The sequence below is a fragment of the Mesocricetus auratus genome, unplaced genomic scaffold (genome assembly GCF_017639785.1).
Source record: "Mesocricetus auratus isolate SY011 unplaced genomic scaffold, BCM_Maur_2.0 Super-Scaffold_100007, whole genome shotgun sequence".
Taxonomy (NCBI): domain Eukaryota; kingdom Metazoa; phylum Chordata; class Mammalia; order Rodentia; family Cricetidae; genus Mesocricetus; species Mesocricetus auratus.
In genome coordinates this window covers 94,636,220-94,702,019 of record NW_024429191.1, presented here as the reverse complement: position 1 = coordinate 94,702,019, position 65,800 = coordinate 94,636,220, and the positions used below count along the sequence as shown (strand labels likewise).

Sequence of the window (65,800 nt, the reverse complement as noted above, 5' to 3'; positions counted from 1 at the left end):
ACAAGGAGGAAGACGGTGGGATGAAAGTTAAGCCCAAGCCCTGCTAGGGCACAGCTTACTGTGTAGCCCCGGCTGGCCTTGAACTCCTGACCTAGAGCACGCTGGCTTTGCACTCATAGAGATCTGCCTTGAGTGCCCAACCAAGACAGCCCTGCTAGCATTCTTGAGAGCTGACCCACAGGGCTTTCTGGGCAAGCGCTGACTACTCTGAACTCTGGCCATTGGCTGGTGATGTCCCGTGTCGTGTCCCCCCCCCCCCCCGGCTTTTTTATCCCTGGAGACAAGACAGGCGAATGGGCTCACTCCAATCCCACATATTTACTGAGACGGCCATAGTGAGGACCCTTCGGAGCCCAACCCAGGAAACAGCTCTAGCTGGCACTAAAGGGACAAAGAGCAAGGCAGATGAACCCCCAAAGCCTGATCCCCCCCCCCTCTATCTCTGTTGAAGGAACTCCCTACTGCAGGGCTTCGGTTAGTCAGCTGAGGCCAGGCGGCAGGCCAGCATTCTGTTTATCCTGTTTGCCCTCTGCGAGTGGACAGCTGGCAGCCTCCACACTGTACTCCCTCCTTAAAGCAACTTTCCACTCAGCATGGATGCCTCACCAAGGGTCGGAGCCACTGCACGGCACTCTGGGGTTGGCGGAACACCTCACACACACAGCCCCAAACTCTGATTGCTTTAAAGGAAACCAAGACTTAATTCCCGACACCCCCCCACTCCCTCCTCCCTCCCTCCCTTCCTTCTGATCTTCCTAGTTATGGTTTCAAGTATCCCAGTCTGGCTTGGAATTCACGACGTTAACTGAGGATAGCCTTGAACCTCTGTTTCTCCTGCGCCAGGATCCCAGACGTGCACCGCTGTGTAGGCTTAGGCCTCACTGAGCATTGAACCCAGGGCTCCTGCGTGCCCAGCACACTCCTCCTCCAGCACCCCCTTCTACACATACAATGATATGACCTAGGCACAGTGGTTGGCACCCGAAGCCCAGCACCCAGGAGCGGAGGCAAGAGGTCCATGAGTTCAAGACCAGCCTGGGGTTACGTAGTAAATCGGAGGCCAGCCTAGGCTACACAGGAAGACCTTGTCTCAAAATAAAATAAAACAATCAAATTAAAAACTGCTGGTTGACAGTCGGGCAGCCTTTAACCGCAGCACTTGGAAGGCTGAGGCAGGAGGATCACTGAGTTTGAAGCCAGCCTGCTCTACAGAGAGCTCCAGGACAGCCAGGGCTGCTACATAGAGAAACCCTGTCTCAAAGAACAAAAAAAACCAAAAAACTTTAAAAAATATAGCAAAAATATCTTGCTTTCTTTCCTTTTTTCCAGCTCACATTTCTGTGCCAACCATAACATGCTCTTTTAGAGCAGGGGTTCTCAACTTTCCCAACACTGTGACCCCCCCCCCGTTTTTTTTTCGAGGCAGGGTTTCTCTGTATTGTTTTGGAGGCTGTCCTGGAGCTCGTTCTGTAGACCAGGTTGGCCTCGAACTCACAGAAATCCGCCTGCCTCTGCCTCCCGAGTGCTCGGATTAAAGGCATGCGCCACCAACACCGGGCTACGCTATGACTCCTTTAATACAGTTCCTCATGTTGTGGTGACCCCCAGCCATACAATTATCTTCAATGTAACTTCATAACTATAATTTTGCTACTGTCTATTATGAACTGTAATGTAAATATGTGATTCTTTCGATGGTCTTAGGCAGCCCCTGTGAAAGGGTCGTTTGACCCCCCCAAAGGGTCCATACCCCACGAGTCGAGAACCACTCACTACTTTAGAGCCTGGAAGCCCTTGCCAACCAGGAGGGAGGAGAGGCTGTGTCTCACTAGAGCTTGGTTTCATCCAAGACTCTTCTGTCTCCAGCTATAGCCCCACCTCCTGCCGCGGCAGCAGAGGAGGCTGGAGTAAGGGAAGTGCCCCTCGGGGTGCAGCCCCCACGGGTTGGCCATGGTATCCAGAGAGGTCCCACAGTACCTTGGCTTCCTGCCCGTACGAAGGTGCTGACAACTTCCTCCGCTTTCATCCTGATGACCCAACGGCTGGGCGAGTACTGCTTCTCCAGCTCCTGCGGGCAAGCGGGGCTCGTGAGACGCCCCCTCTCGGCTGCGCCTGTCAGCCCACCCGCGACAGACGCTCCTCTCTGCTTCTCTGCCCCGAAAAGACCCGCTGTAAGACACTCAGCTTCCTTTCAGCCCTTCCAACGTCCACTGCCCACACCAGCTGTCCCCAGACAGGCAAAGGGACACCTAAGGTGCCCTAGATTGGTGGCAGAGGGGCACCCCGAGGGCAGCCACGCCTTTAACCAGCTAACAGCCTTCACGGGATGAGGTCTGTGAAGGTGTCCAGCTAACGACACTGGGGATCCCATATCCTACAGGATACCAGGAAACTGGAGACCACAGGAGGCCGTCAGGACTGTGGTCAAGTGCCATGACCCAGTTTTCTTGGGAGGACAGTATTCTGATCACAGGTGGACACGGTCACAGGGGCAGAGATGAGAAAGAAATCAAAGGTCAGTTTGCAAATGCTGTCCAACCACACAGCTAAAGCAGGGGATGTGGGGGAGGCATCTGGGACACCGTGATCCTAAACCGTGGGGGGGGGTCAGGCAGCCTGGACATAGTGATGCTCAGCTGTAATCCCAGCGCCGCGGAGGCAGGAGCGGTAATCAACTCTGAGGACAGCCTAGAACTTAGCAAGACTCTGGGTAGCCAGGGCCTTGCCTGCAGATAAATGAAGTAAGAAGAAGGGATGTAATTAACGGCAGAGCACAGCACCGTGACGGGAAATATAAGACGCCCACACTGAACACAGAAAGTAAGGAGGCGACAGATGACAGCTAAGGGCCCTCTGCCAGCATCCTGGGAATCTCGAAGACAGAGCGTCATCACACGGAAGGCCTGGGGCTGAACCCCAGCAACTTTCAATGCTTACTGGCTGTCTCTAGCCGTGGCCTCCTCATTGGCATAAGGGGGTGCTAGCACCCCATCACAGGGCTAAGAGAAATAATGTAAAGCCACGCAAACACAGTTTGCCTCCTCCTGTTGAACGGCACTCACGGTCAGTGTTAGTGTCCAGGCATCTGTACTGGCCGCCCTTGGGGTTCTGGCAGGACACGCCCTCAGCTGCAGCCACTGAGAGCACCACCTGTGCACATTCACTGTGTTCCCTTCTAAAAGGGCCCTGTCCACCTCCTCCCTCCCTCTCTCTCTCTCTCTCTCTCTCTCTCTCTCTCTCTCTCTCTCTCTCTCTCTCTCTCTCCCTCCCTCCCTCCCTCTCCCTCTCCCTCTCCCTCTCTCTCCCCCCACCAACTCTGCTTCTCTCTTCTCTTCTCTTCTGCCATTCCTGCCCCATAGGCCGGCCTCCCCCCCGCCCCCGTTTCCCCATTCACTTTTCCCCCCACAAAAGCCCTTCCACCCAATCTCTGTTCACATCGCATCTTTCTCTCTCCAGCCGCTTCTTAAATTACAACAGTCAGAGGTCTTCTGAGCTGTAGATCCCTGATACCCGCTGGATGCTAGGCTCCACTTGCCCCCCCAACTGTTGTCATCATCTTTAAATGTAGCTGAAGCTGGCCTTAAACTCCTGATCTCCTGCCTCAACCTCCCAAGTGTGAGATTATTTTTTTATTTTTAAATCAGCGTGTGTGTGCGTGTGCGTGTGTGTGTGTGTGCGCGCACGCCTCAGGGCATCCGAGCATCCCCCTGGATCTGGAAACTGTGAGCTATCCGATGTGGGTGCTGGGAATCAAACTCAGGTCCTCTGGAAGAGCAGTACATGCTGAGCCGCCTTTCTAGTCCCTTGAGCCGTCATTTTTACTACCAGTATTTATGACTAGTACTATTTTCAGCATTTATTTTTAGGTTTTCGAGACAGGGTTTCTCTGTGTAGCGCTGGCTGTCCTGGAACTTGCTTTGTAGACCAGGCTGGTATCGAACTCAGAGACCTGCCTGCCTCTGTCTGGGATTAAGAGCATGGGCCACCACCGGGCTGATAGAGAGTTGTAAGAAGGGGGACAACCACAGTGTCCTTAACTTTCAACAGATCCTGAGATGCCTGTCTGCTTAATCGACACACGCTAACCAGTCAAGAAATCATCAAGGGACAGGAATTAGCAAGTGCCGAAACGTTTCGTATGTGGTTGATAACCCTTGCAATAACCCATGGCACACAACCAAACACAACTTCATACTGCAAAGAACACTTCTAGGCATGCTCTGTGTGAGTCATAAAGATTTTTAGCTGAAACCAAATGAATGTTCTCAAGTCGCTCAATATTGTCTGCCCCTGAAGGTGCCTGCCTGGCTTAGCGACTCACAGCAGTGACCCCAGCCTGACACCTTTCAGACTCTGGCTACATAAACATAGACCCACATTGCGCAACCTCAGAACAAGGTTCAAACCCTTCGCCCCTTAGTTCTGCTGGACTTCAGTTTTCCCTAGCTCCATCTTCAAAACCAGGTTAACAGGCTAAACCTGCCCTGAAGGGGGAAAATGAGGAAATCTGGCACGTGGTCACCCGGAGGGGTGGTCGGGTGCCTTCCTAACGCTCCAGTCCGGGTGCTGGGCGCCTGCATCCCCCCTACCTCTGCAGACAGGGTCTTCCAGGGCGGCTCGCCCGCGGGAAGCGTGGAGGCTGCCATGGCCACGTCCGGCTCAGGAGGCCGAGCTCCTGGCTTTGCAGGGACACGAGGAGGCAGGGGGCGGGGCCCACACGCGCCCCGCCCTCGCCACGCCCCTGTCTGCGGCTTGGATTGGTCGGTGAGTATTTAAAGAAAAGCGCGAAAGCGAGGTCGCTTTCCACTCACCGACCCCGGCCCTCTCCGCTGAGGCTCGCACAGCCGCCATGAGTTACATCAATCTGCCCAACGTGCTGCCCGGCTCCCCCAGCAAGACCCGGGGGCAGATCCAGGTGAGGGGTCCGGCTTGCGGTGGTCGGGGTGGTGGTTGGTGCCCGGGGCGTGCGCGAGCAGGGATCCCCAAAGATGACTTCTCTCCTAGGTGATCCTCGGACCCATGTTCTCAGGGAAAAGGTAAAGAGTGGGCCTTCGGGGCGGGTGGGCTTCCCCCTGTCTGCAGACCCCGGCTCCCCCGGCTCCCCCCGGCTCTCCCCGGCTCCCCCACCCCGGCTCTCCTCTGCCGCTTCCCCCACCTCCTCAGCCCCGACTAGGCGGGAACTCCGCCCTCCGGACCTCTGTGCGCGCCTTCCCGCCCAAACTCTGCATCCTGGATTCCTGTCTCCCTCCGGCCCAAGCCACAGCCCCTTCTTCCAGAGACCCCTTCTGTATTGCCGAGGGGATCACATCGGGGTACAGCGGAGACCCCCCAGCCCACATCCCCAGAAGCCCACAGGGCAGCCCCGTGACAGTTCCTCGGGCATAATTGTCCCCATGCGAGCCCCCCTGAAGCCACGGAGCCCAGTCTCCTCTGGGGTGAGGGTCCCCCTCGCTGGGAGTCCCACCTGGAGTAAGTTTCCCACTACTCGAGGTTTCTTCGTCTTATTTTTTGGTGTTTGTTTTTTTTTTGTCGCTGGTTTTTACTCAGTGACTTTCTGTGTGGCCCTGACTCGCCTGGAATCCACTCTGTAGACCAGGCTGGGTTTAAAGGGGGCGCCCGACCATACCTGGCGCCCCACGCTGTGCCTGACTGGGCCGGTGTCATCTGAGTCTTGTCCAAGTGCTCGGCAGGGCGAGGCCCAGGCTCTAGATCTGGGGCCCTGGAGCAAGCGTTTTGTCGCTGCCTGAAGAAGCTTTTCGAAGTTCATTCAGAAAACTCCCAAGTTTGTTCAGGACAGCGGGGGGGCGGGGAGGGGTGTCAGTCTTTGTGGACCGGTGAGGTTCGGGGTGCCCACCGCTAGGTGGTGGCGGCGAGCCGCCTTTCGCTCGGGCCTCACCTGCCCTGGTAACTCTTGCAGCACGGAGCTCATGAGGAGAGTCCGGCGCTTCCAGATCGCCCAGTACAAATGCCTGGTCATCAAGTACGCCAAAGACACGCGCTATAGCAGCAGCTTCTCCACGCATGACCGGTCAGTCCCACCCCCTTGATCCTGCCCTGCGGAAACCCCTGAGGCATGCTGGCTGACGTACCAGGGCCAGGGGTCCTTGTCAGAACTGGAGAAGGCGTGGGCTGCTACAGGCCTCCAGCGGGCAGGAGTAAGCCTCAATATTTAGAGTGACCCGCCCCCAATCGCACATTGTGCTGGGAGCCCCCCGGGTTCCGCCTGGGTAGAGGCTGCAGACTGTCGGCACAGATTTCTTTTTTTTCCATCTTTAGTTAGCTCCCTGCCATCCGGTGGCCTCCGCCGTTCTGAGTGGACACTTCCCTTTGCAGCCGGAGGGCGGGCGCTGAATAGAGTGACTTGGTGACAAGTTTGGGGGTTGGTGCTCTGAGACACTCTTTGCTGAGTGTCCTGGGCTCACCACACAGCCAAAGCTGACCTGGAGGCTGGCGCTGCACGCCGGGGTTGCTGCAGGCTGGGCCAAGGTTGAGCAGCCTGGAGCAGGGCAGGCGTCTGAGGCGGAACCGGAATGGAGTGAACAAAGTCTAGGAATGGGGCTTGGGGCTGCAATTCAAGCCGTGCTTCCCATCAGGCTCTGTGCCAAGATCTTCACTTCTGCGTGCGTGCGTGTGAGACCACGGCATCCACCACACAGGGTGGGCTGAGCATCTAGAAGGACCAAACGGGGAGCAGGCAACACTCTGGCGAGTGTCTGGAGTGGGCCACAGCCAGTCAGTCCCTCTCCGGCCTGCTCTGCTGGGGGAGAGAGGAAAGAGTTTAAAATGCAGAGTGTTGCGTTGGCTCTGGGTTTGGAGCGTGTGTGCACAGAGGACATCCTCGGGCATTAGTGTCTATACCTCCCGCCTCCTTTCATTCAGGGTTGTGAGTTCTGGGGTTCCAAACTCGATTGGTCAGGCCTTTTTGTTCGTTTCAGTTTTTGTTTTTGTTTTTGAGACAGGCTCTCTCTACAGAGCCCTGGCTGTCCTGAAACCCACAGGGATCCATCTGTCTCTGCCTCTGCCTCTACCTCCCCAGTGCTAGGATTAAAGGCGAGCGCCAATGTGCCTGGCCCTCATGCTTCCACCGGGAGCCTTTCACCCATTGCAACGTCTCAACCCTGTTTTTGATTGGTTTGCTTAAAAAACAAAAACGGGTTTTTGCCTCCCTAGTGCTGGGATTAAAGGTGTGGGCCATCACCGCCCAGCTGGTTTTAAAATCTTTTTATCTTGTGTTTTGCTTGCATGAAGGTCTACACGACTTCCTTGCCTGGTACCAGGAGGGGCCGGAAGAGGACATCAGATTCCCTGGAACAGGAGTTGTATAGATGGTTGTGATCCGTCATGTGGGTGCTGGGGACTGAACCTAGGCCCTCTGCAAGAACAGCAAAGTAATCTTAGCTGCTGAGCCGTCTCTCCAACCTGTTTATTGAGACATGGGTGGTCTCATTGTGTAGCTTGGGTGGGCCTTGTAACTTGTGACCCTTCCTGTTCCTGGAATGACAGGCGAGCGACACCATATCCAGCCCCTCCCCATTTAGTGCTAGGATTGTAGACCAGTTCTGGCATGCCCTGCTTCCCAGATCTTGATGACTGAGGGAGTAACTAGGCCAAGGGTTGCGGAAGTTTGTATGCTTACTAACACTGGACACTGCTTGTCTGTGTTTTCGGAAGCTGCTTTTTCTGAGTTTGTTATGAAAGTGAGGTAGACACCAGACAGAAGGAAACAGGGCAGGCACTGGACGCAGCCCTGCATTCCACTCCTTAGAAAGCTGTGGGGCAGTGGGGGCGGGTTCCCGTGTCCTTTCATGGCGTCCTGGAGCACATCCAAACTGGTTTTCGGAGGCCTGGGTGGGTTCTTCCTTGCCGGGAAGCGGTGTGCGGCAAGGCCTGTTTGTAAGCAGGGGCCTCCCGTCTCTGCTCTGCCAGCAGGTAGCCATGTGATGTGGCGAGTCCTTTAACCTGTGGAGGGCAATGAGTGCTGGGGGCTCCAGAGGGCCACTCTGCTGTCTGGCTCCCAAGCTCGCCTACCATTCCGAACACTGAACAGGACATTCCTTGTCTCAGTTGCCACTCACAGACTATCCCCAAACGTGTCACAGCTTTCCTGGGTGCTAGACTCTTGTGGGGCTGGAGAGATGGCTCAGTCGCTTCCCAAGGACCCAGGTTTAGTTCCCAGCACCCGCACCGTGGCTCACAGCCATCGGTGACTCCAGTTCCAGGAGAACTGACACCCTCTCCTGACCTGAGGGACCTGAGGGCACCAGATGTACCCTCGATACACAGTCACAGGCGCAGGAAAACCACAAATACGCATATCTATAAAAACTTTTGGCCAGGCGTTGGTGGCGCACACCTTTAATCCCAGCACTCGGGAGGCAGTGGCAGGCGGATCTCTCTGAGTTTGAGGCCGGCCTGATCTACAGAGTGAGTTCCAGGACAGCTTCCAAAACAATACAGAGAAACCCTGTCTCGAAAAAACACCCCCCCCCCCAAAAAAAACTTTCTCCAGGTGCGGTGATGCACACCTTTAATCCCAGCACTTGGTGGACAGAGGCAGGAGGATCTCTATGAGTTCCAGGGCAGCCTGGTCTACAGAGTGAGTTCGGGGCAGCCTGGTCTGCAGAGAGACCCTGTCTCAAATGCATTATTTTGCTCTATCTTTTGGCACTGACTTTAGAGCCCTGGGCATCAGCTGCCAGCTGCTCTACCTCTGGGCTATAGTCCAGAATCTCCCTAAAGTTTTAAATGTTCTGACGGCAGTGGTTAGGTCGGTGTTATCCCTATTCGTTTATTTTGAATTTCAGAAGAAATAAAAATAGTTTTTGCTGCTCAGAGTATTGCGGACCCTGTGTCTGGGCCTAGATAGTCTCTGCTGCTGGCCTTGCTTACCCTCTGGCCTTTCTTTGTCTTCCCAGGAACACCATGGAGGCCCTGCCGGCCTGCCTGCTCCGGGATGTGGCCCAGGAGGCCATGGGTGTGGCTGTCATTGGCATCGACGAAGGGCAGTTTGTAAGTTAGCTTGAAGCAGAATCCACACCCACACCCCGGCCCCTCCTGTCCCTCTTTCATCCTTCGGGAAAGACTAACCTGTCTTCCGTGGTGTGCGAATCCCCTTGACTGTACGCAAACTGTTGTCATCTAGGATTTCTTTCCCCATACAGACTGGGGTACAGGTCAGGGAAGAGCTCCCAGCCTTGACCTCTGTGGTGGCTGGGTCTCCGGTGCACACACAACCAGCCTTAGCTTGGTGTGGGGGTTAGTCTGTGTGCTTTATTTTTCTAAAATGTCTTGCTCTTGTCCTTTCTGGACAGCTGCATCCCTGGCTGTCTTTTCCAGGTCATCCCCTGAACGGGTGGGAATTGTCTTTCGTGGTCTTAATTTCCCTGCCAATCCTTGGAAGTTCCGGCCAGGAGCCTCTCTCTGAGTGCCTGAGCCGGGCTGGGGAGGTTTGGCTGGCAGGGCGCCTGCCCAGCACGCACAAGGCCCTGTGTTCCATCCTCTGTCACATGAACAGGGTGTGCTAATGTGCTCGTAATCCTAGCACTAGAGACGGGGTGGGAATCAGTTCAGAGTATCCTAGTTTAAGGTCAACCTGGGCTACACAGCAGCTTGTAAACAAAAAGGATCGCGAGCCGTGTGTGTGTGTGTGTGTGTGTGTGTGTGTGTGTGTGTGTGTGTGTGTGTGTGTGTGTTCCAGTTTTAAGGTTATATCTAGTCCATGAGGGAAGGCAAGGACAGAGGCTTAACAAATGTGTACCAGACTCCAAAACTGAACATGAACATCACAGATGTTTTCAAAAATATCTGTTGGTGGCTTAGTTGGTGCTGTAGAGTCCCTGTACTTAGGAGACTAAGGCAGGAAGAGGATCAGGAATTCAGGGCTAGCCTCAGCTACAGGGTGAGACCTTGTCTTAAGTAATTCAGGATAGGGCCAGCGAGGCAGCTCAGTGCACAGGTCTAGAGACCCGAGTTTGATCCCTGCAACCCATGTGAGGGTCAAAGCAGAGAGCTACTCCACAGAGTTGTCCTCTGACCTCCATACATGTGCTAAGGTATGAGTGAGAGTGTCCCCATCATACGTAGTAATAAACATTTTAAGACACATCAGTGGGCTGGGGAGAAAGCTCAGTCAAGATCACTTGCTGGCGGTGACCCAGATATGGTTCCCAGCACGCACGTTTGGCAGTGCCGGCTGCTTATAACTCCAGTTCTGTGATGCCTGTGCGGGCACCTGCATGCATGCACACACACATACCCTCACCCAGACACATATAACTTAAAATCTTAAAAGTCTAGTTGTCACATAAAGATGGGATCTATGTCCCTAGTGTGCAACCTGGTGACATAATAAACTACTCGATAGAAAATAATTTCTCCCTGTCTTGTGGCTCCTAGTGACTTGCTCACCAAGCTGAATGGTGGCCCTGGGAGGCCTGGGGTTTGGGGCAGAGGCTCTATGTCACTTGCTGACATTCTACAGGCTGCAATCTGCTATGGCTCTCTGGCTGGCCACTGCTCTCACACTCTGGAAGGAGCCAGGCTGGGGGGCGGGGCAGACTGTTCCCCAGAACAGTGATGCCCTTCAGGTGTAAGTCCTGCCCCATCCCAGCCTTCCCTCGACATGCTGTGACAGCTCTGGATTTCATCCCAGTTGGCATCTGTCCATCCACCTGGACAGGCCAGCTCTGTTCTCCACCCTCAGGGAAACCTTGGAGGTGACAGCTGTGCAGACATTGAGTCAGGATAGGGACAGCCCCTCCCCTGAGGCCTGCTGCAGTGATCTGCTTATTAGCTATGCTCGCCTGGTGTTCCCAGGGGTTCACACGTGGCAGCAGCCTACCAGGTTCCCCAGTCTGTTACCCGTCCTAACCGACAGGAGACAACATTTTATTTATTTATTGTGTATACAGTCTTCTGCCTGCCAGCAGAGGGCACCAGATCTCATTCAAGATGGTTGTGAGCCACCATGTGGTTGCCGGGAATTGAACTCAGGATCTCTGGAAGAACAGTCAGTGCTCTTAACTGCTGAGCCATCTCTCCAGCCCTTGATTTTTTTTTTTAAGGTTTATTTATGTATGCATTTGATGTGTGAGTGCTCTATCTGCATGTATAGCTGCCTGCCAGGAGAGGGCATCAGAACCTATTATAGATGTGATTGTGAGCCACCATGTGGCTGGGGGGAATTGAACTCAGGAAGAGCAGCCAGTGCTCTTAACCTCTGAGCCATCTCTCCAGCCCCATACTTTGATTTTTGAGATGGAGCCTTGCTTTGTGGTCCAGGCCAGCCTCCCGAGGGCTGAGGTTACAGGTCCCCGGCCCCACCCCAGCTTCAGTGAGTATTCGTTGTGCACGCTATATAAACACCACAATTATTCCATTGTGCCCCAGGCTCTAGGACCCTGCTCTTTACAGAATTCTGGATCTCCCTATTGTAAAAGAAAGGGACCTCCCTCCCTTCCTGTGTCCTAGCCTTGGACAGTGGGTAGAGGGTCGTCTAGGGCCCCCGAAGCCACGGCTGAGGGCATGGAGCCTTCCATGTGTCCATTTGCCCGCGCTAGGGCCCGCAGGCCTTGGCAAGAGTAGAAGTTATGATCTTCAAGGACTTTGTGTTTCATTTCTGTTTGACACAGGTGATGACAGGCTCGGCCTAGGACATAGAACACACTAGAAAAGGGAGTTTGTCTCACCAGCACCTCTGAGCCAGAGGCCACTGGGGATGCCCTGTGAGCTCGACATGGCAGATTCTAAAACCTGCAGCAGGACAGACAGTAGTCATGGAACAGCGGGACTCTAGGGAGGGGAGAGGGCTCCCTTTGGCTGGAGGGCTGGAGCCTGGCTCTGCTTTGGACCGGGAGAATTCAGGGACCTGATCCCTTAGGTGTAGGAGGGAGCCGGGCGTCTGTGGTACACGCCTTTAATCCCAGCACTCAGGAGGTAGAGGCAGGCGGATCTCTGAGTTCGAGGACAGCCAAGGTTGTTATACAGAGAGATCCCTGTCATGAAAAACAAACAAACAAAAAAAGGGTTGTGGGAGGGGCCTGGCAGGAGGGTGGTGCCTGACTGGTTCCTTTTGGCATAGACTGTACCTATGTTGCTGCTCAGATGTAAGTGGGGAGGGGTCTTTAATCCGTGATGGCTAGGATGCCTTGCCCAATGTTGACCCAAGAGATTATGTTCAGCCAGTGCCAGGACTCTGAGTGAGTGCCAGCCCAGCCTGGATGCTTCTAATTATATACATGTGTTTTTATAGAGCAGGCCATGTCACATGCTGTGACTGTTGTGGGGATAGCTGGGTCTAGGGACCAATCACATTCATTCCAAGTCTCTGCCCTTTTGGCTGAGGCATTCCAGGTTCTGGAGACAAAACTGGAACTTCCAGCTCACCCATGTTGGAGGACTACAACTGGGAGGGAATAAGGAGGAAGGCACATGGGAATGGTAGAGCATTGGGGTGGCGGGGGGGGGGGGGGGGGGTATTAAAGCCAAAACCAGTCTGAAGAACCAGGCACAGTGGCCACACCTATTAACTCAGCACTCAGAAGGTTGGGGAGAGAATTCGGTTAATGAGGTACTGGCTCTGCAAACATGAGGACCGGAGCTGATTCCTAGCTCCCTGTAAAACATTGGTTGCAGCCAGTGTCCGTGATCCCAGCATTAGGGAGGCAGAGACAGGAAGCCCTGGAGCTGATGTTCAGCCAGCCCAGCTGAATCATTGAACTCTAGATTCAGTGGGAGAGAGACCCTGTCTCAAACACAAGGTGGAAAAGCCAAGCTTGGTAGCCTAGGCCTTTCATCTTAGAACTTGAGAGGCAGAAGCAAGTAGATCTCTGAGTTCAAGGCCAGCCTAGTCTACATAGCAAGTTCCAGGCCAGCCAGAGCTACAAAGTGAGACTCTGTCTCAAAAAAGAAAAATAAACATACAAGGTGAAGACTATTAAGGAAAACGCCCAGTGTTGGTCTTGGCCTGTACAGGTTCACACGCATTCTTGGACGTGTCTGAAAGAACAGAAACCAGCAAGGTCGGGTGTTGGGAACAGGGCAAGGGCCCACCTACAGCTGTGTCAGGAGCCAGCTGGGCAACCAGCGCACACGCCTCTTGTTTCTCATCGCCAAGAACCATTTTCTCTCACAATTGTTTGTTTTTCAAGACAGATTTTCTCTGACTGTCCTAGAGATCAGGCTGGTCTGAACTCACAGAAATCCATCTGCCTCTGCCTCCTGAGTGCTGGGATTAAAGGCGTACACCACCACACCTGGCAAAGTTCCTTCCTTTGTTTTTAGATGTGCCTGAGTGTTTATCTGTATGTATGTATGTATGTATGTATGTATGTATGTATGTATGTATGTGCACCGTGTGTGTGGTGCCCATCGAGGCCAGAAGAGGGCACTGGGGCCCCTGGAACTGGAATTAACAGGTGGTTGTGAGTGAGCGCACCGGTACTAACAAGCTGAACCAGGTCCTTTGCAAGAGCAGCAAGTGCGCTTGTTACCTGCTGTGCCAGCCCAGCCCTCCCCTAAGTCTGTTTTAAACAAGCTGTGTTTAGCTTCTAAAGCTGCCTGAACGGCACCTACACGGGCTTTAAGCACCAAACTTTGTTCACTGGCAGCTGTAGATTGATCGATTAAAAGTATGGCAGGGGCGGGCTGGAGAGATGGCTCAGAGGTTAAGAGCACTGACTGTTCTTCCAAAGGTCCTGAGTTCAATTCCCAGCAACCACATGGTGGCTCACAACCATCTACAATTCAATCTGGTGCCCTCTTCTGGCATGTAGGCAAAACACTGTATATGTAATAAATAAATCTTTAAAAAAAAGTATGGCAGGGGCAGCTTCCCCAGAGGACTGAGGGGACGCTCTAGCCTCTCCATTTAGCACAAGTATGGAAGTCAAGCAAGCCCTGGATAGTGTCACATTGCTGAACCACAGGGAAGGGACCGGGTAGCCGTGGGCATGCAGGCGGGTGTCTCACGGGAATGTGGCATGGGCTGGTTCGTAGCTCTGGGCTGATGAGTGGTCGGGCCCATCGGGGTCTCCAGGAGGCCCCTGCTCAGGGACCGTCTCACCTTTTCCTCCTTTCCCAGTTCCCTGACATCGTGGACTTCTGTGAAATGATGGCCAATGCAGGCAAGACAGTGATCGTGGCAGCACTAGACGGAACCTTCCAGAGAAAGGTAAGGTGTCTGACTCAGGCCTGGCCGTGGGTCGTGAGAGGGAGGTGGGGATCTTGAGCCGGAGACAAGATGTCCCCGGAAGTAGGTATGTTCGTAATAAGAGCTTCTGGCTGGCGGGTGCTCTGAATGGGCCAAGGGGTCTAGAGCACTAGGGTGTGGCTTAGAAAAGCAGGATCGGGATGAGGTCTCCTGATTCATAGGGTCTAACAGGATCGGGATGAGGTCTCCTGAATCATAGGGTCTAAAAGTTGGGGCTGGCAGAGCTCAGGCTGTAACGTGCTTGCTTGATCTTTTTAACTGCCAGGCCTGGTGGTGTGCATTTACTGCCCCACCACTGGGGGGCAGGCACAGGCGGGTCTCAGCTCACCCGGACGCCCACCTAGCCTACACGGCAAGCCCCAAGCCAGTGGAAACCCTGTTCCCAAAAAACAAAGACCAGGGTGGACAGTGCTGGAACAGCCCCTAAGCTTGCTCTCTGGCCTCCACACGCATGCACATGTGAACACAGACAGAAAGGGAAATGCCTGGCGAAACGACCAAACGCACCCGCTGTCCCGTGTATAGGCTTTCGGCAGCATCTTGAACCTGGTGCCCCTGGCCGAGAGCGTGGTGAAGCTGACTGCCGTGTGTATGGAGTGCTTCCGAGAAGCTGCCTACACCAAGAGGCTGGGCCTGGAGAAGGAGGTACCTCCTTGTGCCTGCCGTCCACGGGTGGGATGGGGCGGGCCTGGGCTGAGTCCACCCTCACGCATCCCTCCCGGGGCCCTGTCCACCAGGTGGAGGTGATTGGCGGAGCAGACAAGTACCACTCCGTGTGCCGCCTGTGTTACTTTAAGAAGTCCTCGGTCCAGCCTGCTGGGCCAGACAACAAAGAGAACTGCCCGGTGCTGGGACAGCCTGGAGAGCTAGCCTCGGCTGTTAGGAAGCTCTTCAGCCCTCAGCAAGTCTTACAGCACAACTCAACCAACTGACAGGACCTGGGACTGCCTGACGGACAGCGTGCCCCAGACAGGCTCACGTGCTTGTCACGCCTTTTTTAGTTCCTTTCTTGGTTGCTTGGATGCTTCAGCCCAGACTAGAGCCAGCGCCTGCCTGGTGGTTAGGGTTTGACATCCAGCCAGAGGTGAGGACAAAGCCACATGGTGTTGTGACATTGGAGGTGCCGGCTTCTTCCTCCTTGGTGGCTGTCACTCTTGCGGGCCCCGCCCCCTACCTAGGCTCCGGCCTTCACAGCCCCGTCTCTGCTGAAGCTTGGCCCACAACGGCCCCTGGAGCCATCTTTACACAGTGCGCACTGGTCTTGCCCTACTCGGGGGCCCAGTGCCGTGACTCAGGACTCTTGGGGAGAGCCTGTGCTTCTTGTGCCATAGTGTAAAATGAATGATTAATATTAAAGTTTGCTACTTGAGAGCATATTTCTCTGTAACCTGGATTTCCCCAAAACTTGCAGCCAGGGTTCATATGACTTGGGGGCAGGGATCTCTACCCACGTCTTTTTGTAGCACTAATGGTCTCCACCACAGCCCAAGGGGAACTTCTGTCTGGTTGGTTTCGGGACAAAAATGCAAAAGGAACCAGGGAGAGACAAGGGGATGGTGTTTCTAGCCGGCCCTGGGAGGTCAGGTTTTGTGAACGGACACTCGGTAATTTGGGTTGAGAGGACAGCTCAGATGTGCCTTGGAAAGTGAACTGTGACAACTCCCTTGAAGGCCAAAGACCTGGGTCTAAGACATGTCTGTGGTGCTGTGCCCAGCTTCAGGGCATGCTCTGGGGGGGAGGCTGACAGTTCAGAGCCTGGTATAGCAGCCCCGTTAATTTACACTTGGGATTTTGAAAGGCCCTGTCAGAACCCATTACTGACGGCCTCATCATTGCACAAAAGCCAAGAGTTGCCTCAGGGGCACACTGCTTCCTCATAGAGATGGGTCCACTCTGGCATGTCCCAGGGAGGCATCAAGAAGGACCAGGCTCGACCTCCCCCACTGTGCCCTTCACTTCTGATGGGAAATGTCTGCTCGGGAAGAGGCGTCCAGGGGGGCAGCTGCACCCGCCGTGCCCCTCCAGGCTCTAGGAAGGCAGCAGAACCCGGGCAAGAACAACCCTTTTTTTTTGGGGGGGGGGTGGGTGAGTTCCAGACAGGGTTTCTCTGTGCCTTCCGAGGCTGTCCTGAAACTAACTCTTGTAGACCAGGCTGGTCTCGAACTCAGAGATCCGCCTGCCTCTGCCTCCCGAGTACTGGGATTAAAGGCGTGCGCCACCAATGCCAATAGGAACAACCCATCTTTACAAGCTGACACAGTGGCTATTTTAGGGTGCAGTAGAAGACAGTGTGAAGAATGAAGACCCCATTGGGGGAGCTGCCACCCCATGTTCAAAGTACACGTTCTAGTTGGCATGATGGTTTATAACTTTTCTCTCAGCATTCAGGAGGCAGAGCCAGGTGGACAGCCATAGCTACACAGTGAGACTCTCTCAAAAAAAAAAAAAAAAGGTCTGGAGTCAGGCGGAGGCAGGAGGATTGCCTCAAGTTGGAGGCTAGCCTGGGTTACATAGTGAGATCCTGGTGTAGCTAAGCATGGCAGCACAGGCCTGTGCTTCAGCATCTGTGGTAAGTTCTGAGGCCAGCCTGGGCTATGTAGACACTGTCTTTGAAAGGCTAGGGTATAGCTCAGTTGCCTAGCATGAAGTCCAGGGTTTGAAACCAACATTCGGGGAGGGTTAAAGTTTGAAGCCTTTTCTCAAAATAAGACCTACCAAAGTGTATTTCTACCCCTAGCCTGAGGCGCCATCAAGGGACAGCACACTGAGAAAAAAACCGTTTATTCCATCTCCCAACTACTCTACAGAACCTGAGGGCAGGGGGTCCCCACCAAGTCTCCCAATACATTCAGTGCAGGGGTTCCTGCCCTCACTGGTATCTAATTGCTGGGGAATATTTACATAAAGCTGGGTGCTCTCTCCAGGCTAAGTTCCTCCCTCCTGCCAGGGGCAGGAGCCAGAGGGAAGAGATAAGCACGGTCCCCTACCTGCTCCACAGCTGTCAGGCAAGCAGTCTGGGACAGTTGGCGCAGTGGTGACCCCAGAAGACAGCAGTGAGCATGGAGCCCAGCCAAAGCTGGGTAGTGAACCTGAGTGAGGGTGTGGGTAGTCTCGGCCCAGCACTCCAAGGAGGCAGGTGCATGGACTCCCAACCTCGACTTTGGAAGGAAAAAAAGATAGTCGGGACTCCGGTGGCCTCAAGCTGAGCTGAGGGGAAGCTATGGCATTTATCAAAGCAAGCATCTGCTTCTGGCTGAGATGGGCCAGGGTTATCAAAAGCAGCAAGAGCTAGCACACAGCTCATTGGTGGCACTGGTTAAGCGAATTCAAGGCCCTGGGCACCATCCCCGGTACCGGGGGTTGGCAGAGAGAGAAGATCTTAGTGAAAAACCCTTTCCTAAAAAATGCCCTGGAGGATTGGCTGGGCGGTGGTGAAACCCCTTGGGCACAGGCACTTCGGGTGTGCTCTGCCAGGCTGCAGCTAGGATGCAGAAATGGGCTCTTTGGCTGTCAACTGTAACAGGCAAGGGACTGCAGTTCCAGGCAGCCACCTCCAGAGAGAAAAGTCCAGGGGAGAGGAGCGGCCCCAAGCACTCTCCCTGCCTCTTGGCCCCTGGCTGCTCAGTACACAGGGGGAGGCTGGTAGCCCTCAGTGGTCTCCACGTTCTGGGTGAAGGGGGGCTGCTGGTAGTTTTCCACGGAGGAACTGGGGTAAGAGGCGTAGGCTGTGTTGGGGTCTGGGGTGGGGTCCACGTAGTTCTCAATGAAGGCGTCCACTCCAGCCTTGTAACGCTGGTAGGCCAGGGAAGCCAGCACACCCTGCAGGGGGAGACCCAAGGTGTGGGCAGGGCAAGGGGACCTCAGTCCTCACCGAAGCCTCCAGAGCTGCCCTCCCCGGCCCACCTACCCAGGAAAAGATGGAGAAGAAGCTGAAGGTGATGGCGGCTCGTGCCGAGTCCGCTCCCACAAGCACATTCTCAGCTTTGGTGGCTGCCCACTGGTTGGTCAGGAAGCAGAAACCAACGAACCACAGGAACGTCCAGAGAGCTAGGGAGACAACAAGGAGGGAAGAGTGGGCCCCGGGGACAGCCGGGATTCCCAGGGGGCCCAGGAGGGACTCAAGGAAAGGACCCTCCCAAGGCTGTGTGCTGTGTGGCCAGAAGAGGGAAGTGAGGGCTTAGGTGTCAGTTGTGGGGTGGGCGAGTCCAGAAACCCAGTGCCACGCCCCACCCTTACGCCCCAACACCCTTGAGTCTCTGAAGTCAGGATGCCTCGTGTGCCATCCCAGCGTACAAGGGGACCCAGGGGAAGCCTCAAGTGGGGCTCGTGACCCTGAGTGGCTATCGGCAACCCCTCCCAACACCACCGAGGTCCCTCGGCTGTGACGCCCTGGCCCCACAGGCATACCTGAGAAGAGCAGGTCGCCAATGACCAGGTACTTGCGATCGGTAGCATTGCTTATCTGGGAGAAAAGGGCATCGACCACGAGGAAGAAGGCCGAGGCCAGGAAGGCCAGCACCCCGATGGCGCCGCCGTAGCGGCAGGCATCCTCATTTTGGTTGAACACACAGTGTAACTGATCCGTGTTATGAGTGTTGCTGTAGCCCTCGCCGAAGATGCAGGAGAACACGATCAAGGCCAAGACCTGAGGGAGAGGGGCGTCGATGGACAGGCGCAGACCCCTGTGGGCCATGTCCCGCACAGACTCCTCTTGGGGCCCAGAGATGAGGTTCCTAGCAGGGACATCAGATGTCTCTTGTCTCTCTACTGATGCCCTGTTAGGAGAGCGGCGCTTCGACCCCTTCTGGACTCCTGGGAGTCAGGTGATGGGCAGGTTGTGGCCAGGGCGTCATCCACAGTTCCTCACCACCGGGGGCCGGAGACAGACTGGGTGGGCTATTGCAGGATTGCAGGAAAGGGCTATCCCTAGCTGCCTGACTACAGGTGTCATCTCATTTGGGTTTGTGACAAAGACAAAGAATAATCCCCTTATCTCCATTTGCAAATGAGATTTGGGTTTGGTTTTCTTTTTTTTGCTTTTTTTTTTTTTTTTTTTTTTTGAGACAGGGTTTCTCTGTAGACCAGGCTGGTCTTGAACTCACAGACATCAGCCTGCCTCTGCCTCCTGGCTGGGTTTTTGTTTGTTTGGGTTTGGTTTTTGTTTGGGGTTTTTCATTGTCTGTTTTGGGTGAAGGGGGTCTCATTTAGCCCAGGCTGTACTCTGTGTAGACCAGGATGACCTTAACTCCTGACCCTCCTGCCTCACCTCCCAAATGATGAGATGACAATCATGTACTACCAAGCTTGCTTGGGGCTCCCCCAATCCTATCCCATCCTCTTTGGGCAAGTGCACCCCACGCTGTTGGTGGATTTCGTTTGTTTTTGAGAGAGGTCTCACTATGCAGTCCTGGCCGTCCTGGAACTCACGAGAACCTGCCTCTGCCTCCAGAGCAGACCGCTGGGATTAAAGGCCTGGGCCACACCTGCCCCAGTTAAGAGCGCTGACCTGGGTTTCCCAGCGCCCACGTGTGGCTCATAACCACCCGGAACTCCAGTTTCGGGGGGCCGGATAGCCACCTTCTGACTTGTGGACACCAAGCATGCACATGGAACCCCTTCACACACAGGCAAACACTCAGACTCACAGAAGACAGGCTCTCACTCTGGCTGGGGCTGGCCTGAAGCCTGTAACCATCATCCTGCCTTTAACCACCCAGTGCTGAGATTACAGGTGTGAGCCGCCACATCCATTTGAAGGAGTTTTCAACAAGATGGGCCACAAAATCCCGGCGGCAAAACCCAAGGGTTTCATCCAACCCTCACCACAACGCCCTGTCCCGAGTCAATTCTACACCATCCAGCATCTTCCAGAACACCCTTCAGTAGCAGCCCTGGCCCCTTCCAAGACTCCACTAGTGCTCAAGTGACCCCCCAGCTAGCCAGCCTTCCCCCTACAAGGCCTTCCAGATTTTCTGGCACACTGGCTGGTCCCCTGAAGAGACCTACAGTCTGGAACCCAGGACAAGGTTCGTGGGGTGGTCCGATCCACAGGAGCCAGGGCCGAGGTGGGAAACACCAGGAGAAGCTGTCCCGTTGGGGGAAAACAGCCCTTTTGGAATCGCCCAAGTCATTTTCGCCTCCTTCTCACACCTCAAGGCCACTGCCAAAGCCCACCTCGACGCGGCAGATGGGAGCCGAGCCTGTGGGCACCTGGCTGCCTCCAGACCACCAGGGCCAGACAGAGCAAACCGATTCTCCAACCCTAACCCTGAACGCTCTCCGTAGGGCCGTGGAACTGAAGTCACAAGCCCCGCCTCCCGCCGCAGATGAAGCCGGAACTCCCAGGCCGGGTGCAGAGTCTGGGTCAGGACTCCTGGCACTGCCAGCCTGACTGACAGGGTCCAGCCCAGGACGGAGTCTTCTAGAGTCCGCCGCAAGGCTGGGAGGCTCGGGGAGCCGGGGCACCTCCAGGACCGCAGGCCCAGGTCCCCCGGGGAGCAGCAGGCCCGCCCGCCCTCAGTGCCAGCAGCTAAAGCAATCCGCTCTCAGTGTTTCCCGTCCCGAGCAAGACACAGACAGCCGCCATACGCGCCTGGTACCGGAGGGCTTGCCCGGCTGCTGGGCAGAGGGTTCCGCAGACCTCTGCGCGGGAAGGAAGCCCCTGCTTCGGGGCGCCAGGCCACCCTCCCCCCCCCCCCTTTGCACCCCACGCGGCCTCAGAAAGTCCCTTGCAGGTGAAATCCCCCCACGCTGGGAGCCGCGGCGCGCAGGCCACCTGCTGTGGCGTGGTTCCCCCCCCAGCCCCACCCACTGCCAGCAGGGCGAAGGGCCTGCCTCCCCGGGACACCGCCGGGACATCCCGCACCGGGGCGCCCGGCCGGGACCAGTGGTTTGAGGGTGCGGAGGGGCCGGGAGTGGGTGAGACAAGATCCGGAGCCGCGCAGTGGGAGAGGCGACAGGACGCACGGCCCGGAAGAGACGGGAGACGCGGAGGGGCGCGCCGGGGGGCCCCGCGCTCTCCGCCAGGCCTGGGACGGGCGGCCGCTGCCACCTGTCGCGCTCGGAAGCCGGCGGCGGCCCGCGGGGCCCGAGTGGCCGGCGCGCGCGGCTCCGGGCCCCCCTCCGGCCGACTCACCATGCTCACGAGGCGCGTCACCACCTGAGGCTGCGACACGAAGCGCCTCAGGTCGAAGGAGCCGCCCGCGTTGGCCGCGCCGTAGGCCCCGCTCTCCATGTCGCCGTCGCCGCCGAGCCGCGGATGGGCAGAGAACCAGCCGGGCCGCCCCGCCCCGTTCTGGGCCCCGGGGGCGTGGCCGGCCGGCGAGCGGGGGCGTGGCCAGCCGCCGAGCGGGGGCGTGGCCAACCGCAGGGACTCGCCGCCGAGCGCCCCTCCTGCGCCTGCCCTGGTGGCAGGTGGCAGGTGGCAGGAACTTTGAGCTGCGCCTGCGGCGCCAGGGTGGGGCAGAGTGGAAGGAAAAGCTCACCCCTGGGAGGTCTATCCTGCTAAGTTCAACCAGAAAGGGTCGGAGAGCGTCCTGGAAGAGAAACCCTTGGCGACCACGCCCCCTTACACCTACACAGTGCTCTGGCTTCTGGCCCTCCCCAGAAAGCTCTCCAGACACCCGAATCCCACCAACCCAGAAATGTCCAGAGCTCACCACTCTGCTCCAGACCAAAGGACTGGGGCATAAGTTCTTGCCTAGAACATCAGAGGTTCCTGGGTTCGAGCCTCGGGACGACAGTAGGAACAAGTCTGGCCCCGCCAATCGGCTACTCTTTCCTGCCGAGCTAGGCCTGGGAGGGGCTGGAGGACAACCCTTTACCCACTCTTCCAGGACCTGCCAGAGAAAAGGCTCTGAAGGCCAGAGAGTCTGCTCCAAGATCGTGCACCGAAAAGTATCTAGTCTCAGGAGGAGGAGGGGAGGCAGGGGGATAAGGAGTTCAAGACCAGCCTGAGCTATCTGAGGTTCTGTCTCAAAACACACAAGCACATACAGAAAAGAATGACATATTGTTTGTTTGTTTTTCGAGACAGGGTTTCTCTGTATTGTTTTGGAGTCTGTCCTGGAACTCGCTCTGTAGACCAGGCTGGTCTTGAACTCACAGAGATCCGCCTGCCTCTGCCTCCTGAGTCCTGGGATTAAAGGCGTGTGCGACCACTGCCCAACAAGCATGTAATCTTAAAAACTAAATAAGATCATTATTTCACAGAACCCAGCTACCCCGCCCCCCCGAAAAATAGCATTTACAAAGGGAACCTGGTACTTACTCTGTGAAGGGGTTGTGTGCCAGCACAGGGGTCGCACTGACGGACAAGAGGCCTCCAGACAGACAGCCTTACGTGGAGAGCACAAATGCGTTGCCAAAGCAGGCATGGCTGTCGAGGGCGTGGAGGACTGAGCAGCGGCAGACACAAAATGGAGTCAGGACAAGATGGCGCGTCCGTAGTCACTCCAGTGGGTAAGGGGCAATGGGCACACACACACCTCAGTAACGGGGTGGGCAGTAAGGGAAGCTGAGGCAGAAACCTGTCACACCAGGGGGCGCACTGGGGGAAAGTTAGGGGGAGGGCACTAGATGGGCTGGGACTTTTGTTTTCTTTCCGAGACACGGTTTCTCTGCGTGGCTCCGGCTGTCCTGGAACTCGCTCTGTACACCAGGCTGGCCTCCAACCCACATGGATCTGCCTGCCTCTGCCTCCCGAGTGCTGGGAGCAAAAGTGTGCGCCACCACACTCGGCCGGCGCCCCAATTCTTGTTTGATTTATTTGGTCGTTTCTTTGAGACCAGACTCTCATACCAAGATTGACCCTGAACTCCTGATCCTCCTGCCTCTACTTCTCCCAAATTCTGGGATTACAGATGTGAGCCACCACACACAGAAACCTTTGGCTGTTGCCAAATTGTCGGTGACCCCCCCTTTCAGTTATGCAACCCCCGAAGGGGTTGTGACCAGAAGTTTAAGGAGCCAGGCTCCGTGTTCCTGTGAGTAAGCACACCCACCCAGCTACTGGTGTTCTCGTAGCGAGAACGGCCAACAGTGACTCATGCTGCAGAATTCCCACACACCACACAGTTTTATTTCTTTGGGCCTTATACACACTAATGCCCTAGGCTTCTGGGCCCCCAAACAGGGAGTGCACTGTTTTTGGTACCCCGATCTGCACGCACACACCCTTTCTGCCCCCGCTCCTCAGGCTCTTTTTGGCTCCAGTTGGACGGTTCCCGTATAGGGCAGGGAAGCAAGCCTGGGCTCTGTCTTCCGATCACAACCTGATGACAATGGAGTTGACAGTCTGGGTCAGACACACTCACCCAATCTTATGGTTTCAAGCGCATCAGTGGGTTTACTCACGCCACTAAATTCACTGAATCACCAACAGGTCACTCGCTGGTCCCTGGTCACACAGTCAGCAGGAGCCAGGCCTCTGCAAACTCCCACCCCCACCCATTTTACAGATGAAAACAATGGGTCCCACCCGGAGACGCAGTGTGCCCTCCCAGGAGTCTGGCCTCTGCACAGTCTTGGGAGGAGGAGCCAGAAGTGCTAGCCGGGGCCGAGCCATGTCCAAGGAGAGAGAGAAGTGGCCACCACCAGAGGCCAGCGGTTGGTGCTCAGAGACCAGAGGCCCTGGCCACAGTGCGTGTCAGATGTGAGGGAGAGGGGAATGGCAGGCCTCACGCCTGCAGAAGGCTGGCTGGTGGGACCTCTGTGGAGGGCGACGGACGCCAGGTGCTCCTGCCCAGTCCCTGGAGTCCCCATGAGACCCATAGGGTAGCCCCTCCTCCAGATGTCAGCTGGGAGCCCTGGTCAGGGTGGGGTGTGTAAGGAATGTGCTGGACACCGTAGACTTTCGACTTTAATCAGCATTTGCAGGTTGGGCACCCTTTGTACCTTGATGACAACCAGTCTCACAAGGCTAACCCATTCAGGACCCTTGCTGGCCACAGAGGTGGTCAGCCGCTCATCCCCCACCCCCACACCCCCGTCAAGCCCCCATGGATTACCTGGATGAGCTCAGAACCCCAGCACTAATGGCTGCAATGGAGATGAGACTGCCAGCCAGGATGCAGGTAGGTATCAGGGGCAGGAGGTCCCCTGTAGGGCGGTGAGGAGCTTGGGTTGGGCTTCTGCTAGGCCAGGGACAAGGGAGGCATCTTCAGGCCCATCCTGCTCCTGGGCAGAGGTCCAGCCATGGCCAGCTCTGACCACCTTCCTGGGCACGCCGTAGCACCTGCTCCCGGCCTGGAAGGGCCTTCTCACCTGGGGGCAGCAGGATGCGGGCACTGCTGTTGGCACTGATGCCGTTTGCAGCTTGGCACTGGAACCAGCCCGACATCTGGGACAGCGGGATGGAGAAGGTGGCGGGCTCCCCATGGAGTGGCCTCTGCTGTGCGTGGACACGTCCGTCATCCCCGACCAAATGGTAGGTGATGGGTGGACTGCCAGAGGATGCCAGGCAGGACAGGTTCACGGTGGGACCCGAGTCCCCATCGTACAGTGTGACATCAGTCTGCAGCTGGGACACGGGCTCTGGCAGAGAGGGAAAGGGCGGTGCAGGTGAGATGAGAGAACTTTTTAGACTCTCAGTGCGTTCTCCTCCTCATATGCCAAGTGAACCCAGAGACTCAGCTGTGACCGCCACCTCCCCCAGGCTGTCTGCAGGTTGTCCTCTGCCCTGCTGGTCTAGGCTTCTAGGCTGCTTGCTGTATAGACTACACAATTCCGTTTTTAAAACGTCCTTTAAAATAGATTTTTAAAAAATTGTTTCTGACCTGGGAGATAGTGGTGCACACCTTTAATCCCAGCACTCGGGAGGCAGAGGCAGGTGGATCAAAGCCACCTGATCTACAGAGTGATTTCCAGGACAGTCAGAACTTCACAAAGAAACCCTGTCTCACAAATTTATTTATTTTTTCTTTCTTGGGGGGAGGTTCGAGACAGTTTCTTTGTGTAGCCTTGGCTGTCCTGGAACTCATTCTGTAACCCAGACTGGCCTCAGACTCAGAGATCCACCTGCGTCTGCCTCCTGGGTGCTGAGACTCAAGGCGTGCGCCACCACTGCCTGACATCACTGAGCAACTTTAAACATTGTTTTGGACTGAGCTCTTGCGGGGACCGGGCTAAAAATAAAATTGGACTCACAAAAGCTAGGTTCGCACATCACCAAGCTAGCACTGCTCAGACAGCTGTCAGGGTTCCCAGGCAGCCTGCTAAGTTCCTAAATAGTGATCTGGCTGGACATGGCAGCACATGCCTGAAATCCTAGCCCTCAGGAATGTGAGGCAGAAAATAATAAACAAATAAATATGGGCAGGCGGGGCAGAGAGATGGCTCAGCAGTTGAGAGCGCTTACTGCTCGTGCACAGGACCTGGTAGGCTCCCAGCACCCACGGTGGGTGATTCACAACCACTGCAACTCTAGCTGGGGGGGAGGGTCTGATGACCCCAGCCTCCAAAAGCACCTGGACAAATCACACACGAATCAGCAGCTGGGCGTGGTGGCCACGCCTTTAATCCCAACACTCCAGAGACAGAGGCAGGCAGATCTCTGAGTTTGAGGCCAGCCTGGTCTGTATAGTCTGTCCCAGGACAGCTAGAGATATGTAGAGAGACCCTGTCTCAAAATAAATCTTTTAGTTAAAAAAGAAAAAACAAAACAAGCAAACAAAAACGAACAAACAAATCAGTTGGAGGCATGGGAAATTCCCATGAATTTAAGGCCAGGTTGGAATACACAGCAAATTCTAGGCCAACTTGGGCTACAATGTGAAACCTGGCCAGGTTGTGATGGCCCATACCTTTAATCCTAGCACTGGGGAGGCAGAGGTAGATAGAGTTCAAGGCCAGCCTAGTCCTGGTCTACAGAGCAATTTCCTGGAAAACCAGCGTTACACAGAGAAACCCTGTCTCAATAAAACAAAACCAAAGAAACAAAAAGGAAAAGAAAAAAGTACTTGTTGCTCTCAAAGGACCCCAGTTAGGCTCTCAGCTCTCACAAGTGTCTGTAACTCCAGTTCCAGGGGCTCTGACTCCCCATCTGGCCTCCACGGCTCTACGCACATGTGGAGCACAGGCATAGAGGCAACACACTCAGACACAGAAAACAAAAATAAACCTGTAAGCTAGGCTAGGGACGTAGCTCAGCGATTGTGTGCTTGTGTGCTCGCCTAACCTGGCACACCTGCGGCCTAGAGATGAAAGGTAAGAGCCGTGGATCAGGATGGCCAGGCAAGCTCCCTCAGGACAAGAGCCGCCCGCTTGGAAGAATGGAGGTGCTGGCGTCTCCAGTCGGATGCACAGAGCAAGCATCCCCACTGACCAGTCTCTAGCTGTCCCATGCCCGGCCTCAGCCTCATCGGTGCAGAAATGCAACCTCCCTTGCAGCTTTCCAAGCCAAGCTCTGGGGCGGCCCTGTTGGCACCCTGCTGCACAGGCAAAGCGACTGAGGCCCAGACATTGAGAGACTTGCTCAAGGTCCCACAGGCAGCTCACAAGGAGATCCCAGCCTTCCGCGAACTGGGCTTCAGACACCTCATGCCCTCTTTCAGGCTCTTTGTCCTGGTGTCTTTGGGGGGGTAAGGATGCTGGACTCATGGAGGAGAGCAATACTTCCTTGTTCCTGTTAACAGCGAGTGACGGCCGGGGTGGAAAGGGAAGAAAGACGGCTCCCGGGAGAGGGGGCGGTGTGGGGGGGATGAAAGCAGATGTGGTCACTTGCAGTAAAGTTGTCTAAGCAACTCCCTCAGCCTCCGAGAACTTTGATTTCCACAGTGGCAGTGGGGGGGGGACCTAACTGTCTTCCCCAGGGTGTGGATGAATAATCAGCAGCCATACCTTGATTGCCAGCCCCATGTCAGACCCCACTGCACCTTCTGGCCCTTGCTCGCCAGGAGACTGTGTCCTCCAGTCACCACGGACTGGGCACAGCCTTGGAGGCAGGCAGTTTGCCCTCTGCCCCTGCTCCGCTGCCTCCTCCTCTCTCCCCGGTAAAATCCCCATCTCAAAGTCCGCCATCCCCTCCCCTGGTCCACCCCTCCACTGATCCACAATCCTACCAGCCTCTCCAGCCACACCCCTGTACTCACTGGCCCACAGCTCCGAGTACATCCGCAGCCTGCTGCTGGGCCCGTAGGTGCCCAGGTTAGAGGCTGCTTGGCAGGAGTAGGTGAGCAGGTCCGGGCTGGACTTGAGCGTGATGTTGATGTTGAAGGAGGCCGGCTTGTAGTCATGCACAACTCTTTTGGCCACCAGGACACCTCGGCTAGCCACGAGAGAGTAAGTGACAGGCCGGGGTGCCTCGGGGATGTCGCAGGTTATGAGCACGCGGCGGCTCTGAGGGTAAACTTCCAGCACTTTGTAGGCAATGGTGACGGTGACGTCTAGGAAGGTGGATCCGTCAGGGGAAGAAAAAGATCAAGGCGCGTCAAGCACTTAGAAACTCTGGTTGGACAATTCTTAGAAAAACCTAAGTAGTCGGAGCTGGGCAGAAGGCTCAGTGGTCAAGGACACTTGTAGAAGATTTGGGTTTTGGTCCCAGCTTCTGTCAGTCAACTCACAACCACCTGTAACTCCGGGACTGGGGGGGGGGGGATGCTCTCCTGGCTGCCCAGGGCACCGGAAGAAGGTGGTTCACAAAGACCCATGCAGACACACATACACATAGCAAAAGAATTTTGAAAGAAGTGTATCTCAATGGTAGAATATAATAAGGCTAGCAACCATAAGACCCCCGAGGTCAGTCTCCAGTACCATTAAATAAATAAATAAAAGGGCAGGAAACGTTAAAAGAATTAGCAATGACTCAGTAATTACACTCCTGGACACATCCCAACAGAATCAAAGACAGACCCAGCCAGATCCGTCACATACATGTCAAGGCAGCTCCGGTCATGGCTACCAAGAGGAAACAGCTTCAAACCCTAATAGTTGAACATGACCTGTGCAAGGAATATGATTTGATCATGATGATGAATGAAGGTTTAGAGGTATCATGTCTCGGCAGGGCCTGAGTCTGGCATGTTCAAGGCCCGAGGTTCGATTTCCCGTGAGGCCAAAAGGAAGAAGTGAGCCCCACCCATTTCTCGACGCCGAGCACCAATATAACATGACTCCGAGCCTGGGAAGCCAGGCAGGAGGGAAACTGCTGTATGAGTACATTTTGGGGGACTGGAGAGATGGCTCAGTGGCTAAGAATGCTTACTGCTCAGAGTCACACAGGGGTTCACAACTGCCTGTAACTCCACTCCCAGAGGAATCCAAACCCTCTCCTGGCTTCTGTGGGTACTGAATGCATGCGGTGCACAGATACACACACACACACACACACACACACACACACGGACAGACTCACAGACACACAGAGACAGAGAGAGACAGAGAGAGAGAGAGAGAGACAGAGAGAGGAGAAGTCCGTGGAGGAAGCTGCAGGCTGTCACAAACATTTCCCGGGACTCCCCACGCTTCTGACCGCTGGAAACACTTTCTTTCAGATCCTAATTCCTGCTCTGGGACCTCATGTCTACTGGTGTTGCAGCTGAGTGCTGAGGCCAGGGACCCGCTCCACACTCCACTGCAGGATGTGACCCGCGGAGACAGAAGCGGCCCCCGGAGAGAAGACAAGTTCTGAAACCACCTGCCTGACACCAGCAGAGCCCTTTCTTCTGTGTTTTTTTTTTAAGTTCTTTGCTAAGCGCCCCTCTTTGTGAGGGAGATTTTATTTTTTTAAATCAAAATCGATTTCCAATTTGAGATACTGGACCTAATGCTAAAGTCAGATCTTCTCTGGCCAATCTCCTCCTCCTCCTCCTCCTCCTCCTCCTCCTCTTCCTCTTCCTCCTCCTCTTCCTCCTCCTCCTCCTCTTCCTCCTCCTCCTCCTCTTCTTCTTCTGTTTGGAGTTTTTGAGACAGTGTTTTTCCGTGTAACTCCAGCTGACCTGGAACTTGCTCTGCCTCGAACTCACAGAGATCCTCCTGCCTCTGCCTCCCCAGTGCTGGGATTAAAGGCATGCGTCACCAATGCCTGGCTTTGGCCGGCTTCTAACAGGACTTCCGTCAGCTTGATCTTTGGGGACAACAGGTCTTATCAGGGTCCAAGGAAGGTGTTTGGGGCTAGACTGCATCTCACTGGGTGGGGAAAGGAGTTTAGGGCCAAATTGTGGTTATGTGTTTGTTTGGTTTTCTCTTTCCTTCACGAAGAGCAATGAGCATGACTTATAAAAGTGAAAAGAAAAAACGGTCCCTCTCATTTCCATCTTGGTGGCCTGGAATAGAAGCTTGATTTGCATACGTGGGGACTGGAAGCGTGCTAAGAAGGCCCGGTTTGCTCCCCGAGGCGGAAATAGAAAGGATCACTCTCCACACTGAGCCTGCTGTGGTGACAGCTGCTAGGTTTGTCGTTTTGTTCTGTTTCTGTCTTTTTTGTGACGGGCTTCACTGTGTTGTCCTGCAACTCACCATGTAGACCAGGCTGGCTTAGAACTCAGACAGAAATCCTACTGCATCTGCCTCCTAAGTGCTAGAATTGAAGGTGCCCAACCAGGACTGGCACCATACACACACACACACACACACACACACACACACACACACACACACGCGCGCGTGCGCACACACACGCACGCACGCACGCACACTTTTATTTTAAAGATAGGGTTCACTGTAGCCCAGCACCTTTGAGCCTCCTGTCTCTAACTCCAAGGAGCCACCACAGCCACTGATGCTTTCCATTCTAACAGCCTAGAGCGACCTCTCACCCTCTGTCCCTGCAGGACGGTGGCTTACACTCCGGATTCCAACAGCCTGCAGTGCTGCTCACTCGTGCGCTCTCTGTCCCTGCGGGAGGGGTGGCTGTGTTCTTCCTGTACCTGGTTTTATCCTCCTGGCCTGCCACAGTGCCAGCAACCACACATCCTCTGAGATTTGTGAGGGGACAAGGGGCAGCCTTCAGAACCCTCCTTAGCAGGACTTCATCAGCAGTGCCGAGCAGAGGCCATGGGCTGAGGGGACAGGAAGGCGGGACGGCCTCTGCCCAGGTACTTTCCGGAGACCCAGCCGCCAGCTCTTTTTTTAGCCATGACACTAATAACCTTTTTCTTTTGTACAGAAATGAGGAAATGGTAGTTTGGTCTGTGCCTCGTCCGTCTGAGACCTCCGTCAACACCACCCTGCACCTCCCTTAGGCAGAACAGAAGGGGATGCCCAGGGACACAGGGTGAAGGGACAAGACAGGACACGGAGGTGACCGCCTGCCTCCACCCTGAGGGCCACAGGGATGAGGCTGAGAGCCAAGGGAGGGCCACGACTGGAGGAGGCCAGGGGCCGTGGTCTTTCCCTGACGCCCTTCCTTCCTGGCTCTGCATCTGGACTGTTAGGAGGAAAAGAGAAGGAAGGAGGAGGGAAGGGAGGAGGGGGAGACAGGAGGAGGGAATGGAGGAAGGAGAGACAGGAGGAGGGAAGGGAGGAAGGAGAGACAGGAGGAGGGGAGGGAGGAGGGGGAGACAGGAGGAGGGAAGGGAGGAAGGAGAGACAGGAGGAGGGGAGGGAGGAGGGGGAGACAGGAGGAGGGAAGGGAGGAAGGGGAGACAGACAGATGTATATATGCACACATATACATATGCATATTACACACACACACCCATATTTAGAGAGAGAGAACACTCACTCTCAGCTGCTTCCAGAGCAAAGAACCTTAATGTCCAAGTTCCCCAGCTCCCTTACCAACCCCCTCCTGAGGGTGGGTCCCTCTTCCAGGGATAAGTGCACACTAGGATTTCCGGCCTCCTCTGGGTCCACATCAACCACATCACGCCCCTTCCTCACCATCAATAATCTGTCTCTAGCCAAGGCACGCCACCACAGGTGCGCAGCTCTGGCCGAGGCGTCCCCAGCTAGATCCTTCTCCCTGCAGTGTCGGGGCTACTCACCTTCTGCCGGTCCCCCTGAGAAGCTGCAGGCAGCTGTGAAAGAGAAGGGTCAGGGGAGCTGGGCAGAGGAGGGAGACAGCCAGACAGCCCCCCCCCCAGGCTCACCCCTGACTGAGGCCTCAGGAACAACTTAGCAGCTCTGACGGTGACAGCTGTTTTATTTGATCTTACTTCACACAGGGTCTGTCCTATGTTCCAGGCTGGCTTTGAGCTCACTATGTACCTGAGGGTAGCCTGGAACTCCTGACCTTCCTCCCTCCACTGGGATTACAGGCGCTGCACCGTCAGCCTGGTTTAAATGAAAGCTCTCCTCACACCAGGGAGCCCCACTGCAGGCAAGTTGACAGGAATCAGGGGCCAGGAGGGATGGCTCAGAGGTACAGTGCTTGCTGTGCAAGCGTGAGACCTAAGTTCCGGTCCCCGGCGCCCACCAAAGAAGGCGGGTGTGGAGCAGGGTAGAGAAAGGTGGGTTTCTGGACCTAGCCAGACAGTCTAACTGGAACAGCAAGCTTCAGGCCGGAGAGAGAGAGAGAGAAAGAGAGAGAGAGAGAGACAGAGAGACAGAGAGACAGAGACAGAGAGACAGAGAGAGCCTTTGCTTCAAAAACTAAGGTAGGGAAGTGACTGAAGAAGACACCTCAACACCTCAACGTCTTGCCTTAATGTCTGACTTCCATATGCATCCACAATGACAACTGCACACACACACACACACTCTCTCTCTCTCACATGTTCACACGCATTCACACACATACGCACATACAATTTCTTTCATGCACATACAATTTTCTTTCACGCACATGCATGCGCATGCACACACACACACACACCACACCAATGGAATCCAGGTGATGTCCTAACAGGGTCAGCCATACAAGCATGTTAGTCTATGGGGCTGTTATGGATATCCTGTTCAGCCCCCACCCCCACCCCCACCCACTGCCCCAACACACACACACACACACTCACACATACACACGCACGCACACACTCATGCACACACTCACACACTCATAGCACACACACACGCACGCATGCACACACACACTCGCACACACGCACATACACACACTCACGCGCACACACCTTCTCCCTCTCTCCCTCTGGTGCTTCTGCCTTCAGGTCTCTCAGGACTCTCTACTTCCTCCAAGCTCTTCCCGTGGTGTCTGCAGGAGACTCACCCAGCGTGGCCACCAAGAGCAGCCAAAGGAGCTTCATGTCTCTGCAGGGATGGGGCTGTGTGGGGCCTCTGGCTCAGGCTGTCAAAAGCCTCCTCATCTGGCCCCTCCACCCTAAGGCCCCTGGGTGCTCCTTGGGTGGTTGCCTGCAGCTAGGAGATAATCTGAAGGTTGTGGTTACCCAGGGGCCCCTGACACTCTGCAGGGCTAGCTCCAGGGATGTCACCTGTGGGGGAGGGAGTGAGGACGTGCCTACTGAGTTCCAGATGGCATTAACACAAGGGTTTTCTTTTTTTTTTAATTTTTTTGCTTTTTCGAGACAGGGTTTCTCTGTGGCTTTGGAGGCCGTCCTGGAACTCGCTCTGTAGACCAAGCTGGCCTCGAACTCATAGAGATCCACCTGCCTCTGCCTCCTGAGTGCTGGAATCAAAGGCATGCACCACCAACGCCCAGCCTCACAAGAGCTTTTCTTATCAAGGACATTTTAAAAAAGTTTTATAACAATTTATTTTTTAAAGATTATTATGTATACAGTGTTCTGTCTGCATGTGTCCCTGCCCACCAAAAGAGGGTACCAGTTCTCGTTACAGATGGCTGTGAGCCACCATGTGGTTTGTTGGGAATTGAACTCAGGACCCCTGGAAGAGCAGCCTGTGCTCTTAACCTCTGAGCCGTCTCTCCAGCCAGTAAAGATTTATTTTTATTTTATGTACTTTGGTGTTTTGGCTGCACGTATGTCTGTGTGAGGATGTCAGATCCCCTGGAACTGGAGTTACAGACAGTTGTGAGCTGCCATGTGGGTGCTGGGAATTGAACCTGGGTCCTTTGGAAGAGCAGCTAGTGCTCCCAACTGCTAAACCATCTCTCCAGCCCCACCAACAAGAGGCTTTCTTTATGAAGGAGCCCTGGAGTGGTTACCTGCTAAGAGGAAGCAGGGAGAGGTAGTTAGGCCCACGTCTATCGATTTATGCCTGACCCCCATTTGCCTGCTATAGCTGCCTTGTTCTCTCTCCCAGTCAGACCTCAGGGTGGATGAGGATCTCCCTCACCCCAGAGTGTGGAGCCTTGTGTCTAAGGAGTCCAGAGAAAGGCAAGGTCATCCATTAAGGACCTGGGCCCAGTCTAACCTGGACAAAGGAAATGACATCAGACAATCAACAGTGATGTGGCCCCACCAACCCTAAGGCCACACCAGGACCAGACCCACAGGGTCTTTGGGACACAGAGCACTGATGGGGAAGTCCTGTGTATATGTCAATAAAACACTGTTGGCCAATAGGGAAGCAAGATAGGTGGGAGTAGGAGTCCAGGAGGACTCTGGGAAGGAGAAACACAGGGAATCAAGATGTAACCGCCATAGGGTAAGAAGTCCGGACCCCTTCTCTGGTAAGAGAAATACTTACATGGGTAAATACTTAAATCAGAGCTAGCCAGTAAGAAACAAGCAAACAGCCAACAGCTTCATAATTAATATAGTGTCCTGTGTGTTCATTTGGGACTGATGCGGCTCTGGGACCAGGCAGGTGGGAAGGCTTCTCTCTACAGAGCGCCAAGGAAGCAGGTGATATGGGCACTAGAGAGAACATGCTACCCTGTGGGAGGCCTCTCATATCTGCCCTCCCGTGTGGCAGGGCTCCTCACCCCAGCCTAGGCCTGGGCCTGCAGACCAGCCTGTGCCTTTCTGAGCATGCTCAGTGACTGCTCAGCAAACACCCACTTTAGCTGTTTCTTCCCAGTGGAGGTCCCCTGCTGCCAAGCGACATCTGTGTCGGGTGTAGATGTTCCACCACAGAGCCTGGCTAGCAACTGCACTCCAGCCGGCCCTGCCCTCCGGGAAGACACATGGGACCTAGGAAGGCCATTCTAGCCTGGTCCCCTTTTTGCCATTCTTGGGGGATCTGTGGAGGCCTGGTTTTACCAGGAAGCTGTCCGAGCAGAGGCTCACAGCCAAGGAGCAAAGGGAAAAGCCAAGGGAAGAGCCAGCAGTGGTGTCAGGTCACCTGGACACGAGCTGTGCTCCTCAAGGTGAGGCTACCCAGCTTGAGTCAACTCTGCTGCTGAGCGTCCGCAGCCTGGCATCTCCTCCAGGGTGCAGTCTGCACCCCACACCCACCTCTGTAAGTTTCTCCAGTGGGAGCAGGGGGAGAACATTTTGACTTAGTTTCCAACAAAAGCCCTTTTCTTTGAAAATTAGTTTTTTTATTTTAAAATACGTATTTGTATTTTATGAGTATGCATGTGTGCCTGAGTGCACGTATGTCCACCATGTGTGTGCAGGAACCTGTGGCAGCCAGAAGGCACCGGGTCCCCTGGAACTGGGGTTACAGACAGTTGTGAGCTGCCGTGTGGGTGCTGGGAACCCAACCCAGGTCCTCTGTAAGAGCAGCCGGTGCTCCTGATGGCTGAGCTGCCTCTCCAGCCCATCTCTTTACTTTTGAGACAGGGTCTCACTACTGTGGTCCTGGGCTAGCAGCGCAGACACATGTCATAGCGCCCCTGGTGCCCATCATCTCAGCCCTGGCACATGCGGCAGAGGCGCTGCCTGGGCCTCCTGCACTGTGACCATTGCCTCAGGGTCCCCTCTGCCCAAGCCCGACCAGGGCAGCACCCACCTGCCTGCACCCCGCGCCTGCCGATCTCCTGCTCACACCCCCCTCTCCCCAAAGCCGTATCTGGGAGGACTCCAAGAGGCCCGTCCTTGGAGGTGCCACCTCCAGAGGGTACATGGCTTGTCTTCTGGTTGGCGGCAGGTCTCAAGTCCCCGTGCTACCTCCCCTATTTGTGTCTTTTGTGTCAAGGTATACCTTGTAGCTTGGGTCAGTTGAAGAAAGAAGCCATTCCAAGAGGGAGAAAAAATTTTTTTGGAGACAGAGTTTCTCTGCTGTCCTGGCTGTCCTGGAACTCACTCCATAGATCTGGCTGGCCTCCAACTCACACAGATCTGCCTGCCTCTGACTCCTGAGTGCTGGGATTAAAGGCATGCGCCACCACCGCCCAACCCAAGATGAAATTTTAGGGCCTATGTGGCATTAGGAAGGTCCGGTCTCTCTGATGAACTAAACCCCAAACAGCCTTACGAAGGTGTATTTATTGATTGCTACCAAGGTTTCTAATATAGTCTACATGTCTTACTGAAGAAGAGCCGTCACAGGCCCTCATGACTCTAGTCCTTTATTATGTGTTGTTAGCAATACACAATAACCCAAGAGCCTCAGTGTGCCAAGAGACAAGTTTTGTGACCACAGTCATGCAATGGCTGCAATGCCCCTTCAGCGAAAGCATCACTATTTTCCCCAAGGATTCTTCAAGGTCAAAGCACTCCGGGAAACAGCTGTTCATTCTGTCATGTCTACCCCATATAGTGATTCTGCTAAAGTCCTACAGCACTTTAGGGCATGACTTCACAATGTTTTCTTTAGTTTGATGGTAATGTTACTTTTAGGTAGTTTTTATTGTCCATTTGTTTGTTACTTTGTAGGCTGCCCTGGAGCTCACTAAGGCCAGACAGAACTTGAACCAACAAAGATTCCTATCTGCCTCCAGAGTGCTGTGATTACAGGGATATCCACCGTGCATGGCCATTTTTTTTTTGCAGGGGGAGGGGTATATTTGACACAAGTTCTACTCTGGGCCCCGGCAGGCCTGTAACTCATTATGTAGATCAGGCTAGTCTCAAGCTTAAGGCTATCCTCTGCCTCTGCCTCTGCCTCTTGAGTGCTGGGATTTCAGGCATGTGCTACCATGCTGGACTGGTGGTGTCTCTGAGACAGGGTCTGGTTGTGTAGTCTGGGCTGACTTCAACCTCACAATCCTCCTGCCTCAGCGTTCCAATTGTTTGAATTACAAGTGGGAGCCATGGGCCTGGCTGAAAAGAACAAAAGCAAAATAGGCAGGTGGTGGTGCCACGCACTCGGGAGGCAGAGGCAGGCGGATCTCTGTGAGTTCGAGGCCAGCCTGGTCTACAGAGCGAGTTCCAGGACAGCCAGGGCTGCTACACAGAGAAACCCTGTCTCAAAAAACAAAACAAAACAAACAAAAAACAAAACAGTGTCCCTGTGCTTGGCTACTGGCTACATCCGGGCCAGTCAGTAGATCTGTTAGCATCTGAAGTCTACAGAGATCCTTCCAAGCTGTGTGTTCAAAGCCTCTGCAGCAAGAGACAGGGTGAGAAGAAGAAACTCAGGCAGAGCTCCCGGCCACCCTGCCCTGCCCTTGTGGTCACCCTGAGCATACCCCCATCCAGGCCACCTCCCACAGGTCTCAAAGGGCAGGCCCGCACCTTCTGCCGAGCGCCTGGCACGGTGTCCACCGTCACCCCTCAGAGGCTGGCTGCCAGTTCGCAGGAAGGCTGAGGGACAATGTTCAGCAGAGGTGTGTGGCCATGGACCCTGACCTGCTTTCCTCCAAGAGACCCAGATGTCACTCAACCCGATGCCCCACCCTGGTTTAATGTATCTTGGAGCCCATGTATCTGGTTCAAGGCCCAGCCCTGCCACTTTTTGGGAGCACGGTTTCACCTCTGTGCACATGTGGGTGGAGGGTTAGCAGGTGGTGTAGAGCCCTAGTCTGCGGAGGGCTGCTCCAAACCCGGGCATGCAGCATCATGGAGGGTGGTATACAAACACTTCCGAGAGAACCCCTTCCTAAGAGATTCGAGTGCTTCCAAAAAATGCATATTTATAAATTGTATCCATGAGTTGATATACATACTATGATGTACACTATGAAAAACACTCAATAAAACATTTGAAGGGATCTGATAAAATAAAATAGAGAGGTAGAAATTCTCATGTCCTTCCTGCTGACCTGAGGATGAGGTCCTGGGACCAGGGTAAGGAGGTGGAAAAGCCGGGGTGAGGGCGCTGGAGGAAGCTGCGGCAGAGCCAGGAGTGGGAGGGTGGGGAGGGGGGGCGTGTCTGTGTGTGGGGGTCGGCGCTACAGCTCTGCGCGGCTGGGGAAGTGAAATCTGGAGACGGGATCCGAGGCCCCTGGGCTTCCGGGCCTCGAGGAGCTCGGCACGGTGGAGGATCTCAGCCGGGGTGTCCTGGGGCCCGGTGAGCCTGGGCACGGGAATCCGGGGCAGAGGGACCGCGGGCGCGAAGCTCGAGAGCGAAGGGGCTCGGGAGCTGGACTCAACTCCGGCAGCAGCCGCGACAGGTCGTCCACCAGGTGCCACTTCTCCTGGACCAGCTGCGGGGAAAGCCAGGCACCAGGAGTCAGCTCCGAGCAGGCGGTGGCCAGAAGCCACGCCCGCGACTCAACCTGAAGCCTCGGCACCACCCGGGCCTGATCTCCAGGCTGCAAGGGGCCACCTCGAAGCCCCGCCCCTAGCTTAGGTCCCCGCTGCACCACGGCCCCGTCCCCAGCACCTCCCAGCCCGGGCCCGGGCCACGCCCCCAGCCTAAGGCTCCAACCCAAGGCCACGCCTCCACCAAAGGAGGCTGCCAGTCACGGGAGCCAAGGGTTCCTCCCTGACCTCCAGCTACACCCTGCACCCTCCTACAGCGTGTGGCCGAGGTGCAGCCACTCACCCACACCAGCTGCTTCCGTAGCCCTTGGATCGCTCTGGCATTCGCCCGGGACTGGGAGACGCACACGGTCAGGACGAGGCTTAAGGCAGACAGGACTCCAGGTCAAGTCCCCTCCCGCAGCCTCTGTCTTTGAGACAGGGTCCTGTCCTGTGGCCCAGGCTGCCCCGGAGCTCACTCTGTAAGCAGCGTGGCCCCAGATTCACAGCCATCCTCCTGCCTCAGCCTCTCCCCTCGCCCCGAGTGAGTGCTGGGACTCCAGGTGAGCGCCACCACCTCGGTCGCCAAGCTCTGCGCCCAGCGTTTAATCGCAAGATTTCCCTTCTTCCCACAGCCCCTCCCTCCGAGCGCCCCAGCATGGCAAGGCTGCTTCTCTGGGGAGGTCGGGGATGGGGGTGGCGTTCACCACCCCCGGGGAAGGAAAACAAACAAACAAACAACAAACCGGGATTCTCCCCCAGTCCCTGCTGTCCAGAGTCACCTGAGCAGAATGAGGAGCGGGAAATTGAAGGCGTGGGAGCTGAGGTAATGGAGGGCCAGCTGGCCGGGAAGTGGGAGCTGGAGGGTCACCAGCTCCGGGACCACCCGCCAGGGCGCTGAATAGTTGGTAAAGAGGCCGCAGTCCCAGGAGGAGTGGGTGCTGGAGGGGCGGGGACGGGCAGGGTGGTCAGGCTCTGGGGTTGGAGCTGATGCTGCCCCAAACCCCCCAGTGTCCCTCCCCCCGTCGCCGGCCTCCCCCCATCACCTGCTGATCACGTAGCCCAGAGGGACCGCAGCCAAAAGCAAGCCCAGGAGCAGCACCAGTTGGAAGAAGAAGGTGGAGCTGGAGGCTCGGAACAGCCTTGGGGACGCCCTGGAGTTCCTCAGGAGGGTGTACTGCGGGGGGGGCGGAGAGCAGCACTTAACCAGGGTGTTTTGCTGGACCGTGGAGTCTGAGGTCCCAGGAAGGGAGGGGCGGAGTGAGGATGCCCCGAGCAGCTTCCCACCTTCTTGATGTAGAAGGTGAGAAAGAGGAAGGCACTGTTGAGCAGGGGCAGCAGGGGGCAGTAGAAGAGGCCCATCCAGGTGACAGTCTGCGCAGCCACGATGTCCAGCACGTTCTTGGGCACCAGGAACTCCTCCCGGCCCAGCCAGGTCCAGAACCAGCCGGAGAAGCGCTCCACTAGCAGCCTGGGGTGGGGTGGGGGTAGGGGGTGGGGGTCTGGGTACGCGCCAGCCAGCCACCAGCCGGGAAGGGTATGCGAGCCGCATGGGGTCTTCACTGTGGGCCATCACACACCCTTACTCACGGGGACACACCGGGCCCACGCTCGGCTTGGCAGTGGCCTCCAGCTGCGCCCTGGGGCGTCCCCACGTAGCTCACCTCCGAGGCAGGGTGACCAGGAAGGCGAAGGCCACGGTGAGCAGGAAGTTGAAGATGAGCAGTTTGTACAGCTCTTCACCCACCGAATTCTCCCAGCACTGGGGTGCAGAGGAAGGGGGACCCATCACTAACCCCAGGTTCCTCCGCACTCTTCCCTCACCCACTGCTGCCGGGGTTGGGGGTAGGTCGGTGGCTGGGGTGGGCCTCGGTCAGGCATGACCCCGGGGACTGAACTAGAGCGCGCGCGGAGGACTCCTAAACCAGGAGAGCTAGAGCATATCTGGGTGTGGTGCAGCGCGCCCCCTGGAGGCGTGCCGTGGTATGGCAGCCCCGCCTCCTGGGGAAGGACAAGGACGGAAAGGGGGACCCCCGCTGCTCTGGAGTTTGAGGTGGGGCTTTGTGGGGAACGATGGATTGCCACCTGGTATTCGCAGGCGTTGTAGCCATAGGACTCGCAGCTGGTCTTGTTTCTGCCTACGCACAGCACAGTCTGCCCCAGCGAGAAGGAGAACATCCCCAGGCTGGTCAGCTTCAGCACCACGCACCTGCGGGGCCGGGGGTGCATCAGAGGAGGGTAGGGGCTCTATCCAGGCCACAGAGTGGCTGGTGTCTGAGACCTGGTGTCCTGGGCTCAGCCCTGCCTCCTTCCAGCCTGCTTCTCCTCCCGCAAGTGCTTTTTAAAACGCGTCCCTCAAGTCTGACTCCACTTGGTTCACGGGGAATGGATCCTGGCTCTAAACCAGTTTGGGAAATACTGCCCCGGCCAACTGTCTTCTCTCTGCCAGGGTGAGTCCTGCAAGAGGAAGTCTGCGCCTTCCTGGGTCCTCAGAGCCTCAGTTGAGGACACCTTCCTCCTCCTCTTTTCTTTTTAAAAACTATGTAGCCCTGGCTAGCCTAGAAGTTACTGTGTAGGCCAGGCTAGCTTCAAACTTACAAAGATCTGTCTGCCTCTGCCTCTGAGGGCTGGTGTTAAAGGTGTGCAGGCTGGCCTCCGAACTCAGAGATCCACCTGCCTCTGTCTCCCAAGCACTGGGATTAAAGTCGTGTGCCACCACTGCCTGGCTCCACTTAAATTTTTAAATTTTTATTTTTGTGTATTTATTTGAGACAGGCTGGCCAGGGACTTGTTCTGTGGACCCAGTTGGCCTCAAACTTATAGAGATCTGCCTGTCTCTGACTCCCCAGCTCTCTTTTTATTGTAAAATGATGTGTTCTATGTCTCTGTGTGGCTGTGTGAATACAGTCACCAGTGAGGTCTAGAGGCGCTGGGTCCCCTTGGGGTCAGAGTCACAGGCAACTGTGAGCTGTCCCACGTGGTGCCGGGAATGTGATCTGGGTCCTCTGGGACAGCCGCATCTCCAGCCTCTACTTTTTTTTTTTTTTTTTTTTTTGGTTTTTCGAGACAGGGTTTCTCTGTGGCTTTGGAGGCTGTCCTGGAACTAGCTCTTGTAGACCAGGCTGGCCTCGAACTCACAGAGATCCACCTGCCTCTGCCTCCCAAGTGCTGGGATTAAAGGCGTGTGCCACCAATGCCCGGCCTCCAGCCTCTACTTTTAAAATTTACTTTGAGATGGGGTCTTTCACTAAACCCGGAGCTCAGTGTTTCAAGTTAGACTGTCCCATAAGCTCCTGGGATCTATCCATCTTCCCCACCACAAAGCTGCGGGATACGGGGTTCTGCAAGCACCCAGATTGTACATGGGTGCCAGGGTCTGAACTCGGGCTCCTCTTTCATGCTAAACACCTGCTCCACGACTCAGCCACGTCCCAGCCCCACTTGTGAACCCGTGGGCTCACTGCTCAGCATCTTAGGCTTCAGTGACACACGCCTGAAGACACAGCTTCTAAGTATGTCAGGGCCGCACTGGCCTAGGCCTGAAACCATCGCATGCCTAACCCTGGACCACTATAATGTCTGTGTGGGCAGAGCAGCTGGGAGCCGAGGGCTGGTCTCCAGATCAACAGGGGCTGAGAGGCAGGGGTGGCTGGGAGCCAACCTTTTAATCCTTCACCCTTTGGAGTACCTTTGCTCTGTCTTCTTTCTTCTTTCTTTTTAAAGCAAGGTAAGCCTGGCGTAGTGGTGCTAATGGCAGACAGCTTTAATCCCAGCTCTGGGAGGCAGAGGCAGGCGGTGACTGTGAAATTAAGGCCCAGTCTCGAAATACAAGCAAACAAAACCTCAAGGCAAGGTCTCTTCTTCCTTTCTTACTTCCTTCTTTTCTTTCTTTTTTATTTTTTGAGATAGGGTTTTTCTGTGTAGCCCTGGAACTTGCTCTGTAGACCAGGCTGGCCTCGAACTCACAGCGATCCCCCTGCCTCTGCCTCCCGAGTGCTGGGATTACAGGTGTGTGGCCACCACCACCCGGCCCTAGCCTCTTTTTCCTAAGGCCGCTCTGTGGTTTGCTGGCCCGAGAGCTTCCAGGTGGCTTCTCCAGTCTCTCCCATGGCGACACAGGAGGGCTGTGGTTACAGGTGCGTGCCACCACATCTGGCTTTCTCCAGGTGGCAGAGTGGCAGAGCCAGGGGTGGAGAGTGACCTTGGCCAGGACACTTCAGCTGTGAGTGAAAGTCCTCAAGGCAAGGTGCCCAGCTCTCAAGGTTCGCAGGAGCTGTGTCTCAAATCGACAGACTTTGCATGTGTTCACTGTTGGCGCTTGACTCCCCGAGGCCAAACAACACGCCCTCACCCATGAGTGGCCCTCTGCTTCGGGCAGGTTGATGGCTCCCTTCAGGGGAAGCCTCAGATTTGGTCCTGAGGCTGAATGTTCTAGAGCACTGCCCACCTCCCCTTTGGTGTAGTGGTGACCATGAGAGGCTCCCAGTTCAGGATCCTGGCGACCATGGCAAGGCACCCCGCCCCCCGGTACTCACCAGATCAGGGTGAGGTTGACCTCTGTGCTGGGAGGGTAGTTCTCCAGCTGGATCAGGACCGTGAAGAGTTGGGGACCCAGGAAGTTGACTAGGGCAATGACTCCAGGGGGCAGGTATTGCAGCACCAGAAAAAGGGACTCCTGTGGGGGGAGGAGGAGGGGAGGCTGAGGTTGCCAGGATACTGCTCAAATGCAGGGCCTTGGCCTGAGCTTCTGTTTTCTCGTCTGCAAAATGGGATCACCTATCTCCTCTCCCAGTTCACGCCAGAAAAGCAATCGAACAAAGCATAAGGAAAGGAATATGAATATATGGGGTCTGGAGAGATGACTCAGAGGTTAAGATCACTGGCTGCTCTTCCAGAGGACCTGGGTTCAATTCCCAGCACCCACATGTCAGCTCACAACTGTCTGTAACCCCAGTTCCAGAGTATTTGACACCCTCACACAAACGCACATACAGGCCAAACACCGACACACATAAAATAAATAAATAAAATTTAAAAACAGTAAATAAGTAGGAAAAAAAAGGAAGGAATACAGTCTCGCACCTCCTTGTTGTCCTGCGAGTACTTGGTGGTCCAGAAGATGGCGCTGATGGCTCCAGCCACTAGGAGTCCAATGAGGACATTGGTGCGCAGGTAGGTGAGCAGGTGGCAGGCCTTCTGGGCCCGGGTCTGCTGTTGAGCCAGCTCCAGGCGGTGGCGCTCTTCCAGCTCCACCTGACGGCAAGAGGGGAGGGGCTCTGAATCATTTTATGCGCGTATGCACACACACACACACACACACACCTACCTTTTGTAGTTGGGTTTCTGTTTATTTTTACCGTGTGTGTGTGTCTGTGTGTGTGTGTGTGTGAATGCCATGGTGCACACACGGAGGTCAGAGTACAACTGGTAGGAGCTGTTTCTTTTCTCCCACTGTACGGGATCCAGAGACAAACTTCAAGGCTTCACAAGGCCCTTTACCCGACAAGCCATCCTGCCAACCCTTTGTTGTAGAGACAGGGTCTTGTCTCATAATCTTGGCTAGCCTGGCACTTATGCAATTGTAGCTCAGATTAGTCACAAACTAATGGCAATCCTCCTGCCTCAGCCTCCTGAGTGCTAGGATCACAGACACACACATCATACCTAGACACATTTACATGTTTATTTTGTGACAGGGTCTCACTATGTATCCCTGGCTGACCTGGATCTTGCTATGTAGTTCAGGCTGGCCTTGAACTCACAGTGATGCACCTGCCTCCATCTCCCGAGTGCAGGGATCAAAGACGCTTGCTACTCGGCCTGGCTCACACATTCTTACAACATTTGCACTTTCTCATACACAGCTGGCTCACACTGTCATCTGGTCACTCCTGTTCACACTCACACAGCCCCTCATCCACCACTGTCATCACGACACACACACACACACACACACACACACACACACACACACACACGCATGCATGTACACATACAGACACACACAGACATACAGATACACACACATGCATGCACACATACACAGACAGACACACAGATACACACACATGCACACACAGACACACACATACACACACTAACTCACATGCATAAACACACACACAAACTCACATGCATACACACATACACAAACTCACACGTATACACACAAGCACATACACACACAGACACACTCACGCAGATATACACACACACACACACTGCCTCCCACACACCTTCAGTTCATTGCTGATCCCATGTTTCTTGATGGTGGCAGCTTCCCACACCCGGATGCAGAAGTCCCAGGAGGAGAAGACTTTGGTGCTAAGGGGCGCCCTGTAGCCCTGGCCCAGGCGCGGCTGCTGTGGCAACCCCTCCACCATCCTGGGGGAGGGAGAAGGATTGCTGGGGGGTTCCTCCACTCTCCACCCTCGCCAGTGGCTTGGCAGGGACCCTGGCCTCAGAAAGTTGGGGTGGGGACTCCCTCCCGCTCCTGGGTACCCGCCTCATGGTATGGGAGGCAGGCTGGGGGCCAGGGTGAGCCTCATTGCACAGGGACCTATCTGCCAGCTGATGAAGGATGGCCAAGGGTGGAGGCCTGTGGGCGAGGCGGGGTCTCCCCTCACCGCCGCAGTGTTCCGCAGAAGCAGAGGAGCAGGCAGGCCACTGGGCTGAGGAGGTAGGCCAGGCGGATGCTGTATGCCGAGGGGCGCTCTGGCCCTGCCCGGTAGGCACCGTAGAAGAGGTAGGTGTTGTTGAAGGCCTGGGGACACAATGAGGGCATGTGAATGCAGGTGGAGTGCTGGACCCCGGCGTAAGTGCTTGTCCTGCCAGGAAGGACAAGATCTCCCTACATGTCCCGAGCTGGCCTTGAACTTCTTGTGATCCTCCTGACTCAGCCTCCTGAGTGTTGCCACCACTGTGCCTGACGTAAAATATCCATGTCTCACAGCCACCAGAAGAAGTTAGGTGACTTGCCTAAGGTCGTACAGATATGGGTCCAGGATTTAGGATACTGGCTCAGTGGCATCCAGGAATTGGAGTGTGTGTGTGTGTGTGTGTGTGTGTCTGAGAGGCCTGGACACTTTCCCCATTAACTCTTGTTCCAAGCTGGGTTCTATGACTCATGAGCACATGTCCCTATGTCCCTACATCTGACCTGACTGGCCTGTGTAAGACTTTCCCTTAAAAGCCAAAATGTCAGCCAGTGGGTGGTGGCGCACGCCTTTAATCCCAGCACTCGGGAGGCAGAGGCAGGCGGATCTCTGTGAGTTTCGAGGCCAGCCTGGTCTACTGAGCAAGTTCCAGGACAGCCTCCAAAGCTACACAGAGGTACCTTGTCTCAAAAAACAAATAAAACAAAGCAAAGCCAACATTCAGATTGGAGTTGCCCAGATGCTCCGGAGCGTAGCCTGTAGAGACCCCACTTACCCTGCCAGTCAGAATATTCCAAAGTGGGTTGTGGAACCTTGGAATGCCACTCTGGGGCAGGTGGCTGCCGGAGCACTGGAGGCCTGCTGAGTGGAAAGAGAGGACCAACAAGGCAGGGTCCCCAAGACACACGTGACCCTCAACCTTCCAGTCCATTGCGTCTACCCTAACACCGAAGCTGTCCGAGGTTGTGTGGTAGTGTCCGAGTTCAAGGCTAGCCCTTGCAGCATACCCAGGCTGAGGTGCACAGGGTCAGGGCAATTCGAGTACTCACTTAGTTTCAGGGCAGGGCCTGGCTCCGGGTGGCGGAGCCAGACCAGGGGCAGCAGGACAAAGCTGGCCGTCATCAGTAGCGTCAGCAGGTTGAGCAGCAGCAGGAAGCGAAGGAAAGTGAAATAGGACTGGATCCCGGTCCCGAAGAGGCCTGTGTGGTATGTGTGTGTGGGGACCCGCGATATCGGAGCTGATTCACACAGAATCTCCAGCAGCCCTCAGAGGGCTGTCACACACCAAGGGGGCGCATGGGGGGCAATCCGAGGGGTGTACAAGGATGGAGGGGCTGACTGGGGAGGTGGGAAGGGAGGGCCGGCGTGGGATCCTACCCCCAATCTCGTAGAGCGCTCCCTCCCAGAGCCCGAAGCCGTGGGCCAGCCTCTGGGCTGCTTCCCTCAGGTGCTGTCGCGCCAACTTCCCTCTGCGATGCCACCGCTGCCAGAAGGAGGGCCTCACCCCCTCGGGGTCCCTCAGTTCCCTGCAGGAGCGTGGTGACGGGGGGGGGCGCCCCTGAGTCATCCACCCTACAGGTGCATCCTCGGGCGCCGCCCCCGCCCCCACCGCGGCTCGCCCAGCGGGCCGAGCCGCACCACCTACCGGATGAAGCGCTTGTCCGCCATGGGGTAGGGCAGCATCCGTACCGGCTCCCGGGAGGCGCGCAGCCGCTCCACTTCTTCCTCCCACAGCTCCTCCGCCGCCGCCTGCGGGTCAGGCCGTCGGGGGGCCGGTCCTGATGGCACCGACCACTGGCGAGACATCCCGGCGGGCGCGCGGGGCAGACAAGCGGGATCGATCCTTGCTCTCAGGAGGAACCAGGGGCGCCGGGGGGTGAGCTTCGCCTTGGCCCTGCCATGTCCACAAGAGAAAAGAAGTCTGTCCCGCGCTGCACTGAACCTCCGACCAAGGCCTAGGCCTCCCAGCTGGCTAAAGGAGGTGAAGGGCCACCAGGAAATGAGAGAGAGAGAGAGAGAGAGAGAGAGAGAGAGAGAGAGAGAGAGAGAGAGAGAGAGAGAGAGAGAGAGAGAGAGAGAGAGAAGGCTGGCTGTCACAAACCTTAAGCTTTGTAACAACACAATGCCCCACTCCTTTCCATGTGAGCACTGAATTTTGGGGACGCCACCCCTGTTCTGAACCCCCGACAGCTCCTAGAATCCCGATCCTGCAACACCCCAGCTTTGGATGTGCTAGGGCCCCATTCTGTGTGTTCCTTTGTCCAGCCTGGGTACGCTTTGGTCTTAAGGGACCCAGAGTAGGGGACGTGGCTACATCCCCAACCGTGAGAGAAGGAGGAACCCCCAAACCACCCCAGAGGAAGCCACGGCCTTGGCCCAGCCCCTTGGCCTCAACGCTTTGCTCCCTCACCGTCCTTCGCTCCACCCAGCAGGCAGCTCATCAAGGGGCGAGGGACCATGCTTCCTCCCCCCAAGAAGCTCCCTCGGGCTCCCTTGGGCTCGTGCGACCAGCAGACGGGGCAGTGAGGAGTGGGGCGGGGTCACGTGACAGGAACGGGACGGGACTGGGGTTGTGCAGCGTCTCCTCCCCTTCACCCACCCCCGCCTTCCCCGCAGTTTTCTCTGCCTCTGCCCGCTCGCCCTGCACCGGACGGGGGGGGGCGCAGGTGAGAAGCGCGCGCGGTGGGCGCCCACCAGGCCCACCTGCTCCCGCGCCCGCACGCCCGCTCGTCGTTAGGCCTGTCTCGGTGCAGAGGAACCCGTTTGTTATCTGTCCTCCGCAGTCGCCCCGGAGAGAGTGATAGTGACGCGTGGAGGGTCCCCGAACACCCAGCTGCTGGCTCTCCAAAACGCTGGCATCTTTTCTTCTTCTTCTTCTTCTTCTTCTTCTTCTTCTTCTTCTTCTTCTTCTTCTTCTTCTTCTTCTTCTTCTTCTTCTTCTTCTCTTTTCGTTATTTCAAGGCGGGCCTCTCAGTGCAGTGCGAGAGGCTCTGGCTGGCCTGGGACTCGCTCTGCACACCAGGCGGGCCTTGAACTGGGGTTAAAGGCGCGCACCAGGACTGCTGGCTGGTGCGCTATTTCTGAACTTCCCGCTCTCATCGCAGGCACGGCCCTCCCTCCCTCCCTCCCTCCCTCCCTCCCTCCCTCCCTCCCTCCCTCCCTCCCTATTGTGTGTCCTGGCGCCGAGCCCAGCCTAAGTGCTTAGGAAGCGACTCTGTGCGGCCGCTCACCGGCTAGACCTTTAGGAGTCGTCTTGGACAGTTCCCAGTTCTGGGAGCCCTAGCCTCTCCTCCCTGCTTAGCCTCTTTTGTGAAGGCCTTGCTGTCTCAGCCCTGGATTCCCTGAGCCTCCCTGCGTCCCTGCATTTCAACAGAGATCACGCAGGAAGGCTCCCCAGGAAATGACTTTCAAGTTGGGACGGAGGTCGTGCAAAATTCAGTGTAAATGCAAGGGGAGCTGAGGAGGGGCTGTGTCTGCGGGCCGGGAGCCCCTCAGGGACAGCTTCGAAGAATGTCACTTGTCCCCTCCGCTCCCCCAGCTCAACTGGACCCTGCTATCTCGGGTTTCACCACATCGCTGCACCCCACGCGCTTCCTTCGTGGGGGCGGGGATCGCTTGTCCGGGTCACTTCCTTCTCCCTCATGGTCATCCTGTCCGTCTCATGGGGGGGAAGGGGCTCCCCGGAGCATTCTGGTGGCCAAGTCCCCTGCTCCAGCTGGCGACACCTGGAGGCTGGTGAGACTTTCCCAGCCTCGGTGTCCTCATCTGTGAGACAGAAAGGCCATCGCCTATGTCCCTCGGCCACGGAAAAACCAGGCAAATTGGCACAGCGTTTGGGACAGTGGGTGCCGGAAGCGGCTTGAACTCTAGCTTCAGAAACAGACACCACGCCCCCGGGCAGAGGAAGAGGCGGTAACCCCATTCCTCAGATGGGGAGCCGTGAAATGAGTCTGGGAGCGGGGTGTTTACCCAGTTCCTCGTGGAGAGGCTGCGAACTGGTACTTAGTAACCTCGGGACGTGAGTGGGCTTGGAAATACCGTCCCGTTTAGAAACTTGGAGAAACCGAGTCCTTCGAAAACTAGGGACTTCACCCAGGGGCTGCAGACTTCCAAATACTCGGCCGAGCCCACTTTGTTCAGACGTCAGGGCGGAATGCAGGGGTGGAGTCGGAAGCCGGCGGGCATAGGGCACTGTTTTGGATCGTCTGGGCCAACCCGCGGGCGGGATCGGCTCACGTGACCGGCCGGGCCCGCTGCCACGTGGGCGGGTTGTGGGGGCTCCCTCCAGCTGCCAGTGTGGGAACCATCAAAGGTTGCCCCCCGGACCTTGATTACTGTCCGTCAATGACTTCTGCCGACGCTGCGGTTCCGCGCGGCGGGGACGCGCACAGGTGAGCCTCTTGGGGGAGCCGGGCTCTTCCGCTCCAGCTGGGCGCCTGGACGCGGGTGCTGGGTCGCAGATCGGTTGTGGGGGGCGGCTGCTCACGCCAGGGGGCCGACACCTGGGGTGCGCGTTCCTGGGAAGTGCGGCTCCCGGGCTGGCTCTCCCGGCCTGGCTCAGGGCGCGGGATGGTGCGTCCCGTCCCGGAACTGCGCGCACCTGGCTGCCCCGGGCGGCCCTGGAGACCTGCGGCCCCAGCAGATGCCGAGGCCCGGCCCGCAGCCTCAGAGCACTCCCGGCTTCCTGGGGAAGGGGGGGAGGAAGAGGTGTGAGGCGGCCTGGGGCCCCGAGCCGGATAAACACTGTGGTCGGGGGGCACCCTAAAACTGGGAAGGCACCGCCTCGCCTGGCTGCTTTCCATTCGGGCGGTGCCACCTCGGCTGGCTCCGGGCCGGCCTCGCCCTGCCGTGTCCTGCGGCAGCGCGGGCGGGGGCGTGCCTGGCGCGCATGGGGTTCCGTGGGGACCCTCGGCCGTCGGGGGAGCTCCCCGAAAACTCCGGGCTCCGCAGGTGAGGACGGGGAGGGTTTGCCGACTGGGCGGGGCCTGCCTTCTGGGGCCGGGGGCGCAGTCCTGCAGGAGTCAGGAGTTTGGTTGCTCTTTGCGCCGCGCCTGGCCTCCGGCCAGGAGGACAATGAGCCCCTTAGAGAGCTCCGGGTGCCGTTGTGCCGGGTGACAGAGCTGGACAAAGCGAGCTACTGTCGGCTCCGCTCCCTCCTCCAGCCTTAAGCGGCGTCGGGAGTGCAGGGAGTCAGTCTCCCGAGCACACGAGCACCTCGGAGAACCCGGACCCGAGCGCGGGGGGTGGAGGCGGCCTGGGCGGCGCCGGGGGCCGGGCTCTGCGGGGGCCGGGCAGCGCTTCCTGCTACAGGAAACCCTTTGGGGTCATAGGGCGGGCACAGGGAAGTCCTCTCTGAACCTCCCAGCCCCTTCTCTAAGAGTTTGAAGCCCTAAGGGCCACGCCCGCCCGTGAGCGCACCTGCAGGCGTAGTGTTCACAGACCTCTCTCCCATTTTCCCAGGACTAGTGACATCTAGGAAACCGATGGGGAGTTGCGGCCTCACCCTTCCTTCCTGTTTTCTTTCCTCCTCCACAGCCGGTTCCTGGTGAGAATGTTATTCGGGGCCACTCATTTAGCTATGTGTTTGGCTGTGGATGGGGGAAGGGTGGAGATTCCTGGAGAGAGAGAGAGAGACAGAGACAGAGACAGAGAAGAGACAGAGAGACAGAGAGAGACAGAGAGAGAGAGAGAATGTGTGCGCCCCCAGAGAGTGGGTGCCGGGCACTGGAAGCTGGTTTTGTCTCCACAGTTGGGCCGTGTGGGGTCCGAAGGCCGCATCTAGTCTCTAGCCGAGCTCCTGTAGGTCTGAGACCGGCCGAGGGTGTACCCCAGCCATGGCTCAGCCCCTGGCTTTAGTCCTGGATGTCCCAGAGCCCACAGGGGACGGAGAGTAAGTACCCTGATGCTGGTCTGGGGTGTCTCTCCTCCTGAAGCCTTCTGGAAGTGGGGCGGGGCAGGAGCATGGCTTCCCACACTCACTCTTCCCTGGTAGCCTGGAGCCCAGCCCCTATGAGGAGAGCGAGGTGCATGACTCCTTCCACCAACTCATTCAAGAGCAGAGCCTCCGGGTGGCCGAGGAGGGGCTGGAGCTGCTGCCCTTGGTCCCAGGTGAGCCGAGGCCTGCACACTGACCCGGTGTGGGCGGGACCTGGGGACACCTGCCCTTGCGTGTGGTAGGCCTGGGGCGGGGCGGGTGGGGTGGGTGAGACCGTGGCAGCGTCTCCATCCTTCCTAGGCAGAGGTCACCAGACCCTCCCAAGGCCTGAAGGTGCCCAGGTCCACAGCTCGGCCACGCTCCGCATCCTGGCCAGCATGCCCAGTCGCACCATTGGTGAGTGGGGCCCCGCCCCCGCCCTGGCTCCGCCCCCAGCCCTGGTGTCTGAACCCAGAGAGTCGGTTCCTCTGGGCGCCCAGCCTCCCGTGTCACACCCGCCCCCCCCCCCCGTGCCACACTCGCCCCCGTGCCACACTCGCCCTCGTGCCACACTCGCCCTCCAGTGTCACACTCACCGTCCCGTGTCACACTCGCCTCCCGTGGCTGGATTCTAGACATGATAGCATTTGTCACGGGTAAAAGCAGGCTGGTGGGGCTGCACAGTGGTAGCACACGCCTTTTTTATCCTCAGTAGTTTTTTTTATTGAGCTACTCCTTTCCTCCCCTCTCCCCTTCCACCCTCCTCCTGCCCCCCCTGTGCCCCCTTTACTCAGGAGACCTTGTCTTGTTTCCTCCTCGGCGAATCCGCGTATGTCTCTCTTAGGGTCCTCTTTGTTACCTAGGTTCTCTGCAGTTGTGGCCTGTAGGGTAGCTGTCCTTGGTTTTATGGCTGATACCCACTTAGGAGTGAGCACATTATATTTTCTTTCTGGGTCTAGGTTACCTCACTCAGGGTGGTGTTCTCTAGTTCCATACATTTGCCTGCAAATTTCAAGATGTCATTTTTTTTTTAACCTCAGAGTAGTACTCCACTGTGTAAATGTACTACATTTTCCTTATCCATTCTTCGGTTGAGGGGCATCTAGGTTGTTCCCAGGTTCTGGCTTGCAAGTAATACTGCTGTGAATATTGTTGAGCAGGTATGGTGTGAGTCTGAATCCTTTGTGTATATGACCAAGATTGGTATAGCTGGGTCTTGAGATAGATTGAGTCCTAATTTTCTGAGAAACTGTCATATTGATTTCCAAAGTGGCTGCACACGTTTGCACTCCCACCAGCAGTAGAGGAGTGCTCCCCCTGTTCCACATCCTCACCATAAGCTGCCATCAGTGTTTTTGGTCTTGGCCATTCTGACAGGTGAAAGATCATATCTCAGAGTTGTTTTGATTTGCATTTCCCCGATGACTAAGGATGCTGAGCCCTTTCTTAAGTGTCTTTCCTCTGTTGAGATTTCTCTGTTTACATCTGTACCCCATTTTTAATTGGATTATTTGGTCTTTTGATGTCTAGTTTCTTTTTTTTAATTTATTTATTTGCGTTTCTTGTATTCTGGTGTTTTGTCCGCATGTATGCCTGAGTGTAAGGGTGTCAGATCCCCTGGAATAGGAGTCACAGACAGTTGTGAGCTGCCATCTGGGTGCTGGGAATTGAACCTGGGTCCTCCAGCCAGTGCTCCTAACCCCTGAGCCATCTCTCCAGCTGGCCCCCCCCCGCAATGTCTAGTTTCTTTGTATATTTTAGAGATCAGCTCTTTGTCAGATCTGGGGTTGGTGAAGATCTTTTCCCATTCTGTAGGGAGCCATTTTGTCTTGTTGACTATAGTAGAGAGAAGCCTTTTTCTTGTCAGCCGCTTTGGTTTTTCACCACCAGTCGCCTGGGCTCTGCCGTGTTGCAGTCCCCAAATAACACACAAGACGCTGTATTAATTATGAAGCTGTTGGTCTTGCTTGTTTCTTACTGGCTAGCTCTGACTTAAGTATTTACCCCATAATTGTTAATCTAAATATTTCTCTTACCGGAGAACTTTCTGGGCTTCTTACCCCTATGGCAGTTACATCTTGACTTCCTGTGTTTCTCCTTCCCAGAGTCCTCCTGGACTCCTAGTCCCACCTATCTTGCTTCCCTATTGGCCAACAGTGTTTTATTAACATATACACAGGGCTTCCACATCAGACTATGTTCTTTGCTTTACAGAAAAGCTCCTCAGTGTCAGGAGGTCCCATTTATTAATTGTCGATCTCAGTGTCTGTGCCACTGGTGTCAGTTACATCTTGACTCCCTGTGTTTCTCCTTCCCAGAGTCCTCCTGGACTCCTAGTCCCACCTATCTTGCTTCCCTATTGGCCAACAGTGTTTTATTAACATATACACAGGGCTTCCACATCAGACTATGTTCTTTGCTTTACAGAAAAGCTCCTCAGTGTCAGGAGGTCCCATTTATTAATTGTCGATCTCAGTGTCTGTGCCACTGGTGTTCTATTTAGGAAGTGGTCTTCTGTCCTATGCGTTCAAATGTATTTCCCATTTTCTCTTCAATGTGGATGGATTTATATTGACGTCTTTGATCCATTTGGACTTGAGTTTTGTACATGGTGATAGATATGGATCTATCCAGCATCCATTTGTTGAAGATGCTCTCTTTTTCCATTTTATAATTTGGCTTCTTTGTCATTCAGGTGTTCATAGGTGTGTGGGTTCATATCAGGGTCTTCAATTCCATTCCCTTGGTCTACCTTTTTTTTTTGTTTGTTTGTTTTTTCGAGACAGGGTTTCTCTGTATTGCTTTGGAGGCTGTTCTGGAACTCACTTTGTAGACCAGGCTGGCCTGGAACTCACAGAGATCCACCTGCCTCTGCCTGCCGAATGCTGGTATTAAAGGCGTGCGCCGCCAATGCCTGGCTTTACCTGTCTGTTTTTATGCCAATAACAAGCTGTTTTTATTACTATAGCTCTATAGTAGAGCTTGAAGTCAGGGATGGTGATGCCCCCAGATGATCCTTTATTGTACAGGATTGTTTTGGTTATCCTGGGTTTTTGTCTTACCATGTGAAGTTGAGTATTGGTCTTTCAAGGTCTATGACGAGTTTTGCTAAGATTTTAATGGGCATTGCATTGAATCTGTAGGTCACTTTTGGTAAAGATTGCCATTTTTACTATGTTGATCCTACCAACCAAGAGCATGGGAGATTTCCATTTTCTGATATCTTCTTCAATTCTTTCTACAAAGACTCAAAGTTCTTGTCATACAGGTCTTTCACTCGTTTGGTTAGAGTTACCCCCAAGATATGTTATTTGTGGCTATTGTAAACGGTGAGGTTTCTCTGTTTTCTTTGTCATCCTGCTATCCGCTGCATGGGGGGGGAGCTACTGATATTTTTTGAGTTAATCTTGGATCCTCGGTAGCATACACCTTTAGTCCCAGCACTCAGGAGGCAGAGGCAGGTGAATGTCTTGAGTTTGAGGCCAGCGTGGTCTACAAAGTTCCAGGACAGCCAGGGCTCCAAAAAACCAAGCAACCAAACAAAAAAAGGCTCTTGGGTGTCTGGTAAAGGGATGTCCCCCAGCCCCGGGAAGGGCAGAGAGGCGTGGTGCTGAGAACTGTCGCGTGCCCTCTACTACCCGCGTCTGTTTCCCAAGGTCGCAGCCGTGGGGCCATCATCTCCCAGTACTACAACCGCACAGTGAGGCTCCGGCACAGGAGCAGCCGGCCTCTGCTGGGGAGCGTGGCCCGCTCTGCCCGTCCCAGCCTTCGTCAGTATGACCTGGAGCTGGACCACACCGTCTTGGAGGAGGATGGTGAGTGAATGACCAGCTGACGGCTGCCTGGCTGTGAGGCCCCTTGGGCATCAGTCATGAGCTGCAAGCGTCTCCTCTAGGGCCAGCATGCCCCTCCCCGCCTCCAACACCCACCCCCAAGTGCTGGGGAGGCTTCCAGCCTTTGATGGTTGGGGGCGACCGGACCCAAGGCTCCTGAGGTGGCAGTGGAGTGCCTTAGAGCAGTGTGGATTCCGAGCTCGGGTGACCGCCCCGGCTTCTCCGTTTACTCCGCCCCCTTGATGGTATTCTCCCTCTCCCCATCTTCCTCTCTGTCCATGCGACCCGGGGAACTGTGAGCGTTCCCCGCTCGCTCACCTCTGCTCTGTGTCTCCAGCCCTTGGTGACTAAAGGCAGGGTCAAAGTCTCCTCAGGCTGGCCTTGGACTCAGATCCTCTTGCCTCTGAAGATCATTTTATGTGTAAATTCGGAGTCAGGGAACTTCCCTCATGGGCTGGTTGTAGCGATGAAGGTGGCATCTGCCTGTTTTCTGGGGCCAGAAGTGTGGCAACAGTTTCTCTTCCTGTTCTGCCAAAAGCAGCATAAGGGAACCAGGGTTTACTCTGGCTCTCAGCTCAAACTATGGTCCAGTGTGGCGGGCCCATCAGCGCGGCAGGAGCGTGAAGCAGCTGCTCACGGGTGTCCGCGGTTGAGAGTGACCGTGTGACGGGGCTCAGCTCCTGTCCTCCATTTATTTTTCTTTTTGGTTGTTCGAGACAGGGTTTCTCTGTGGCTTTGGAGGCTGTCCTGGAACTCACTCTGTAGACCAGGCTGGCCTCGAACTCACAGAGATCCGCCTGCCTCTGCCTCCCGAGTGCTGGGATCAAAGGCGTGCGCCTCTCCTCCATTTTATATTGTCCAGGGTCCCCTGTTTGGGGAACATTCTTGCTCATGGATACAGTGGACCGCTCCTCCCACGTTGGTTAAAATAATCAACATTAACCCTCACAGGCATTGCCCGGGGGCTGCCTTCAGGTGATTCTAGATTCTGCCAGGTTGACAGTTAACACTGACGTCACAGGGGCCATGAGGAGGCAGTGCTAATCTGTCCCCATTCCCTTGCGGCTTTTGCACGTCTACAATGACAGGTTTAGGACCTCTCAGATGAGGGAGAGCGCAGCTGGGTCCTGAAACTCTTTTTGAAGTTTTATTTATTATATATACAGTGTTGTGCATGCATGTGTGTGTGCACTGCAGGCCAGAAGAGGGCGCCAGATCTCATTACGGATGCTTGTGAGCCACCATGTGGGTGCTGGGAATTGAACCCAGGTCCTCTGGAGGAGCAGCAGCCAGTGCTCTTAACCTCTGAGCCATCTCTCCAGCAGGCTTCCCCCTCTGCCCCATACCCTTTATGTTGAGTCCCAGAGTACCTTGGTCAGGTCAGACCCTGTCCTCCACTCTACAAGGACTGATCAGGCTGGGAAGCAACTGGCCTCAAGGGTGCCAGGATCTGGGGGGATGGAAGGGTGGGGCCTCCTGGGCTGGAGGGGAACAGTGGGGGAGAGGGCTGTCGGAGGACAGTCTGGTGTCCTGGCTGGGGTCTGGCTTTGGCTGTCAGGCATCTGGTGGGTCTTGGAGGGCTGTATTGGGCCCTGATCGCTATGCATAAAGAAAGGATGCTGGGCACTGAGGGACCCTCTTCCTGCGGACAGAGAAGCGGAGTCTGCTGGTGAAGGAGCTTCAGGGCCTGCCGATGGCCCAGCGAGACCACATGGTCAGGAACATGCCCTTGAGCCTGGGCGAGAAGCGCTGGCTTCGGTGAGTGCCCCATGACCTCAGATGGCCTCCCTGAGCCCGGAGGCAGCTACATCCCTCTGAAGTCTAGGCGTTTATGGTCTAGCCGTTGCCTCTGTCCCCAGAGAGAAAAGCTGGAGTCCCAAGGGAAATCGGAGGGACCAGCAGGGCCGTGGTAGGGCCATCTCCTGCTGCCGCAGACTCAGATACGCCTGCATTCTGGTACGAGCTCTGGGCCGGGAGGTGTGCTGTGGGCGTTGGCTGGCTGGGGCAGGGGACGCCCTGTCCTGTCGCTGTCCCGGGACTGCATGACCTGTCCCGGTGTCCCGGCCTTTGGGACTGACCCGCAGCTGTTCCTACAGGCTCTGCACAGCCTGGGACTGATGTTGCTTTCGGGACTGTATGCAGCCAGGCCGTGGCGCTACGCTCTGAAACAGATCGGAGGCCAGTTTGGCTCCAGCGTCCTGTCCTACTTCCTCTTCCTCAAGACCTTGTTGGCTTTCAACGCGCTCATGTTGCTGCCTCTGCTGGCCTTCCTCGTGGGTGTGCAGGCTGCCTTCCCGCCTGACCCATCAGGCCCGGTCCCTGCCTTCTCTGGTCTAGAACTCCTCACAGGCGGGGTGAGGTCTTCAACTCCTGACGTGCCCTCCTGTTGCCTGTCCTGTCCGAGTTTCCCTGGTGGGCTCCTGACCATTTGTGGGTGTCCCTAAGGGTGGCTTCCCCTCCTTCTGGATAGGCTAGGGCAGCAGGTCTCAACCTGTGGGGATTGCGTATCAGATGTCCCTGATGGCAGATAGTTGCATTATGATTGGTGACAATCCCAAAATTGCAGTTATGACATAGCAACAAAATGACTTTATGGCTAGGGTCACCACAGCCACTGAGTTAAAGGATGGAAGCACCAGGGGAGTTGAGAACTACTGCGCTGGGTGGGGGACGATCCCTGACTCTATTTACCCCCTGACAGGGCAGCTTCACACACACCGTCATGTACTACGGCTACTACAGCAACACCACGCTGAGCCAGCCGTGTGGCTCCCCACGGGAAAGTGGCCAGTGCAGCCCTAGGTTGGGCAGCCTGCCCTACGACATGCCACTGGCCTACCTCTTCACGGTGGGGGCCGCCTTCTTCATCACCTGCATCACTCTGGTGTACAGGTAATGGCCTTGGGCATGGGACCCTCATTCCGAGCCCCGCCCCTCCATCCACTCTCTTTATCCAGCCCCGTGTCCGCCCGCCCACCTATCTGCTTGCCCACGTCTACCTAGTCATGTTCCCACCGGTCCATCTGTCCGCCCGCCCACCAACCCACCCACCCATTGGTCTCTCTTATCTTGATGCCTTTTCTCCTGCCCGTATATCTGTCATTCATTCTCCCGGCCACACCCATTCATTCATTCATCTACACAACCATCAGCCTGCTGCCCGCCCATCTGTCCACCCACTGACCCATCTAACCGTCCTCGCATTCCCATTATCAGTGCTGTCTTCTGCCTGTCAGTCCGTCTGCCCATCTGCCCACCCACCTGCCTGCCAACCCATTTACCACCCTATCCACACATCCATCCGCCAACCCGTCCTCCTGTCCACCCCCCCACCCGTCCACCGTCCACTCCTTCACCCGTCCTCCCGTCCACCCCTTCACCTGCCCGCCTGTCCACCCACCCCTTCACCTGCCCGCCCGTCCACCCGTCCTCCCGTCCACCCCTTCACCTGCCCGCCCGTCCACCCGTCCTCCCATCCACCCCCTCACCTGTCCTCCCGTCCCCCCCCCCCCCAATCTGGTCTTCCACCCGTCCCTCCCACTGCTCACTGCCTGTCTCTTCTGCATGTTAGCATGTCCCACTCCTTCGGGGAGAGCTACCGGGTTGGCAGTACCAAAGGCATCCATGCTCTCACGGTCTTCTGCACCTGGGACTACAAGGTGACTCAGAAGCGGGCCTCCCGGGTCCAGCAGGATAGCATCTGTACTCAGCTGAAGGTAGGCAGCTGCCCGCCCGCTCGCCCGCATGCGCCCCCTGGAAACCGCATTCGACGCTCAGCTCCTGTGGTCCCAGCCCGGACCCTCTCAGGGTGGTGGAGTGGTGTCTGCGAGCTGGCCTTGAGGCTCTGGGCTGGGATGGTCTCCCTCACAGTGCCCAGGCAGGCAGGGCTGACGCTCAGTTGAATTGCCCCTGAGGTGTTAGCCGTGAGCGCTGGGGACGCGCAGGGGCTGGAGTTACAGCAACGGCTCCGGCGTGCTTGGGCTTGGGCTGGGAGAAGGACCGGGGGTCCTTTCTGGGGCACTTTGTCCTCCTGTCCTGAATCTGTAAGCTACAGCTAAGGATGGCGCCTTTATAGTCACTTAACACTACAGTTAAGAGGAAACTGAACCACTGAGGTCACAGACCCTTAGAACAAGCTTCAAGGCCCTGGGGACTCATGGGAATTCCCTACCTTTCTGCTGCGACTCATGGGAATTCCTACTGGGGACAGGTGTCGGCTCTGGTTGGCTAGGGGCCACCCATGCCAATAGAATGGGGTGAGGGCCACAGGCTTGGCACTCAGGATTCCTAGGGACTGGGCCGCGGGAAGGGATCGGGGAGGGGAGCTCAGGTGGCAGCCATCTTGCACTCCCTGTCTCCCAGCGGAAGCCAGCCTGGCCTGAGCCTCTTTAGGGAAGGGAGGGGCTTGGGTGGCCTGCCTGCGTTGTTGGGTGTGTGTCTACTTGGGGTCTAGTGACGGGGACCCGCCACCCACCCCCTGCAGGAGCTGCTGGCTGAATGGCAGCTGCGGGAGCGGCCCCAGAGTGCATGTGGGCAGCTGTGGCAGGTCGCCATGCTAGGTCTGGGGTGGCTGTTGTGCCTGGGCGCCACGGTGGGCTGTGCAGTGGCCGTTCTTACCTTCTCAGAGGTCATGATCCAGGTAAGCCGAGGGGCGGATGTCCCGGGGCTGAGACCCCACGGGGCCCATGATTCTCACGCCTCTCCTTGCTTCCTGTGCGGTTGGGACTGAGAGGCGTAGGACACACTACGTGTCTTGGAGGGAGGTGCTCCCTGCCACGTCGCTCCCATCAGCCAGCCAGACCCTTCCTACGGTGCCCGCTCCCGCAGGACAGCCACGGGGGACATGTCCCCATGCGTGGCGGGACTTTTCTGACCAAACCCTCTCACTGTCGTCACAGAGACCCACCGCTGGTGGCCAGGGGGTGGAGCTGCTGGCCCTGCCCCTGGTGGTCAGTGTCCTTAATCTGGGTGCCTCCTACCTGTTCCGTGGTCTGGCCACGCTGGAGCGGCATGAGTCCCCCGTGCTGGAGGTGTACATGGCCATCTGCAGGTGTGTGGCCGCGAGAGCGTGCGTGTGGGCTGCTGGGTAGGGCTCCTTGGAGGTCTGTGGTCTGGCACTCCCCTCAGCCTTCACGCCCTCTGCCTGTGCAGGAGTCTCATCCTCAAGATGGCTGTCCTGGGTGTGCTTGGCTACCACTGGCTGGCCCGCAGGGTGGCCAAGCTGCAGGCCCCGTGCTGGGAGGACTTTGTGGGCCAGGAACTGTACCGCTTCCTGGTCGTGGATTTCATCTTCATGCTCTTGGACTCCCTTTTTGGGGAGCTGGTATGGAGGTGAGGAGGCTCCGCCTGGCCCTCCCACCCTGCCACCCTGCCCTCTGGGCTCCTGGTACCCACCTCGGTCAGTCAGGGGCAGGTGGGGCGCTGCTGATGTGTGCGGGGCTGCCCCTGGTGCCCCCCCCCCCGTGAGAGAGGTCCCTACCCCGAGGAGGAGAGTGGGCGGCAGGAAGATGGTTTCAGATTGGAAAGAGAAAAGGTTTCAGTATTGCTCAGACAGGAGGAGAGGGGAGGGGCACCTTTAAAATGGCGTGGGGTGGGGGCTGAGGGGTGTAGCGCTTTGAGTCCTTTTGAGAATCCTTTATTGATTGCTAAAAAGCAGGGTAGCCTTTCCAGACTTTTCTTACACACTTATTATTTATTGCGTGTGCTTTTGTGCACACGTGTGCTGGGGGATGTGGAGGTCATGTGGGTCTTGGGGACTGAGCTCAGACCGTTAGGTTTGGCAATAAGCATGGTTCCGGGCTGAACCATTTTACACCCCCCCCCCACACTTTCTTTTTCATTTGAGGTAAATCTTGATGAGTTACCTAGGCTGGCCTTGAACCTTAATCCTCCTACCTAATCCTTCTCAACAGCTGAGGTCACAGACCTGTGCCACCCAACCCGATGTCCTTGTTTGTTTTTGCTTTTGAGAAGATAAGGTCTCTGTAGTCCCAGCTGGCCTGGAGTCCCCTACACAGACCAGGCTGGCCTCAGACTCAAAACTCCACCTGCCTCTGCCTCCTGAGTGCTGAGATTAAAGGTGTAGTTTCTTGACACTTGGTCTCGTTGTGTAGGACAGGCTGGCCTTGGACTCTTGAGTGCTGGGGAAAGTAAGGGTTTATTATTTTTGTCTTTCCTAAGACAGTCCTGGCTGGCCTTACACGCCAGCCCCCCGGCCTCAGCCTCCCGAGTACCGGGATTTCAGGCGTGCAACACCTCGACCACTGCACTTGGTTTGTTTTGCTTGAGAGCCCCGGGCACCTGATGCTGGGTGTTGAGATTGGTGTCTCTCTCAGAGGCTGAGAAGAGCTTCTGTGTGACAGCCCCTAGGCCCGGATGGCAGTGTCCCCCTGACATTTGCTGAGTGCTAGCTTGCACTGGTGCAGGTGGCCCCTGCCTGGTGCCCTGGGGGTGAGAGTGTCCCCTGCCCGTCTCTCAGGGGCTCCTCTGTCCAGGCTCATCTCAGAGAAGAAGCTGAAGAGGAGGCAGAAGCCAGAGTTTGACATTGCTCGGAACGTTCTGGACCTGATTTACGGGCAGACCCTGACCTGGTGAGGGCCTCTGGCTGTCAGCCACTGCCTTCCTTCCCTGGGCCACAGCAGCAGCCTTTTGGTCCTGGGTGGGGCAGAGGTCCTGGGTGGGTGGCTGTCTGGCGGGGTTGAGGACACTTACAGCCCCGTCTGCCGCCGCCCCCAGGCTGGGTGTCCTGTTCTCGCCGCTCCTGCCCGCAGTGCAGATTCTCAGGCTGCTGCTCATGTTCTATGTCAAGAAGGTGAGCTGGGAGTGGTGGCGGGCACCTTTGATCCCAGCGAGCGGGAGGCAGAGGCAGGTGGATCTCTGAGTTCAAGGCCAGCCTGGTCTACAGAGTCAGTTCCAGGATAGCCAGGGCTACACTGAGAAACCCTATCTCAGAAAACCAAAAAGAAGAAGAAGAAGAAAAGGGTAACTTGGCAGCAGGGTGTGTGCCAGAGGCACTGGGCTGCCCCTCCCTGACAACCTTATCTTGGGCAGGCCGGGGACATCTGGGAGTGACTCTGGGTCCCGTCTCCTCACTTGGAGTGCTCAGGGGCTGACGACAGCACCTTGGTCCCCACTGGCTCTGGGCCGCCTTCTGGTCCTCCACACTGGGGTGGTGTGCTCACCACGCTGATACACGGGCCGCATAGATCCAGAGTGCCGCCTCTGCCTGTCCTGGGCTCGGGCTCAGCCTTGTCCACCTGGCCCTTCCCTCTCCATTTGTATTGGGTTACTTTGTCTCTGTTGTGACTGGAAAGGCAGTATGTCACACGGCTTCCTCAGTCAGGGAGCAAGGATGAAGGCTGGGATCCTAGCTGGTGGGATGGCGCCGCCAGCATTCGGCATGGGAGGGGGGGGGGGCGGGGAGGGAGGTCCTCCCGCCTCTGTTACGGGAGTCTGGCAGTGCTCACAGGGGCACGCGGAGGCTTGTCTGCCGGGTGATTCTAGATCCAGTCAGGCTTAGAGGATGAGATGGGGGGGCAGGGTGTGGTGGCCTCGGACTAATCATCACAACCGTTGTCCCCAGGCAAGCCTGATGGCCAACTGCCAGGCGCCTCGCCGCCCCTGGTTGGCGTCACACATGAGCACGGTCTTCCTCACGCTGCTCTGCTTCCCGTCGTTCCTGGGCGCAGCCGTTTTCCTCTGCTATGCCGTCTGGCAGTGAGTGGGGGCCTGGTCCTTTGGCTTTGGGGTGACACAGGACGCGCCTTGTCCTAGCTGAGTGGGACTGTTGCCTCAGGGGTTCCTGACCCCCCCCCCCGTGTTCTCCAGGGTGAAACCCTCAAGCACTTGCGGCCCCTTCAGGACTCTGAACACCATGTACGAGGCTGGCACGGTCTGGGTGCATCGCCTGGAGCGGGCAGGCTCTGGGGCCTCATGGCTGCCCTGGCTGCACCACGTCCTGGTGGAGAACACCTTCTTCCTTTTCCTGGTGTCGGCCTTGCTGCTGTGAGTGCTGCGGGTGCGGGTGGCAGCGAGCCTGGCCTGAGGTAGTGCCCTGCGCTGTGCTGGCCCTGCCAGTGGCCTTCAGCCTGAGCCCCCGTTCCCTCAGGGCTGTCATCTACCTCAATATCCAGGTGGTGAAAGGGCAACGAAAGGTCATCCGCCTGCTCAAGGAACAGATCCGGAACGTGAGTGCCACCCGCGTGCGCACCTGGCACGCAGGTCCCCATTGCTTTTGGAGATAGGGTTTCACTCTGTGGCCCAGGTTGTCCTGTGTACTGAGGGGAACTTCGGATTTCTGATCCATGTGGAACTGGGTATTGCACCTAGGGCCTTCTGTATGCCAGGCAAGCCCTTTACCAACTGAGCTATAGTCCCAATTTTTATTTTATCTTTTGTTTTGTTTTTGACACAGGGTTTCTCTGTGGCTTTGGAGGCTGTCCTGGAACTCGCTCTGTAGACCAGGCTGGCCTCGAACTCACAGAGATCCGCCTGCGTCTACCTCCCGAGTGCTGGGATTAAAGGCGTGCGCCACCAACGCCGAGCTTATCTTTTTTTTTTTTGAGACAGGGTTTCTCTGTGTAGCCCTGGCTGTCCTGGAGCTTGCTCTGTAGACCAGGCTGGCCCTTCTTCCTCTGCCTGTGGAGTGCTGGGGTTAAAGGGGTGTGGAGTTGGCTCTCCCATTCTTTGTGGGTTCAGGGAGCTTTTCTGCAGATCCATCTCCACAGCCCTGGTTTTTGTTTTTGAGATAGAGAACTGGGATTAGTTTGAGCCCCTTCTGAGTGACTGGGGTTAAGCAGAGAGACGGCAGCCATGAAGAGGTTGGGATGGAGTGGGCAGGCAGCCTGCTGTGTGGTTTAGGTGTGGGAAACACGAAACCGTCAGGACCCAGCACACATTAAGGAGACGGAGCCAGGTGTGGTGCACACCTGTGATTGCAGCAACTGAGGGCTGCTTCAGGGTCATTCCGTTACGTGAGCTTGAGTCTAGTCTGGGTTTCCTGAGGCCCTTTCTCACAGGAGAAAGGAATGGGGGTGGGGTGGGGCAGGCTTGTCAGGGGCAGGGGCACTTTGAAATTGCATTGGGCTGGCACATAGGCTCTCCCAGTGACATTTCCATTTTACCTCATTACTAGGCTTAGACACAAGTGTGCTTCTCTTTTTCCTTTCTCTTGGACCTTTCTGATTTTTGAGACTGGTCTTACCATGTAGCCTTGCCTGGCCCAGATTTTGCTACAGAAACCAGTTCGCATTCACAGAGATCCACCTGCCTCGGCCTCCTGCGCTGAGAGCTAAGGCGTGGAACTCTTAACTCTGTGTCTTGCCATACTGAACTCCCACGTGAGCTCCACAGGAAGTCTAGATGAGGCCAGCTCTGGGACGGAGGGATGGGCAGCTTCTCTTTTCTCACGTTTGTGCTCGCTCTGACCTTTCCAGGAGGGCGAGGACAAGGTCTTCCTCATCAACAGGCTTCACTCTGTTTACGAGGAGGGGGAGCGGAGCAGGTGACGTAGGGGAGGCTGGTGTGAACGGGCGGGCGGAAGGAGGGCAGGGTAAAGTGGCTCCCGTTACAGTGGGGCTTCCTTGGTGAGGCACTGCGGGGCTCCAGGGGTCAGTGTCCAGCTATTCCAGTTAAAACCGGGACGGGACGGGACGGGGGCTGCTGAGAAGCAGGCTGTGAGCTGCCAGGACGCCCACAGGGAAGGAGGGCCACGCTCAGGCGTCACTGAGGTGTTATGGGTGCTGCTTTGCTTGCGTGTCTGTGCACCACGTGTGTGCCTGTGGAGGTCAGAGGGCATCAGATCCCCAGGTGGGTTCTGTGAGAGAGCAACAAGAGCCTTTAACCTCAGCCATCTCTCCAGCTCCACAGACCAGGTTTTTTTTTTCCTTTGGTTTTTCGAGTCAGGGTTTCTCTGTATTGTTTTGGAGGCTGTCCTGGAACTCACTCTGTAGACCAGGCTGACCTCGAACTCACAGAGATACGCCTGCCTCTGCCTCCCGAGTCCTGGGACTAAAGGTGTGTGTGGACCACCACCGCCCGGCTCACAGAGCAGTTTTATAGTGACCTTGGCAACAGGGAGAACTTCTCCCTGCTGAGTGGCCACACCCATGCGGAGGCCCGCCCTTCCCTGGCGGTTTGAGGCTTGTTTCCCCCAGACCATGCCTGTAGGTTCTCCGCTGCAACTACCAGGGCTCCTTCCTCTCTGCTGACCAGTGAGGCTCATGTCCTGCACTGGAGGCATCTCAGAACATCCAGTCATGGACCTCAGGCTGTCTTGTAGGGGACCTCAAGGTCAGAGACACACAGCCCTGGCTCTGTGCCTTGTAGAGCCTGCAGTTTCCCTCCACGTGGTCCTCATGGCTGGTATACGTGCTGTGTTCCTTGAGTCCTCATACTGATGACAGGCCTTTACTGAGGGGACTGTACAGGCCTTTACTGAGGGGACCCGCTACACAGTTTTGGGTCACAAAAGTGGCCAGTTCCTGGAATGTAATCCCTGGTGCTTCTTTGAGCTACTCTGCCATCTTGGGAGGCCAGACAGGTGTCACTTGGGACACAGAGCATCCACCGAGTCCCCAGCCACACAAGTTGGAGGGGCTTTCGTGTTGGTTGGGTTACCCTGACTCTCCTTTCTGGCAGGCCTGGCAGAACCCAGGAGGAACCTTGTAACCCCAGTCACCACGACCCTACACGCAGAGACCTGGACCTGAGGTCCCCACAGGACCCAGCAGTGGAGTGACTTTCCATAAACTCCTTGAGGTGACGATGGGGCAAGGATGTGGGGGTTCCCCAAGGGACCCTGTCCTACCTGGGACTCCCTTCCCCTGGGATTTTAATGTTTTCTTCTTTTTCTTTTTAAAGACAGGATCTATTTACACAGCCTTGGCTGTCATGAGTTTACTATGTAGACCAGGCTGGCCTGGGATTCAGAGATCTTCCTGCCAAGTACTGGAATCAAAGGCATGTGCCACCAACTTTTCTTTTTCTTTAAACTCTGATTAAATGGTTTTGCAGTACGGGTTTGTTTTGGGATGAGCTTGTGACCTGCTCCTGCCAGGTGACTGGCACCCACTAGGCCTCCATGGGGATGGCAGAGAGGAAGGGGCCGCATTCCCTTGGGCAAGACGAAGGGCCTGGCTGTGCCCAGGGTGAGAAACCAATCAGTGGTGATGTTACGTGGGCAGAAGAGGAGGGCGGATCTAGGGGAGGACTCCTAAGGGGTGACTTGATGCTTCCTTCGGGTGAGACCCCTTAGAGGGTCCAGCAGCACCCAGGCGAAGGTGGACGGGGTGGGCTGAGGCGCCATGGGTGGGCTGAGGCGCCCTGGGTGGGCTAAGACACCATGGGTGGGCTAAGATGCCATGGGTGGGCTGAGACGCCCTGGGTGGGCTGAGCTATAGCAGCTTGTAGGCCTCTCCTGAAACTGAGCAGCCACAGCAGCCCACTTCACTAGCTGCAGTTTTGGGGGGAGTCACCTGGGGTCCAGACATGCCAGCAGTGCTGGGCACTGGCCATCTCCCAGCTGGCCCGGTGCCATACCTAAGGCCAGCCCCATGGAAGGCTCCTGTGACACTAAACCGGGTGTCTCAGCAGAGTTTCTAAGCTGTCATAGTTGCTCTGGGCTGGACAGTGATGCTGTGTGTCTCCAGTCCCCATGAGTACTCCAGGTATCCTAACCAACCTGGGCTCTGCGCTAAATGAAGACGCCAGTGGATGACGACTTTTATTGTCATCAGCGCTGTGTGTCTCACATGGTCAGGACACACCAGGGTGTTTCACGGAATCACCAGCATGGTTCTCTGTCAGCCCAGACCCAGGTACGGGGTGACCCCAAGCACTGTGCAAGGGGCAGAGGCAGC

At 56.2% G+C, this 65,800-nt stretch overlaps 6 protein-coding genes and 1 long non-coding RNA gene across 19 annotated transcripts in view; 3 read left to right on the top strand and 4 right to left on the bottom strand.

Annotated features, from left to right (window-relative positions):
* The window catches only part of Afmid (arylformamidase), a 16,372-nt gene extending 11,629 nt beyond the window's left edge, over window positions 1–4,743 (bottom strand). Inside the window, exons 1-2 of one of the 3 annotated variants that reach the window (XM_040750118.1) lie at window positions 4,590–4,743; window positions 1,978–2,068 (exon numbers count right to left, since the gene is read on the bottom strand). In XM_040750118.1, coding sequence (XP_040606052.1) covers window positions 1,978–2,068; window positions 4,590–4,646 — 148 coding nt within the window. In that variant the 5' untranslated portion in view covers window positions 4,647–4,743. Of the gene's footprint in view, window positions 1–1,977; window positions 2,152–4,589 lie in introns of all 3 variants that reach the window. The other 2 variants (XM_005070193.4, XM_040750116.1) reach the window with 2 other exon arrangements.
* Window positions 4,744–4,757: 14 nt separating this feature from the next.
* On the top strand, window positions 4,758–15,585 carry Tk1 (thymidine kinase 1). The gene is made up of 7 exons (XM_005070194.4): window positions 4,758–4,915; window positions 5,005–5,036; window positions 5,918–6,028; window positions 8,916–9,009; window positions 14,081–14,170; window positions 14,735–14,854; window positions 14,947–15,585. The coding sequence occupies exons 1-7, from the start codon at window positions 4,850–4,852 to the stop codon at window positions 15,139–15,141; spliced, it is 708 nt and encodes a 235-aa protein (XP_005070251.1). The 5' UTR covers window positions 4,758–4,849; the 3' UTR covers window positions 15,142–15,585.
* Window positions 15,586–16,974: 1,389 nt separating this feature from the next.
* On the bottom strand, window positions 16,975–21,500 carry Syngr2 (synaptogyrin 2). The gene is made up of 4 exons (XM_005069858.4): window positions 21,345–21,500; window positions 18,617–18,854; window positions 18,117–18,256; window positions 16,975–18,028 (listed from the first exon to the last, which is right to left on the bottom strand). Exons 1-4 carry the CDS (start codon window positions 21,441–21,443, stop codon window positions 17,831–17,833), a joined length of 675 nt encoding a protein of 224 aa, XP_005069915.1. The 5' UTR covers window positions 21,444–21,500; the 3' UTR covers window positions 16,975–17,830.
* Window positions 21,501–23,266: 1,766 nt separating this feature from the next.
* Window positions 23,267–28,103, bottom strand: CUNH17orf99 (chromosome unknown C17orf99 homolog). Its single transcript, XM_040748074.1, has 5 exons — window positions 28,082–28,103; window positions 27,298–27,591; window positions 24,473–24,742; window positions 24,217–24,307; window positions 23,267–23,481 (listed from the first exon to the last, which is right to left on the bottom strand). Exons 1-5 carry the CDS (start codon window positions 28,101–28,103, stop codon window positions 23,475–23,477), a joined length of 684 nt encoding a protein of 227 aa, XP_040604008.1. The 3' UTR covers window positions 23,267–23,474.
* Window positions 28,104–29,113: 1,010 nt separating this feature from the next.
* On the top strand, window positions 29,114–32,706 carry LOC121141579. Of its 2 annotated transcripts, none has more exons than XR_005878547.1 (3): window positions 29,114–29,599; window positions 29,980–30,448; window positions 31,315–32,706. It is a non-coding gene; the product is annotated as an uncharacterized LOC121141579 (long non-coding RNA). The 2 variants fall into 2 exon arrangements; XR_005878548.1 differs by having other exon boundaries at window positions 29,114–30,243; window positions 30,315–30,448.
* Window positions 32,707–36,972: 4,266 nt separating this feature from the next.
* Window positions 36,973–47,273, bottom strand: Tmc8 (transmembrane channel like 8). Of its 4 annotated transcripts, none has more exons than XM_021227053.2 (16): window positions 46,899–47,273; window positions 45,841–46,089; window positions 45,573–45,721; window positions 45,245–45,394; window positions 44,971–45,056; window positions 44,166–44,302; window positions 43,776–43,923; window positions 42,622–42,792; window positions 42,075–42,214; window positions 39,625–39,748; window positions 39,204–39,301; window positions 38,827–39,010; window positions 38,586–38,716; window positions 38,322–38,480; window positions 37,844–37,922; window positions 36,973–37,502 (listed from the first exon to the last, which is right to left on the bottom strand). In XM_021227053.2, exons 2-16 carry the CDS (start codon window positions 45,999–46,001, stop codon window positions 37,248–37,250), a joined length of 2,172 nt encoding a protein of 723 aa, XP_021082712.1. In that variant the 5' UTR covers window positions 46,002–46,089; window positions 46,899–47,273; the 3' UTR covers window positions 36,973–37,247. The 4 variants fall into 4 exon arrangements, with proteins under 4 accessions (XP_021082712.1, XP_021082711.1, XP_021082714.1 ...); XM_021227052.2 differs by lacking the exon at window positions 46,899–47,273 and adding an exon at window positions 46,606–46,749; XM_021227055.2 differs by lacking the exon at window positions 46,899–47,273 and adding an exon at window positions 46,297–46,547.
* Tmc6 (transmembrane channel like 6) lies at window positions 37,835–64,957 on the top strand. Of its 7 annotated transcripts, XM_040750114.1 has the most exons (23): window positions 37,835–38,102; window positions 38,302–38,365; window positions 49,656–49,740; window positions 49,945–50,085; window positions 50,188–50,303; window positions 50,431–50,526; window positions 53,766–53,924; window positions 55,595–55,700; window positions 55,802–55,898; window positions 56,039–56,296; window positions 56,644–56,834; window positions 57,514–57,658; window positions 58,426–58,581; window positions 58,841–58,992; window positions 59,094–59,273; window positions 60,437–60,532; window positions 60,678–60,753; window positions 61,525–61,658; window positions 61,770–61,946; window positions 62,050–62,128; window positions 63,377–63,444; window positions 64,581–64,700; window positions 64,803–64,957. In XM_040750114.1, the coding sequence occupies exons 4-22, from the start codon at window positions 50,030–50,032 to the stop codon at window positions 64,678–64,680; spliced, it is 2,442 nt and encodes an 813-aa protein (XP_040606048.1). In that variant the 5' UTR covers window positions 37,835–38,102; window positions 38,302–38,365; window positions 49,656–49,740; window positions 49,945–50,029; the 3' UTR covers window positions 64,681–64,700; window positions 64,803–64,957. The 7 variants fall into 7 exon arrangements, with proteins under 7 accessions (XP_040606048.1, XP_012968729.1, XP_021082716.1 ...); XM_013113274.3 differs by lacking the exons at window positions 37,835–38,102; window positions 38,302–38,365 and adding an exon at window positions 48,129–48,586 and having other exon boundaries at window positions 64,807–64,957; XM_005070196.4 differs by lacking the exons at window positions 37,835–38,102; window positions 38,302–38,365 and adding an exon at window positions 48,129–48,586.
* Window positions 64,958–65,800: the final 843 nt, after the last annotated feature.

Excerpts from the sequence above, each read along its gene's own strand:
- Tk1 (XM_005070194.4), top strand. The coding sequence starts at position 4,850 with ATGAGTTACATCAATCTGCCCAACGTGCTGCCCGGCTCCCCCAGCAAG. Across the intron at positions 5,037-5,917 it reads CCCATGTTCTCAGGGAAAAG|CACGGAGCTCATGAGGAGAG; the intron begins GTAAAGAGTGGG and ends TAACTCTTGCAG. Across the intron at positions 9,010-14,080 it reads GCATCGACGAAGGGCAGTTT|TTCCCTGACATCGTGGACTT; the intron begins GTAAGTTAGCTT and ends CTCCTTTCCCAG.
- Syngr2 (XM_005069858.4), bottom strand. The coding sequence starts at position 21,443 with ATGGAGAGCGGGGCCTACGGCGCGGCCAACGCGGGCGGCTCCTTCGAC. Across the intron at positions 18,855-21,344 it reads TGACGCGCCTCGTGAGCATG|GTCTTGGCCTTGATCGTGTT; the intron begins GTGAGTCGGCCG and ends CCTCTCCCTCAG. Across the intron at positions 18,257-18,616 it reads TGGCGACCTGCTCTTCTCAG|CTCTCTGGACGTTCCTGTGG; the intron begins GTATGCCTGTGG and ends TTGTCTCCCTAG.
- CUNH17orf99 (XM_040748074.1), bottom strand. The coding sequence starts at position 28,103 with ATGACCGGAGCTGCCTTGACAT. Across the intron at positions 27,592-28,081 it reads GACCGGAGCTGCCTTGACAT|ACGTCACCGTCACCATTGCC; the intron begins GTATGTGACGGA and ends CCACCTTCCTAG. Across the intron at positions 24,308-24,472 it reads CCGCATCCTGCTGCCCCCAG|GGGACCTCCTGCCCCTGATA; the intron begins GTGAGAAGGCCC and ends ACCGCCCTACAG.
- Tmc8 (XM_021227053.2), bottom strand. The coding sequence starts at position 46,001 with ATGTCTCGCCAGTGGTCGGTGCCATCAGGACCGGCCCCCCGACGGCCT. Across the intron at positions 39,749-42,074 it reads GTCAACCTCACCCTGATCTG|GTGCGTGGTGCTGAAGCTGA; the intron begins GTGAGTACCGGG and ends CCGGCCCCGCAG. Across the intron at positions 39,011-39,203 it reads CTGGTCACCCTGCCTCGGAG|GCTGCTAGTGGAGCGCTTCT; the intron begins GTGAGCTACGTG and ends ACCCCACCCCAG.
- Tmc6 (XM_040750114.1), top strand. The coding sequence starts at position 50,030 with ATGGCTCAGCCCCTGGCTTTAGTCCTGGATGTCCCAGAGCCCACAGGG. Across the intron at positions 53,925-55,594 it reads CACCGTCTTGGAGGAGGATG|AGAAGCGGAGTCTGCTGGTG; the intron begins GTGAGTGAATGA and ends TCCTGCGGACAG. Across the intron at positions 60,533-60,677 it reads TACGGGCAGACCCTGACCTG|GCTGGGTGTCCTGTTCTCGC; the intron begins GTGAGGGCCTCT and ends CGCCGCCCCCAG.